This window comes from Lynx rufus, unplaced genomic scaffold, assembly GCF_022079265.1.
Source record: "Lynx rufus isolate CCGP_SWC_20201006 ecotype Redwood Valley unplaced genomic scaffold, mLynRuf1.p SCAF_1, whole genome shotgun sequence".
In the NCBI taxonomy this organism is placed as follows: Eukaryota; Metazoa; Chordata; class Mammalia; order Carnivora; family Felidae; genus Lynx; species Lynx rufus.
The window spans coordinates 52,757,932-52,830,020 of NW_025814823.1; the positions used below are offsets into that span (position 1 = coordinate 52,757,932).

Below are 72,089 nucleotides of genomic sequence, written 5' to 3' on the forward strand. Positions count from 1 at the left end.
CTGTGCTCCCACTCACTTTCCAGCAAATGGAGAGCAGCTATTGGATTCTCATTGGAAGCGAGAAAAATAAATCAAAGAGGACAGGGATGGGGTGGAGGTGACACTTGGAGGGAAAAAGTAAACACTGAGACAGAACAACTAGCTTCGCTACCCAGAATTTCACCCTCTGGTTCGTTTGGTTTGGTTTTCGGTTTTTAACTCAGTTCATGTATGTAGGGTTGGGGTTGGTGGTAATAATGGTGGTGCTCTTTTTTCTCTTCCTTAGGGGGTAATGAAGCTGCAGAATACGGCTCCCCAGACTTAAGTTACTAAAGCATTTTTTCTTTGCTTTTGTTCTGTTTTGTTTTAGTTTGTCTTTATTTGTCTAGGTTTTTTTGTTTTTTTATTTTTTGGTGGTTGGTAGGTTTGTTTTTGTACGTAGTTCCTTGGTCCCCAGGAGATTTTGACAAGTGTCTCTGGTCAAAAACAGTCCATTTCCCTACTCTTCCCCACTCTCCCCCCACCCCAACCCCCAGAACCAACCTGCTCCTCAAAACCCCTCCTCCAGTCTCCGCTTTCCTTCCCCTCAACTCCCCGCTCACCCAAAAGGTCCCTCTTTTTCCCCACCTGGCTCTTGGGTGTCCACACCCAGCACCCAGTCCTCTTTGCTGTGGAGGATCAGGGGCAGAGGGAGCACAGAGAGGGTGGAAGAGAGTGCTCGAGGAGGGACTCCCCAAATGCAAGCAGGATAACGGACACTCCAAGTCTAGGGGGAAGCAGGCCCAAAGAAAGCTCCCGAAAAGCCCCTTCAGCTCCCCGCTCTGCCCCGCCCCGCACCTCCCACCCCCTCAGTAAGTGGCGGAGAATTTCATCCGCTTCTGCTTCTGTCTCTGGTTGCAAAACCACACCCGCACCACGTTCTTTTTGAGGTCCAGTTTCTCGGCGATGGCGGCGATCTTCTCGGAGGAGGGCCGGGGTTGTACGGCGAAGTAGGCCTCGAGGGAGCGCTTCTCCGGCGCTGCGATGGAAGTCCGCTTGCGCTTCTTCTCGCCGCCGTTGAAGAGCTCGGGCTTGTTCATTTTCTCGCGCTGCGCGCCCTCGGCCTCCTCGAGCCACGCCTGCAGGATGGGCTTGAGCGCGATCATGTTGTTGTGCGAGAGCGTGAGCGACTCGAACCTGCAGATGGTGCTCTGGCTGAGCGAGCCCACGCCCGGGATCTTGAGGTTGGCCAGCGCCGAGCCCACGTCGGCCTGCGTCACGCCCAGCTTGATGCGCCTCTGCTTGAAGCGCTCGGCGAACGCCTCGAGCTCGCGCGGGTCCGTGTCCGAGTCGCAGATGGACGCCAGGCCCGCCGCGCCCACCACGGCCGCTGCCGCCGACGCCGCCGCCACCTGCCCGGCCGCCGCCGCCGCCGCCGCCGCCGCCGCGCCGTGGTGCGCCGCCGCCGCCACCAGCCCGGGGTGCGGCAGACCCGACGGCATGTTCATGGCGGCCGCCGCCGCCGGGTGCGACAGGTGGCCTAGGCCGTGCATGTGCGGATGCGGGTGCGCCGAGCCGCCGAGCAGCCCGCCGCCCGGGCCGCCGCCGCCGCCCCCCGGGCCACCGCCGCCGCCGCCGCCCCCGGGGCCGCCGCCGCCTGGGCCGCCGCCGCCCCCCGGGCCGCCGCCGCCCCCCGGGCCATCGTGGGCGCCGCCGCCGCCGCCCGCCGCGCCCGCACCACCCGCGCCGGCCATGAGCGCGAGCGAGGGCGACGAAATATGGTCCAGCAGGTCGCCAGGCTCGAGCGCCTGGTGGTGGTGGTGGTGGTGGTGGTGGTGCGCCAGCGGCACGGTGGACGTGGACGTGCATGGCACGCTGTTCATCGTGTGGTACGTGGCGTCTGGCTTGAATGGGTGGCTCTTGCCCTGGGACACGGCGATGTCCACGGCCGCCAGCGCCTCTGCCCGCGCCAGCAGCGTTTCGTCTAGGCTGGCGAAGAGGTTGCTCTGCAGCTGCAGGCGACACAAACCAAACCAAAACAAAACACACACGCACACACAAAACAAAAACAAAACAACAACAAAAAAAGCAGAAACACAAAACAAAACCACACACAAGCCGGAAAGCACAAGCAAAGGGCAAACCAAACACAAAGCAACCAAAATAACAATAACGGGGGTGGGGATAGTGGAGAACAGGAAAGACGGAATGGGGGGCACATTGGGGACGAGACAGGGGGGTAGATGAGTAGGGACGTATGTGTGGGGAGGGGGACAGATGCAGGGGAGAGGGGAACACAAGAACACATTCCGGGAACCGGCGTGGGAGACCAAAAAGGAGGGGGAAAAGAAGAAGAAATGGAGATGTAACTCGCAGCTGGGGACCCGTGTCACGCACCCGAACACGCACAGAGACCGCCTTTCCGAGGCGTGAAATTAACAGAGAAAGTGGAGGGAAGTCGAGAGTCACGGCCCCGGCGCTCCCCACTCTGATAGCAGGCGCCCGACACAGAGGCAGAGGCGACGGGAACACGACATTAAGCGCCACTGGACAAAACGTCCCTCGCAGCGGGATTCCTCTAAAAATCCCTGCCCGCAAATCCCCGCACCTGGACCCGTGCGCACACCAGCACCCGACATGCAGTGTCTCGGAGACGGGGAGGGGGCAGGCGCGCGGGCCGGGGCCGCGGGCGTGGGGCGCTTACCGGCGGCGTGGGTAGGCAGGCCCGCCGGATGGCCTCAGAGCTGGAGTGCAGCGACGGGTACTTGTGCTCAGGGAGGGTGGGATGCATGGCAAAGTGAGGCTGCTTGCTGTTCATAGACATCATCTTGATGGCTTGGCATGTAAATCCACAAACACTCCGAAAGTCTGCCGGAAAGTGCGCACGCCGGCTCCCCCGGCCTCCCTTCGGAGGCTGCAGCCGCGGCGGCTGGCGGCGCGGAGGCGGCGGCCGCGCCGGGGGCTGCTGCTGCTCCTCTGCTGCCGCCGCTGCCGCCCGGCGCTCCCTTTGACCGTGCAGAGCGCCGCGCACCGGCCTCGCGATCCCACTTCTCCTACAGCTCTAGCCCCGCGCGCCGACGGGATGCACTCCTCTTACACCTGAGCCCCACTTCTCGCGGCCGGTTCGGGGAGCTCTCGCGAGAGCTCCCGGCCCCGCAGCGCTGACAGGCATCAGCTGTCTCTGTCTGTCTGGCGCGCGCTCTCTCTCTCTCCGCGGCGCCGTGCGTCTGCGCGCGCGCGCGCGCTCTCCCGGCCGCGACAGGCGCTTGGGAGCCGCTCTTATAGTGACCACCAGCAAGGACAGCGCAGGTGATGCACCTGTAGCTACCCGGGCATGCGCACTTGCACGCCTCACCTTTCCCACCGCGGCTCTGGAAAGATCAAAAGGGCTAGCTATTGTCTGAGGGTACGCACCTTTTAGGGGGAGAAAGACAAGATGCTCACAAGCCCGGTGGTGTTTTCCCTCTCTCAAACTCTCCCCCATCCCCACCGCAAGCCCTGAATATATGCGCATTACTTAGGCACACCTCCACTCCGGGATGTCTAACAAGCTGTTATATAATGTATACAGCTGGATATTTGTATGTTAAATTATGCCCGCGCATTCCTCTGTATACAGTATAAATAACAACACAGAAATGCAGAAGATGCTGTCTTTTGCTGCAAGAACCCGTTTCTTTCAAGGTTTATAAATAGGTTCCTGGAGGATAATCGCGGTGACAGACATTTGTTTGAAGCAGTCAGACGCTATTGATTTCCATATAATTTAATTTCCTCCGCATACTTTGTTGTTGTTGTTGTTGTTGTGAATATAACTGTGTCAGGCACCGACAGTGACAGCCACTTAGGAGCCACAAGGAGCGTGTGCGTTCTACCAGGGAACCGCTGTTGAAATGAAATTGTGCATTTCTCTTATTGTTTGTCTCCTTTAACCGTGTACAAACCCACATTTCAAACGAGCTCCGGGTGATCTGAGGCTTCTAGTAATCAAAAGGAAAAATAGTTAACAGGGTGTTGTTGGGATCCTTTCCTCTCCTCAGCGTGTACACACACACACACACACACACACACACACACACACACACACTTTATGCTGGAAACTCCAGAAAAGGAAATTGCTTTAGAGAAAAAAGAATAAGATGTTGAAAAGAGAACTTTCTTTTCCCTTCCATCGTTTTGGCTTCTTTGCCTCTTATCTCTGCCTCTCTCTCTCCCTCCCTCCGTGTGTGTGTGTGTGTGTGTGTGTGTGTGTGTGTGTGTGTGTGTGTTCTCTTTTCCAGTAGGAGATAGGATCAAGCCAGTTTATAGGAAAATGTGATTAAAATATTAATTCAAACCAACTTGAAAGAAAGAAACCTAAGCTCTGATCCGGACTTTATTTTTTATGTATGCTCTTATTGTGAAATCAAAACCTAAGAAGAATGAATCAATTAGCCAACCTGTTATATGGCCCTTGTGTGGCAGGCAGATCAAGGGCCTCCCGTGAGAACCACAGTTCAGGTGCCGAGTCCCCAGGGATACAGCACTTGCCCCGGGTGATAATAACAGCCCAGATGCTATCACATCTGTGGCAAGAGAGCTGGAGAGCGGCAAGAGGCTACTTATGGGAGGCAGAGATCAGATAAATAATCTTTCTGGTCCTTCTCACATCAAAGAGGTCTGTATTTCTACCGCAGAGCCGATCTTATTTCTATAAACCTTAATTTGAGTTCGCGTGGATCTTTTCTTCCAATAAACGCGTCCGTATTTATCATATATTAGCACTCAATACTCAAATTCCAAGAAGAGCCCACAGGCGTCACCATGGCTTTTTCTTTCTTTCTATTCTTTTCTTCTACCCTCCACCCCCTTTGCAGCCAGAGAGGGGAGTAAGAAAGATGTTCACTTGCTGGTGCGAGGAGCCGCGTTTCCATCCATTACGTAGTCCCTGGGGAGTGCTAAATGCAACTTTATCTCTGCAGGGAATGGAGAGGAGCAGGACTTCGCTGGAGGGAGCGAGTGAGTCCTAAGGTAGTCGCCGCCCCGGGTGTCCAGGCTTAACCTAATCCTTCTTGACACCCCTCGCAGCGGTTCCCTGAGCTCTCTCACTAGGGGAAGGAAAGGTCCCACAGAGGGCGAGCGCCTAGATCCTGTCTGCCCCCCAGGGAAACGCTGGCCTTTAGGGACCCTGAAGCGTGCACAGGAGACAGGATTTCAAACAGCGCAGGTTAGGGCTGGGTGGACCACCAGAGAGCGAGGCCAGCCCCTGAGTACCGGAAGCTCATCTCTGCTCACACTACCACCCTGGGAGGGCACCAGGAAATCCAGCGGGGAGACCCCCTGACAGAGATCAGAAGTTCACCACTCCCACCCCCCACTCATCTCCTAGTTCACATTTCTTTGGACACCTTTCTTAAGACAACACCTTAGGGGTGGGGCCAGACCTCTGCCCAGAATATCTCAGCTTTTCCTGGGGTTAGAAATAGGAGGGCTATGGGTTCAATTCCCAATCCACCCCCCAACCAATGGACTGGAAGCCCATTTAGGGCACATCTGTGTCCACCATGGTACTTAGCAAGGTGTTTGTCACAGAGTAAAAACGCCCATGAAATAATATGTGTGTCTGGGAAGGAAGAGAAGGCAGATGGAGGGGCAGGAGTAAAAGCCAGAGAATTCAACAAGCCAAGGTTAATGGGGTGGGGGGAGAGCTAGAGGAAGATCACTGAAGGGTCTCCTCTCCTCCTAAAAAGGAGATGAAGACTGGGCCAGAGGGGTGTGTTGTCCCCACACAGAGCTGTAAATCTGGATAGCAGCTTGTTCTTTTTTTGGGGTTCAATTATTTCATCTCTCCCTCATTTACTTTCTACTTTCCTTTCCTTCCTCAAATGCTTGGTAATCACCAGTCGGGGCCAGGGCAAGACACTGGAGAGAAAATGAGGTATAAAATATGGGTATCTGCCCTCCAGGAGGTGGCAGTCTAGGAGAGTGGGGCAGCCCTAGGTAAAGAGGTGTTTGTGGTATAGGTGTGACAGGTACAACGAGAGGGCGTTGTACAGAAATATGGGACAGGTTGGGAGATGATGCTGGGATACTTATCTTGCCACATACCTGCCGGGCCTCAGCTCCAGGCTAGAGAATGGGGCATAGTGGCAGGTCTGCAGGCAGTTCCTTGGTCCTTCTCTACTTACCCCAAGGCTGAAAGGGGTGGTGGACTGGGGCTCACCAATATGTTACTGCTTTGTTTTCCTGGATTGGCAAGCTCAGTAACTAGCTGGCCCCTGCCTGTGCTAATGATGCCCACATGGGGTCTGAGCCTTGGCATAGATTCCTGGAAAGATTCTCCCCACCTTCCTTCTCCTTGTTTAATGACCACCACAGATTCTCCCCTCCCCCTAGCTCATAGCTTTGCATTTTATCAAGAGGGGGATAATGAATGCATAGCTATTGATTTCCAAGGAATTTCCGCCCCCAGGGATAGGGAGTCTATCATCTGGATCAGAGACACATTTCTTTCCCTCATTAATTAATTTTCTCCTCCTCCTTTGGCAGGCCCCACTTCACATCTCCTTTGGCAGCTTCTTCCCCCCAGCCCCTCCCCCCCCCAGCTCAGAGAGCAGAGATTCCTTGGTTGGAGTGAGGGCCAGCACTGCTGGGAGTGAACTCTCCTAGCCTTGGACACCCACGCACCCACCCACCCACCTCTCCAGCTCTGGAGAGAATGCCTGACAGCTGCTGCCCGCTGGGGCTACCTTTCTCCTTCCAAAGGGGTATGGGGAAAATTAGCACTGGACTCCGCAGCCACTACCTGCACGCATACACACACCTATGGGATTGGACCCGAGTTATTTGTTCGGATTCAGGGACAGGGTTTTGGCCCTGAAGAATGTCTACTTAAGTGCGTGGAGGTTGTGTGTGTATAGGGAGGAGAGGATCGGGCCCCGGGTTCTAGCGTGAACCCAGAGATCTGGCGCTACCTGCAGGCCGGCCACCTCGGGTTCTGGCGCCTGGAGCAGGAGCTCTGCACCTGCCAGATTCGGGGAGCCACGTTTCCCGCGGGCACTTGCCCAGTTTTGAAACTAGGCACATTGCACAGCGCAGTCAGCACTCTGCGCGCAGAGAAAGCCCCCAGAGCCCAAAGCTGGCCGGTTGCAGAGGCCGCTTGGGTTGTTTTTAAGCAGTGTGAAGGGGCAGGCAGGCGAGGAGCAGGCTCAGAGTAGGGGCGGGGGTCGGTTCTCCGAAGAGGAGCAGCACTTGGGTGGGCCCTGCACCCTCTTGCTCCGACACTTTCTGTCTGAAGGGTGGAATGGAGGAGCTGCTGGTGACTGTACTTTCGCTTCCTCTCCCGGCCGCCTTCCCGGGCCAAGCCTGGGCTGCCTCTCAGCGCTTCCCTCGCGCACGCCGGTCGCGTCTCTCCTGCTGGCGGGGGCCCGGGATCCTCGCGGGTCCTGCCGGGGTCCTCAGACCTCCTCCACGCAGGCCGCAAGGCCGCAGCACCCACCGGGGCCAGCGCTTGGCGGTGGCCCTACCCTCTAGCCAGCTCCAGGGCCCAGCTCTGCCCCAGCAGCGAGTTCAGAGTCACGTCCTTGCTGGCGGGAGCTCGGAGATTTCCTGAAGGCCCTGTCCTCCCTTTCGCGCCCGGCCCGCGCCCGGCCCGCACCCTGGGCTGCTTGTCTTGCCCCCAAAGTTGAAGGGGGTGAGTTATTGAGGCCCACGGTGATCTCTCGTAAGGATCCCGCCCCGCGTTCAGACCGGATTCCAGATGGGACCTGAGGAGAAGGTTCTTGAGGGAGCCGGTCGAAAACCTACTGTTTTCTTTCTTCTGGCCGTTTAATTCAAGTGCAACTTCCGTTGGAAACATTTTCCTGGATGTCGACCACCCCACCCCGAGATGATGCGCCCCCAGTAAAGTTCACTGCCGGTCACTATCACTCTTGGCGTTACACGTGGAGATTATCTGTGTTTCTCTGCATCTATCTATCCATCAGCTCCACCTTAATCTTAATCTCTCTGTGGACTTAAAACCAACCTACCTTGTGAAAGATCTGCGGGTGAGGCCGGACAACTACATCTCCATCCTAACAGGGGCATGGCCTCCCCCGCCCGCTAGCTGCCAGAACCAGTTACGCTGTCCGTGTGAACAATGTTGTATCACTAAACGGGGCCACGCGCCCGTGTGGTCTAGATCCCAAGAGGAGGCAAGTCGCCCCCGCCCCACCCAGGATCTTTCAAAACTGGAAGAGCGCGCTGGTCAGAGAAGGGGTTCGAGGTCCCCGGGTTAAAAACAACAACGAACGAACCAACTCTACAGCAGGCACTCCCGCCAGTGACCCTATGCGACGAGATGGAAATTCTGTCGCCTTCCCTCGGCTCAGCCGCCTGCCCACCGCTGCGACTCGGACGCACGCAGGCCCCAGGTGGAGGGAGCTCCGCTGGCGCAAGTGGACAGCAGAGGACCCCCGGCCCTCCACGAGTGCGGTTCCGGGGACCCGGAGGCTGGCGCCCATCGCCCTCCGCAGGCTCAGCTCTGCCTGCTGGAGCAGGATCCCTAGGAGAGCCGGGAGCCGCCGAGGAAAGCGCGAAGCCGCGAGTCCAAGCGCCAGAAGTGCGGAGTTGGGTCCTGTCGCCGGGCTCCAGCGCTCGCCGGCGCCGCCGCCAGCCGCCCCTCCTCCTCGCCGCCCGCACAAATCAAAGCCCCTTGCGAGGGACTGGGAAATAGTTGCCTTGTCATGTAACACATTGCCCTGATTTATTATAAAATTTTAACGAAATCATGCATATTTTAACAGCCTTTAATCACTGCATGAAAATTTAATTCATGGACTGTAGCGCGTTTAAATAAATGAAGTGTTAATTCATTAGGATTAATTAATTTGTTAAAGGATTGTGTGCAAGGTTAAGGTGGAAAGAAAACTCTTTGTTGGTTTCGCGTCTTAATCGCCAGGTTTCGGGAGTGGTAATAAAATGAAAGGAAACCTCAAAGCAAGTCGTTTCTTCGGGTGGGGTCTGGGCGGGACCAGCTGACAGCGCCCTCGAGAGCGCGGGATATTCCGGCCCGAGGGGCCTGGGCGGGTGGGTCCCCCCCGGGGCACTGGGGGGGGCGGGGGTTGGGGGAAGAGCAGCACTGGCTGCGGAAATCCCGGAAAGCTGGGTTCCTTGGAATCAGAGGGAGGAAAGGGGGCCCAGAGCCCAGGCTAGCGGGCTAGACCTCACCTCCCCACCTTCAGCACAAAGATGACCCTGTGAGTGAAGCGAGGTCGCGCCTTCCGGCCCTCAAAGCGCAAAGCCTCGGCTTAATGGACAGATGATGGGCCAGCCCTGCCACCTCCTGAGCCTTCCAGCGCCCAGGGAGTCACTGTCTCGCCATCAGGCCGCCGGCCCTGGCGGCGAGGGCGAGCTTAGAGCCTCAGGAGACGCTTGGAAAGAGGAGGCGGAGCAAAGCCAAACTTGCAAGCTCAGGCCGGAGCAATCTAGAAACCTTTCTCAATCAGGAGCCTTGACATCAGAGAATGGGTCCTTCAGCATCTCTTCTGAGACGTCTGCTAAACAGATGCTCCTTCAAGGATAGCGAGCAAGGGACGTTCTTTTCCGCACCGAGCTCTTATTCATCCTTAAAGACCCAAAGCTAACAGCACTTCCGGTAAGATGCCTGATTTCCTCTCTGCTCCAACCTACCCCCAACACCGACTTTTTCTACTCACCACGTTATTAGAATCAAAAAGGGCCACAACTAGCTCCTGTCCTCATAGAAAGTCTCATTTACATGCCTAAATCATTGTCCTTGGGAACTGGATCTTTACACGCCCAAATTACAAGTGTCACAGAAGGCACACACTTCTTTCTCCACAGTTGGTTGATCCAAGGACCATTTCTTAGAGGGGGGGGGTCTGCTCCCTGATAAGACACAGCAAGCCTAAAAATCTACCGTTTCATGAAGTGGAACTTCCAAGGTATTTCTAGGCTGCATCTGTCACATAAAACTGAAGATCACCCTAGCTTGAGCTCCAGAAGGGTTCTTCTTAAAAGAAATCTGCATCTTAATAGATGTTTCCTCGCTCAGAGTGGGGTTCCGAGAATTAGGCAATAAATGTTCACTATGCACTCTGAGATCATTGCTTAAAAGGTTTTCTCTCTGCCAAGTATTATTAAAAGGGTAGGGTTACATCATCACAGGCAAAAACAGTGTTGTAGGACTCGCACAAATAGGAATGAAAGACCTTATGAGGCTTTGGGAAATACTTTTAATCTAATAAGCCACATTCCATAAAAGTTAAACTGTTATCTCAGTTTGATGTTCTACAAGTGTCATTCACAGGTACAAAATCTAGTGTATGTATTACACTTTGAATAACTGAAAACCATTCAAGTATTAGAAACAAGTTTCTGAAACAGCTTAGGGTGTAAGACCAAAGTTCTTCCCTTGTTCAGTGGTACCTTTAGTTTTGAACCAAATGTAGATACAAAAGAGATTATAGAAATACAAAGTATATTTGAATTTAAGGGACTATAAATCTTAAAGTCTCCCATTTTCAGTTTTAGTCTCAACTGATCCATTAAAACAGGAAAAAGACATGTCATTATGGATAGAATTAAGATTTTGAAAATTAAAAGATGAACACTAAAGGTCATGTCAGAACAAAATCTAGATCACGTCACATTTCCTTAGCCATTACATTTTAGATGAGCAATCAAAAGATGCTGTTTTTATAGACATGAACTGTTAGTGTCTGCTTCTCTTATCAAGAGTGCATCTTTTTCTAACATAGCCTCTCAGTAGGGAGAGGCTACATGTCAGAGTTAATGTGAATCTTTCTACAGTTAAAAGTGGCACACAACTCCCATCCTTGAGCTTCTACCTTAGTGGTGGAGTTAGACCCTGGAACACTGGCAGGAATTAAATGCTACTTGAAAAGAAACATGCTAATACTTCTAAAGTAGTACTTTAAAAAGAATCCTTGGAAATTTCAATTCCATTCATCCTTTGGCCTACAAATGCGAACTCTCATGCACGGGGGAGGAAGAGTACAAGGTCTGGAGTCAGAGGCCCAGCTCTAAGACATGGTTCTGTCCCATTCCAGCCATGTAATCACTAATCTTCAATTCACTTATTTGTAAGGTGGGGATGAGTTCTTGACTCACAGAGTTTGAAAAGAGGATTATTAGGAAATAAAATTTAGCAAAGTACTTGGTTTCAATAGAAGTTTTTGTGTCTACAGTGTGCATATAATAGATGTACTTGAAAATACGAAACCACTGTACTTATTATGATATATCAGATTATGGTAACAGAGTACAAATGAGAATACGTGATTAAAATAAAATCCTGCAGGGGTGGCTGAGTGGCCCAGTTGGTTAAGTTTCTGACTTCAGCTCAGGTCATGATCTTGTGGTTTGTGAGTCTGAGCCCCACATTGGGCTCTGTGCTGACAGAGCTCAAAGCCTGCTTCAGATCCTCTGTCTCCCTCTCTCTCCACCCTCCCCCCTCCCCTCATTCTCTCTCCCTCTCTCTCTCAAAAATAAACGTTAAACAAATAAAATCCTGGAGGTTATTACCTTCAACTGAAAAAGTCACAGGTTTAATTTAATACATGAAATATTGTTTTAGGAAGGATGGAGCAAGGTTTCTGAAGCAGCTGGGAAATGCTCTGGTCCAATATAGACACTAACCCTGATTAGGCATTAGTAAATCAGGTTACACATTCTGGATTGCCATGGCACACTGTCAGTTTATACTGGATTAATGAATTTAAAACTGACACATTCATAGTAAAGAAGAGTTACAGACAGAATTAGAGTGAGGCTTACCCCCAAGTTTACTCTGTGATTACTGAGAAAAATTGTAGGTTTTTATATTTAGTGAAATTTCAAATATATTTACCACATTGTCAAAGACACCTAAACTATTAATATCTCTAAGAGTATCCATTAACATATCAAAAGAAAAAATACCACACAAATACTTATTGGAAAACATACATGATAAAATAAAAATGATGCTTTACATTAGCTTTTCTTTTGGGCCCTTATTATTTCCAAAAGTGGAGGGCATGATTCTTCAAATCATAAAACTGATTTGTTATACTTTTATGGTTTTATTGAATCCTTAGAATCTATTATAACAGGGGTCAGCAAATTTTTCTGTAAAAGGCCAAACAGTAAATATTTTAGGCTTTGTGGGCCATACGGTCTCAGTGGCAACTATTCAACTCTGCCACTGTAACGCAAAAGCAGTTACAGGTATTACGTAAACAAATGAGTGTAGCTATGTTCTAATAAAGACTTTATTTAGAAACACTGAAATTTGAATTTTATATCACTTTTCTGTATTAGGAAGTATTTTGGATTTTCAAAGACCATCAAAAAGCGCAAAAACCATTTTTATAGTTCACAGAACTTCCTTCCACAAAAAACAGGTATAGGCCAGATTTGGTCCATGCTCCATAGTTTGTCAACCCCTATATTATCATGACCAATTAAAAATTACAAGTTTTACTGGTCTTTATAGGCTAATTCAATATCTGAGACACCATCAAGGATTACAGTGCTTATGACATCCTTTATTCAATTCACATAGAAAAGCATGCAGTATTAATGTAAAACAGTACAGTATTAATGTAAAATGTTCAGTGCACATTAGATAAACAAGTCATTAGCATACAAACCATTTTGAAAGGCCTATATAGGCATACCAAACATGTTCAGAATATACTTTTTCGGAGCCCAAATTAAAAATTGTGCTTAGCTCACCTATTCTCATCTCCTTAACATTCTTCATGAAAAAATTTTTATCCTACATAAAAGATATTCTATTAGCCAACTAAAACTTTTTTTTCTTAAGTAAGGAAAACAGTGCAAGCAAGAACGCTACCATGCATACAGTTTCCACAAAGAATAGTAACATGCAAACAAGAACTTGATCACTCCAAAAAAAGCCCCACCAGGATAAAAGTGGATCAAGAACTTGGCAAAGGGCAGTTCTGCACCTGTGTATCTGGAACAATAAAGCTACCATGTTTAGGATCCTCCAAACCCAACCGTTCTGTGCCTTCTTTCCAAGGTAGGCTCAATTTCTGATTTTCGACGCACACAAAAAGATGAGCAAATGAAAGCTACCTGATATAAAACAAATATTTTCATATACAAAACGTATTCTTTCATACTAGCAAAATGTTTTCACAAAAACCGGACAAAACACAATGTTAAAAACGCAAACATACATAAAACCTAAAAAAAAAAAAAAAAAAAAAAGCAAATGAATACTGGACTAAGCTTAGAGTGCTATTTTTCCACCATGGCCTTACCTAAAAGTTGGGCCATCACTAAACATAAATAAAAAGGGGCAGGCAAAATAACTTCCACCCAAGGAAAGCTTTAAAGAAACTCAAGTGTCTTATAAGCAGTGTGTAGACAATATGAAAAGTTTTATTGAAGAAATCCACGTTCTGAAGACAACTGAGGCTCATTTACAGGCCACTGTATCTAACAGCTAAATCAAGACTCAAGAAAACAAAATACACCCAAACCAGATACATACAATATTCATTAAAAGAAACCCTCTCCCTACCTTTTCTGATTAAAAAGATCCCCAAATGAAAATGAAAAAGGACAAATTCTTTAAAAGTATTCTGGGTACAGGCTAATTCACCACTCTGACTTGACACTTGACTACAGATTATCAATTCAAAATTGTACAGAACTTTTATGAGGGAAAAAGTAACTTTAAAAACTTATATTCCTCTCAGGACGAAAACACAAATGACACCTTTCTAATGAGTCAACTTTTCGTTGCTTTTGATGGGCTGGCATTGGAAAGACTGCTCTGGATTTTTCTTTTCGTTGACTGATTGATATTTTTATTCCTCTTTTCAGGCACAAAAGAAGTAGACCAAGGAGACTGAAGGTGGTTATGAAGACCATGCATCTCTGAGGTCATCTTAAACAAAGATGATCCAAACCTCTGATCTTCAAATAGCCGGTGTGAACTGCTTAACAAAACACCCTGGGAAAACTCAGTCTGAAACAAACAGCTCGGTGGTTTGATTTCATTAGTTCCTGGGTTAGAACTGGTATGGAGTGAAAAATCTTCATTCATTTCTTGGTCAGATGGAGAGAGGAGAAAAAAAGAAGTGGGTTTCCATTCATTTCCATTTTCTAACTGATCAGTAGTTAGAGAACCTTTGGAATGGTTTGGCTTAGTTCTTTCATCCAACTTATCTGGTTCCTCAAGAAATTCACTGCCTTGAGAGGACTTTGATAACCCATCCAAATCTACTGACTTAAAACCGTTATTACAAGGGCTCTTGCTGTTGTCTGACTCCGACATCATTGAATCCAACTCAGATATTTTGTCAAGGTAAGCTGCGTCCATTGATGCTTCACTGGATGTTCTTGTCCGATTCATTTCAAAACAGCGAATAGAATTCAACCTCTTGGATATGCATGAGCCTGATTTCTCACTTAATTTTAAAGAAATTTCTCCAACAGAATTTGCTATTGTGTTTCCCTCTGAGCTTTCAAAATCCAAGCTCTGGGCATAGCTCGTGGAACAACAATCCCAAAACCCTGTCTTTGAGGAAGTAAAACATTCTGATTTCTTTTCATTTTCACTTCTATCATCTTCTGATGAATCTTTAGTACAAACATTCGAAGAATCACAAAAATCATCAAACACCAATTTTCTGAGATGGTTTGAGTGCTTTTTGGAACCCACTGCTTTGACCACAGGGCTCTCTCTATTTTCTGGAGTACTGAGCTGAAGGCAACTAAGGGACAAAGGAGTACAAGGAGCTGGAAGATCATAAAGTTCTTCATCTTTGTAGGGTATACAATCACTTGGCTTATTACCCCATTCTCTTTCCAAGTAAGTATCCATACTTGTATCTGTCACATCTAACATTATTTCCACCCGTTTCTGATACAGGTCTTTGTTCTTAGAACAATTTGGTTCTGTTTTGCTGGTGCTTTCCTGCCTGGCAGAACTGCTGGAAGGCTTTGGCAGGTGAGAACTTGAGGTGGATGAGCCAAGCTGCTTTCTGGCACCATCACCTTGATTCTTTGATGCCATATCCTCCTCACCGCCTAGGCTCCCCTTGCCATCTGTAGAAAGTGCTCTCTGGCAAATGGAATTTATAGCTTCCTTCTCTTCGCTTGAATTTTTTAGCTGTGCAATCTGAGATTCTAGTTCCTCTATATATTTATCACTTCGTTCCAGGGCTTTCTTGAGGCGATTGGTTTCACGTTCATGCTGTTCTACTTTGGACTGAAGAGCAGCTACTGTAAACCTTCCAAACCTGCAAGGAATGGAAGGACAGTTAACTTTACAGTTCAAGCTTTGTTCTTTCTTTTTCAAAGTTAAGGGTGCAAACTATGTCAGCCCATTCTAATCTCACATACCAGTGACCTTTCAGACCAGTCGATGGAACAGTTCAAAAGCAATACCAGACAGATGTAGTATCTTCAAAAAAGAGTTTCTGCACTGTATGTAATAATATGCATATGATAATACTGGCAAAGATCTCGTAGGATACTTTTGTGGTCAAATAAGACTAGTAATGGCAGAGAGGCAGAAACTCACTGCTGACTTCCCTTCCAAGAGCTAGCTCTATCAATTCAGCTCATATATGCATGCAGGGTTATCCCCTAAAACAATGGCAAAGATTTATGATAACATTTGAACAGTGGTCCACATCTTGAAATATTTACATTCAATCATTTTCCTATCGTACAGCAGTGTTTTACAATACATTTCTTGTACAATGTCACCTTGTCAAACATAAAATGCCAATTTGAAATTCAGAAATCTTAGCAGTCCCAGCAGGGGTGGTTTTAAATACTTATTTGGACCCTTTCAATTATAGCCACCCTTGATCTGAAGCTTTTACTTGGCCTTCTGAACACTGGGCTTTAATTCATTTCATTTCTACTTATTTTGGCATTTTACAACTGTGTGGGACATCAATCTCATTTCTTCCAACTTTGAAATACAAAGTCAGTACCTGTGGTTCCAATATATTACGCATAAAAACATTTTTACATTTCCTGGAAAGGAACATTTTGGAGAGTAAATGAAAAAGAACACATCAAAAATTCACTTCTTTTACTCAGCATTATCTTGTTTTCATTATTCCCTTAAGAATGGGTACTGGGTTCAGCTCAGAAAATGCTTCTGAGCACCTAGTACAGGCTCATGGTATTATCCAGAGTGGGGGATACAAACATCAATAAGACTGTCCCAGCTCCAATGGATATAAAATGCCTACCTTAAATTCCATCTGAACACCAAAGAAAATTCCATCTTTCAAGAAAACTGCTTCTTACAAGCCAATAAACGTAAGCCTTACATTCTAACCCCGTGAAAAATATTTCTTGCCACAGAAGTTCTTTTAAAAAGCCTCCTTTTAATCATCTTTTTGATGACTTAAATATTGATCCATCTTGAAGAATTCACGGATTGTCTGGAGGGAAGTATTTGAGAAGGTAACAACTCCAACTTCTTCTTCTTCTTCTTCTTTTCAGTTTACTTACTTATTTTGAGTGAGCGACAGAGAGTGCATCTGCATGCGAGCAAGTTAGGGAAGGCCAGAGAGAGAGGGAGAGAGAATCCCAAGCAGGCTCCAGGCTGTTAGCACAGAGCCCTATGTGGGGGCTTGAATCCATGAACTGTGAGATCATAACCTGAGCCAAAATCGAGTCAGACACTTAACCAACTGAGCCACCCAGGTGCCCCAACAAGGTAACTTCTAAAAATTGTTTCTACCTATGGGTTTATCTTTTTCTTCCTTTTCCCCCTAATTATAAAAGTATTACAAGTAAGAAAATGTACTAGGTATTAAAAAAAAAAAAACATAAAGGAGAGGAAATCCACAGCAACTACCTTTTAGAGTCAACCACTACATGCTGTATGCCTCTCACTCAATGCCCAACACCTTCTCCTACATACAGCCCAATTCATGCTGTAGTTCACTCTGACACAATCCCTGCTCTGGCTGGTCACTAAGAGTAAAAAGTGGGGCAAAGGTAAATATAGATTCATAAAATCTCAGAGTTAGAAAGGGCCTTAAAAGACACGGTACTGAATATTGATCTACTCATTGCAACTAACTGAACTCCCGGAAAGAGCACACTCCCTTCTAAAAAACAAAGCAAAAACCACAGGTATAACAAAAACAAAACCAAATACAATAATAAGCCTCCCTATTTTAAAGACAAAGTTTACTACTATGAATATCTGGTTAAATGAATGCTAGTAGTTTTTCTTTCTTTGTTAGAGACAAATGTTTGGTTTGTAAATGCTATAGTTGAAAGAGCTATAGTTTCTGTGAGAGAATTTTAAAGAGTGAACAAAGATCTTAAGGACATCAGCAAAAATGTTAGTGAGTTCTTGACTGTAACCACTGTGGCATAATCAAATAACCCACATATTTTTAAATGGAAAAACTGTGTATCATGTTTTTTTAATGCGAACGGCAAAAGTGACAGCCTTAAAATTAGCTTATCAAAAATTTTTTTCTTAAGTGCAATTTTTACAATAAAGGTAAACTCAAATGAAAAAAATCAAACGATTTAAAATCGAATAATGTTACTAGATAGTAAGTCAGCTATTACCAAAGGATGTCCTTGGGAACTCAGAGGCTTACATAAGGAAAGACAAGTGACAAATAAGAAATGTTTCCCAAAATATTTATAGTTTCTTATTCTAGGTTTCAGCCTGGAATTTCAAATATAATGTCACTTTAAGATGCTACATTTGCCCCTATGTTTATTTTTAAATTATGTTTTGAAAAGAAGCAAGTTAATAAATGGTTCTGAGTTGAAGTCAAAAGGACAGCCCTAACCATGAATTGTGTTACTTCAGAGAGAAAGCTGAAGTGCCATGAGAACTAACAACAAAGGCCAGCAATGGAGCACATATGACAGGGACAAGCAAGCAGAAGTCACTGATGGAGCTGGTGGTTTTCTAAAAGGTCACTGCCCTCAATTCCCCAAAGTTCCATTTCAATACTTTACAAGTCTATAATACTCTGAGTGATCAGACCTTTTTACCATGCTAATAAGAGGCTTGTACTGGTGGGCAAACTAACAGAAATGTACAGTGAAAGCCATGGAACTGATCAATTAATTAATCAATCAATGTAATCTGTTTTTGTCTCTCTCTCTCTCCAATTAAAGTATAAGCTCCAGGAAAGCAGGGAGTTTGGCCATCTTATGTTTACTGCTAGCCCCCTAGAACAACTCCTGGTATACGGTAGTCCTCATTAAATACTTCTTGAATAAATGTTATTTTCTTACTTTAAGATGCATCAATGCCTGACACAGCAAGACAGAGCCAACACCGCAGGACAGGATGGGCCAAAGGTCCATGGGCCTCTATTACATGTAAGTATTATGAGTTGTTATATTACTAAATTGAATGTTTCATACTTTGGACTGTTTTTCTTTCTTTTTTTTTTTTCACTGGCACCAAAGAAAGCAACAGAGGACAACATATACACAGTACAGTTTTGTGGGTTTTTTGTTTTGTTTTTTACTACAGGTTTGCCATCTTATACTGCTTCCAAAAAAACCAAAAAAAACAAAAAAAAAAAACAAAAAAAAACTTGCACTTCAACCTTAGCAAAAGAATGGAAACATATAAGACTTTGACATAGTTATTAGGAATTTTTAGCTTACAAAGGTATCTATATTAAATTTGGCAAAGAGAAATTAATCAAGTCATATAGAAATAACAATTAGGACTGCATATCTGATGCGATACTTCCATAAAAGAAGACAATGAAGATAACGGCTTATTTAACTTTGGGTTTTAATACTCTGATTCACACTAATTCCAGATATTTCCAGAGTACATAACATTAAATGAATCAATGCCAAGGCAAGCCGGAGGGAATTCTAACATCATTTACCATACTTCCTTTTCCTGAGCAAATTTCAAAATGGAGTATTTTTATAAACATTCCATTAGAGACCAAAAGGCTTTGATTTTCAAAGTAGCAGTGATGGCCAAAGGCTTCATTATGTCAGAGAAAACCTCGTAAAGCAGTGTGGGAGCTGCAACTGATATACCACAAGTATGTTCTGCTAGAATCTAGGAGAAGCTTAAAGGATTTTTCAGCTTGCAATGCTAACTGATGTATACATTCTGGATTAGGGCTCCTTGTCCAAAAAGCTACAGAGGTGCAAGATTGTTCCTGTCCCTATTAGCAGTAAGAGAGATGAAAGTCCTATTGGTTTGACCTCTGAGGTATTATAGAGTAGAGTGTCTTTAACAATGAAAAGTTCCTCAGTCCGCATTTTCTCACAGCCCATCACACAGGAGTAGTAAGATGTGCTCAAAGTACCAAAAGACCTAACCTCTAGTGCTATGCTGCCATTAACTATTTGTGAAAACTTGAGTAATTAACTTTGCGTCTCTAGTTCTCAATGGCATCCCCACAAAAGGGATAAATACATCAAGCCCAGTGGGTTGCTGAGACCACTAAACTTCAGAAACATCTTCAGGACACCGGGCGACACCAGGGAGGTGAATCTACCTGCCTCCCATGTATCTTTGATTTCACATCTTTCCCTTAGTTGCTCGCTGAGGTAGTAACTGTAAAAGAAAGTGAAAGCAATCTTTGGATCTGGATCAGCTTTTATAATCTGGCCTACGTGACAGTTTTCCAGCATAGATATCCTTGCTGTACATGGTTCATATATGCGTAAATTTCAGTTGCCACAGTTCAGTTAAGTAACCCCAGTCACTTAACAATGTGGTTCACATTTACCACATTATATTAGCTGTGACTAACTGCATGAAACTGCATAAAATAAAAATCTCACTACTCGCTTTTCGGTTCACAAAACACTACATAAATAACAGATGTGCATCAGTGACCAATCAGGTCACTTCTTTCAAAGTCTGAAAGTGATTGGTCAGTCTGCATCTGTTATTCAGTTCACAGACAGACAGTAAAACATGTAGTGCTGCCACATACATTTTACAAGGATGAATAATCAAAAGACAGAACTGGCCAACAAAAACGGTGGACCAAAGAAATGTAAAGTGATCAATGCTAGAAGTAAAACTGGATGCATTTGTAAATGTAGTTACTGAAGATCTGACCACAGAAATGTTGAAACTGTCACTATTTGAGAGACCCTAGCAATGCCAGAGGAACTTGGGAGCGGCAAACTTATTGACATAAATAAGAAAAGTAGTTGTGATGAAAAGAATAAAGATGTCTAGAGGAAGTGACAGGCTGGTAAAAAACTTCACATTAAGGCAATATGGAGATATTTCACGACATTGAAAGCATTAAGGATAAAATGTTGGGAGCTGATGCAAACTTAGGAGTATGGCAATTCATCAAGGCATCAGAAAAGATACTGGCTTCATATCGTAAGTTATGATACAAAGACAAGCACTATTCAGATTATTTTCCACAGGTTTTTTTAACAAAGAAATACCTTAATTTGCAATGTTTCTAATGTTTTAAATTGTACTGTGTAAATATTAACACACTAATTAGTTTTACTATTTATTTCCATATACATTTGTAACTGATAACAAGAGATTTAATGTTTGGACAAAAATTATCAAAGTTTATAAAGCAACTTGGTTTACTCATTGATGATTAAGATTGCTTTTCATGGTTTTAACCTGAATAGCCTTTTTGTGGTCATACACAACTGTGCAAAGTGAGGATCACCTATACTAAAGGAACAGTTGATATGTAAGAAAACCAAGTAAACTTATGAGTCTTGAAATTTTTTTTTTGATTTATTTATTTTTGATAGAGAGAGACAGAGCACAAGTGAGGGAGGGGCAGAGACAGAAGGAGACACAGAATCTGAAGCAGGCTCCAGGCTCCAGGCTCCGAGCTGTCAGCACAGAGCCCGATGTGGGGCTCGAACTCACAAACTGTGAGATCATGACCTGAGCTGAAGTCGAACACTCAACCGACTGAGCCACCCAGGCACCCCAGTCTCGAAATTTTTTTAAAAATAACTACCACTTACTTACCCTAAAAAAGAATAACCCATTCACAGGGGGAATTTTATTTGTAGAGTTGCCTGTCTATATAACTGCCAATTGCATATTTTCTCATTCTGAGTTTTAGATATTAGAAAAATATCTTATTTTAAACAGAGGAGAGGTAGGGTTTGGAAGGGAAGAACATCCCATTATTTCTTTCCCACTCCTAAGTATTTTCTTCTAAAGCAAAATTCACCAGTGAGAGATTCCTTAAATTTGCAAACTCCTGTCTTTGATTACACATAATTTAAGTGAGTAGCTTGTAACATGAGCTCTTCAGGAACATGAGTTTTGACAGGAGTGGGAAGAACAGGGAGAGGCCCAAGTACTGTGTTCTGCCTTGTGCTTATGTGTGCAGGGTGGGTAAAGGGGCATATTTCAAGGAAAGAGGGCAGAGAGGACCAGGACTGTAAGAAGCTCAAAACTGTATATGGTGGTAGGGGCCTTTCTCTCACCTGCTTCCAAAGGGTCATCTCTGTGTTCACCCATATCTATCTAACTCTTGTGTATGTGTCAGGAGGACGGTGGGGAGCATTCTGTCTTTAAACTACTAGGGATGGTGGGGGGCGCCTGGGTGGCTCAGTTGGTTAAATGTCCGACTTCGGCTCAGGTCATGATCTCGCAGTTTGTGAGTTCAAGCCCCGTGTCAGGCTCTGTACTGACAGCAAGCTCAGAGCCTGGAGGCTGCTCTGGATTCTGCCTCCCTTTCTCTCTGCCCCTCCCATGCTCACACTCTGTCTCTGTCTCTCTCAATAATAAATAAACATTAAAAAAAAAATTTAAACTACTAGGGAAGGGGCGCCTGGGTGGCTCAGTCGGTTAAGTGTCTGACTTCAGCTCAGATCATGATTTCATGGTTTGTGGTTCGAGCCCTGTGCCGGGCTCTGTGCTAACAGCTCAGAGCCTGGAGCCTGCTTTGGATTCTGTGTCTCCCTCTCTCTCTGTCCCTCCCCCACTCGTACTCTGTCTCTGTCTCTCAAAAATAAATAAACATTAAAAAAATTTTTTTTAAATACAATAAACTACTAGGGAAGCTCTGGGAAGTGGCCTATGCATTTTTATCTGCTGCTGAGCTGTGTGACTTGCCAGTATTTCTTCAAGAGTTTTCTTTTTAAAGTTAAATACTGTTATGAAAATGCTATATTCTTAGAGAATTTATTCATCATAAAAGTATGGTCTATGGCCAATCCTAGACACACAAGTTGGTCCCACAAAAATACATTAAAAATATGAGGCAGACTGAGAGAACAGGAAGCATTCTTCCCTCCAGAAGACTCAAGACAACATTTCTGTTTTCTGGACCATCATCAAATAAAGAAAGAAAGAAACAGCCCATCATCAAATAAATAAATAAATGAAGTGAACTTTTATGATGGAATTTACCAAGAGTAAATGTAATTATAGTAATTCTTTAACAGTAGCCTGATGACTACTGACAATGATGGTGACAAAAATAACAGCAGCAGCCACTATTTATTAAATGTTTACTTGGATCAAGCACATTGCTATATGCTTGTTATAGAAGATCTTTTTTTTTAATGTTTATTTATTTATTTTGAGAAAAAAAGAGAGGTAGAGAGAACATGAAGTAGAGGGGCAGAGAGAAAGAGAAAGAGAAAGAGAGAGAGAGAGAGAGAAAGAGAAAGAGAAAGAGAAAGAGAAAGAGAAAGAGAAAGAGAAAAAGAGAGAGAGAGAGAGAGAGAGAGAGAATGAATCCCAAGCAGGTTCTCTGCTCTCGGTGCAGAGCCTGATGTGGGGCTCGATCTCATGAATTGTGAGATCATGACCTGAGTCAAAATCAAGAGTCTGGCACTTAACCAACTGAGCCACCCAGAAGCCCCTATCTTTTTAATTGAATTGTTATGTCAACCTTGTGAAAAATGATGTTATTTTGATTTTAAAGATAAGAAATGAGAAGCTTAAAAAGACTGTCTCTTGTTCAAGGATAGGATTTGAATTCAAGTCTGAGTCCAAATACCATGTCTGAAATCACATGAAGTGCTTGAACATGAGATTCCTTCTTAAGTAATATAAGCACCTGTTTATGTTATAAAGTAATGTAAAACACAAGCTAGGTTTGCTGAGCACACAGTTTGTACGTACAGTTAAGAACATTGCTGTAATATTTATTAATACGTGCATTTTCTAATAAAACATGGTGAGGAAATACAGAAAGATACAGGAAGTCATGCAGATATGTATGCACAAAATTTATAAATATTTATCAAACACCGACTATGTTCTAGATACAAGCTCAAGAATATTTTGTAACTTCCAAAGATCATTCGTTAAAGTGGCCTTTCAGGAAACTATAGCACAGACATCACCCTGGCAAATGCCAACCCAAAGACAGTGGCTATTTTTTTTTTAAGTTTATTTATTTATTTTGAGAGACAAAAAGAGAGACAGAGACAAGGAACCCCAAACAGGCTCTGCGCTGTCAGCGCAGAGCCCAATGCAGGGCTCAATTTCACAAACCTTGAGATCATGATCTGAGGCAAAACCAAGAGTCGGACACTTAACCGACTGAGCTACTCAGGTTCCCAAAAGAGGGTGGCTATTTTAACCTGAGATATGAAGACTAAGTCTGAACCAGAACCACAAATTCGAAAGCTCCATCTTTTTTTTTTTTTTTTCAACGTTTATTTATTTTTGGGACAGAGAGAGACAGAGCATGAACGGGGGAGGGGCAGAGAGAGAGGGAGGCACAGAATCGGAAACAGGCTCCAGGCTCCGAGCCGTCAGCCCAGAGCCTGACGCGGGGCTCGAACTCACGGACCGCGAGATCGTGACCTGGCTGAAGTCGGACGCTTAACCGACTGCGCCACCCAGGCGCCCCGAAAGCTCCATCTTTAAGTGTGCTAACTACAGAAAGTATACATGATCATCTTTCTACCTCATGCATAATCAGCAGGCATCTTCAACTGTAAGGAAACAATGCTACTTATGTGAAATGAGCAAAATTTTAAATGCAAAATTTTAGGGCCCAAACATCACATAGGTACTGGTCTCAGGGTCTAATATCGAGGCATTAAAAAAAAAAAAAAGTACAAACTATATTATGCTGCATCTTAGTTTTAGCACAGAATAGAAAGTGCTTCAACATTTGCAAGAATAAAGAAGTCACAATTTCCCCCTTAAAGAGGTGACATGGAAAGTGGAACCAGATAAAGAAATAAGGCCTGTGCAGCCATCTTTCTTCCCTTTACCTCCCAAAAGTACTGTTTAAAGATTAAGGCACAGTCTGCTTTGTAAGCTTTCAAACAGAGAGCAGAGTTTTGAAATAACAGCTCATATTATTAACACAATTTTAAAGGAAGTTTCGTGTGTGCATGTTTATTAAACTAACCACGCATTTGTAGTTAAAAATCGTGATGCTGAAAATTCTTGCTGAGATACCTAGAAATTCTTAACACAAACAATCCTAGTGTTGGGCTGCATACGTAAATTGAAGAGGAAGAGAGTTCCTTTTGTATTCTTTAGAAAGGGCTGACCCATATATATTTAACTGCCTGTGTTGGATAAAACTACTGTTTTTACTGTGGAGTAAATTCCATTTTATTTAGCAAATATATTTAATTTCAATTCCACACAGAAATGCCCCAATTTTCTGCCCCAAAGGAAAAGATCAGCCTTGAAGTTTACGGGACATCAATGGGGATCCCAATCTTTTGTGGAAGGAAACAACCTATGACATGCTATTTCCTAGCTTGTTAACAGTTCTAAAAGGAATAAAGGACTTGTATCTTTTCTTAAAATATAATAACCTAAACAACAGCAAAATTTCAATAGTGTAAGAGAACAACTATTGTTACATGAAAAAAGCATAACTAAAAATCTCTGGACTAGTAACTACCTATACATTTTTCACTACAGTTAAATAGTTAAATCATTCTCTCACCAGGAGGAACAATCTAAAACAAAATAAAACAATACAAAAAACTGTGATCCAGCCGCCTTGTAATTATTATTCATTCTGACAACAGTTACTGAGGACTAAAGTACGCTGAAGGGCCATGAGAAAGGAAAACAAAAGGAGCAGAAGATGTTCTCCTTGTTCTCAAGCATTTCACAATCTTCCTGACAACCATACTGCTTAGTCATTAGCATGCATTGCAGGCTCCTAAAATATCTTATCAATACAATAAAGACAAGTTGACAGAAAACTGCAGTAACTGTCCATCCCCAATTAGCTGAGTACCCAGAGAAGGGCCCCTCAGGCGGCTGAGGGGCCTGAGCACACCTGGCTGTCACAGTCTGGCCCCAGGGTATCATCAGGCTCCCATGACAGTCTACAAGCTCCCCTTCCGGGAAAACCAAAGGGCATAGCAGAATCAGTCATCAGATCAGGCTAGGGTCAAATACCAGGAATCATGGTGTTTGTCAGAGCAGAATCATGAGAAGCAAAAAAGGCCAGAATAGGTCAAGAAGGGACAATAGCCAAGGCCAGTAAGACCAGAGGTGTTGCTAAGGAAGCCGAAAGGCAGGAGAAATCTGAGTGGTACTGGCATGTCTGGAGACAATTTAGGAAGAGCAGAACTGTGAATCAAAAAGGAGCCTCAGCTCAGAGTCAGCATGGAGACAGGTTGGATATGCTCAGTTCAAGTACAGAGACTCAAACAAATCTTGTCCAAGAGCCCAGCAACATGGCCTCCTCCTTTCCCCTTTCTTACTCCCAATCTCTAGTACAACTTTGGAGAACTTCAGGAAATCCTTCTGCTCTCCTCATTTGGAGAAAATGCCAAGAATCTTGGATTTCCTATCCTTATAAACTCTTTGTACTTTAAGCTTCAAGAAAGCTCAAAATCTTAATTCCCTGGTTAGTTCCCTCCAAGATGCAGATGGAATATTACAGTATAAGGACTCCTTCCATCTGCCAGGCTCCACAGAAGGACATACACACACACATATACACACACACGCAGACACATCTTCACATACATGTATTTTACACAGATACATATATGCGTGCATTTTTAAAAATATGTTTTAGCTTTAAGAAGCTAGGCGGTAGAGGGGCGCCTGGGTGACTCAGTCGGTTGAGTGTCCGACTTTGGCCCAGGTCATGATCCCGCACTTCGTGGGCTCTACCCCTACGTCGGGCTCTGTGCCTACAGCTCAGAGCCTGGAGTCTGCTTCAGATTCTGTGTCTCCCTCTTTCTCTGTCCCTCTCCCACTCTATCTATCTGTCTCCCCAAAATAAATAAACATTAAAAAAAAAAAAAAAAGAAGCTAGGTGGTAGATGAACAGCATGCCAGTCATGGAACTGCTCAGTATACCATGTGATCCCTAATAATATAAGAAGAATGGAAATAAGAGGAAAGTATTTCCCCTATGTTAGGAAATCATGGAGGGCTTCAGAGACAGAGTGACAACTGGGGAGGAATTAACCAGGCAGAATGAAAAAGGAGAGACTAAAGGAGAGGACCAGTGAAGGTAAAGGAAAAGGCATGAGCAAAGCTGCAAGGCTATGTCACACCATGGTGAATCTGGGCCCCGTGAGTAATTCAGCATGGACAAAGGCTGGAGAGGACAGAAAAAGGCCAAAGCTCAAGTCATATTGTAAAGAGCCTCACATACTTACTAAGAAATTTGAGGACAATGGGGAATCATCAAAGGTTATTACGCAAGGGAGTGAGGTGATCAAATTTATATTCTCGAATTCTGGCAACAAAAAGGCAGATGATTGAGAGTTGAGAGTGGAAAGAAGAGCAATCAGTTGGAATGTTGTTTAAAATAGGCTAAGCAAGAAATCAGGTGGATCTAAACTAGCAGGATGAGGAGATGGATTACATAGACATTTAAGAGGTAGGCTAGAAAGAATATACTGAACAATTAGGCGTAGGATGAGGAGACAGGGTAGAGAAACATAGAGGGCTGAAGTTTTTATCTTAGGCTACCAGATAAGTAGTAAAGCCGTTAAGGAGGATAGGAAGAAAGTAAGAGGATAAACAATCTTTTGAGTGAATGGATAATGGATACAATTATCTAGACACATACCTCTATTAGTTCTTGGTGCTACATATTGTTTCAAGGCCATAAAATTATTTCTGTTAATCCTCCCAAGAACACATCACCCACATTTTACATAAAGAAAATGATGGCTCCAAGGGATTAAGTAACTTATTGAACGTTATTTATCTATTCATTTAATTATTCAACAAATATTTATCAGGCACCTTTTAGGTGCTGGCGTTTGCAAGTGAAGGAAATAGACAGCAGAGCTTAGAGTTTAGAATGGAGGAGACAGACAACAAACAGACCAAGCAAGTAAACAAACAAGATAAATTCAGACTGATAAGGGCTAGGAAGACAAAAATTCTATAACCTTGGTTCAGCATTAGCTGTGGGCTCTGTTACAAGGGCATTTCAAGTTTTAATTCATTTAACCCTTACTACAACCTATAAGATCAGTACTACTATTGGCCTTATTTCACAGAAGACAAAAAACGGAACTACAAAAAGGTTAACTATCTTCCCCCAAATCACAAAGCTAGTAAGTAGACAAAACCAGAGTTCAATCCTAGGGAGTCTGGTTCTGGAGCCTGTGCTCATAATCACATGCTATCCTGCTTCACCATGCCATGACTGTATTACTATGGTATCCCAATAAGACAGGGTAAGGAAGTAGGAGGTACGAAAGCAGAATGCTTCTTTAGAATGAATGATCAGGAAGGGCCTCTCTGAATCTGATGACAGAATGAGTCAGCCATATAAAGATCTGAAAACAGAACATTCTAAGCAGAGAGAAAAAGTCCAGCATGTTTCAGAAACACAAAAAGGCCAAAATGGCTGGAGCAGGATGAGCTGGGGGAATGGGAATGAGAATGAAAAGCGGAACAGGCAAACATTGACTAGTTTGTGAAGAAACGGATTGTATTTCAGGAAAAAACTGGACAGTTTTAGGTAGGAGACTTATATAATTTGATTTATATTTTATAAAAAGACAATTTCAAGTATGGTGAAAATGAACTGGGTAGGGAAAGGAGGGGCAGAGTGGAAACAGGGAAATCTGAAGCCACGTAATCTGTCTCCAGAACTAAGCCTTTATTAAAACACTATGCTTTCTGGTGAATTTAAGGTATAGGATCTTGGGTGAAGGTACAAAATAGACAGGTGGGAATACGAATGTACAGCTAAGGAAAAAAGTTGAGGCCAAACAAAGATTAGATTTTATTTTATAATCTCTGACATACAGGTAGATGATTATTAAAGCCATGGGTGTAAATGAGATGACTCAAGGAGCACAAATACAGCAAAATGGGAAGAAAGCCCAGGTCATCATCTGTGAAATCTATTCTTTCCTCTTCAGAGCATTTTTTTTTTCTTATACTAATAACAGGAAATACTGCTCACTATCCAGAGAGTGTCTGGAGCCTTTATCTTCCCTCAGGAGAAGCAGGGGCATGGGGGAAGATTGGTCCATAATGACAAGCCTTGGGGTTGCTATGCAGTAAAAGAGCTGCATGCAGGGAAACTTTATCAAATCCATAGATCTCACTAAAGACACAATGACAAGAACACATAACATTCCTGAATACATATTTATAGAAAGGAAAGCCATTAATCCCATTATAACCAAGTTTTATATTAATGACCTATGGAGTTTTAAAGTAAGTTAGGAGCTGAGGGCAAGAACTGGTGCTCCACTAAAGCCTCATACTAGTGGGCACAACCTCTGCCTAGTGTGCCTAGAGGGGGGAAAAAAAGGCACAACTGAACAGAGAGATCTCAGAGAGAGGGCATGAAACTTTCAAATGCTTTACAAGTCAATTTTTCATATCTCTTCAAGCTAAGAAAAAAAAAACCAAAAAACACTAAGGAACTCCTAACTCTATCAAGGACAACTCTCCATTTCTGGGCACGGTTTAGGGACAGTAACTGAAGCCAAGGAATTTAGGAACATGAGAAATGTAACACTAAGGTTTTCCCTTCAGCTTCTTCTCATTCTTGTTATTTCTTACCACGTAGAGGTGTGACATTCTTGGTGTTCCCCACTAATTAGGAGACTAAGAACAGGCCTTTCTGTTTAAAGCAGAGAGTGATGGATATAGTGGAGTCATGCTAACCAGCTATTTAAGTGAGGGTGATGACAGTCGCAATGACAAGATGTGCAAATTACATACCTCTACACCTTCTGCTCTGGTAAGTTTGAGAACGAAGCCACCATGCTTCTTGAGCGTAATTGCAGCCACTACTGGAGACAAGGGACTGGAGCTAAAGGGACTACTTAATATTCCTAACAGCTCAAGCTGTTTCCTCTAGCTCAGAATGCCTTCCTCCTCACAGAACTCTCCATCCTTCAAAGCTAGGCTCAAGTCCTGTCTCTCTGATAAAGACTCACCCACTGCTGTCTCATATTTTTTGAACTCATATTGCTGTCTTTGCTATTTGGTTTAGTATGTTCAGTCTTTATTCATTTCACGTATTTTTGTTTCTTGCCTTTATTAGATTATGAGCTTCCTAGAGGCAGGGACCAGGTTTCATTGGTTTTATTTACTTATTTTTTTTTTATTGTAACAATGTTCAGGCATTCACAGAAGTACACAGAATAATATAACCAATCCCCACATACTCATCACTTACATTCAACAGTTATCAAGATTTTGCCTCACTCCCCTTATTTGTACGTCCCTTTTTTCTGCTATTAAAATATTCTATAGTCCGTATTTTAGTGTGCTTTTCTTCCTTTTTTTTTTTTAATTTAAGAAAGCTCCATGCCCAGCATGGAGCCCAACACGGGGCTTGAAGTCACGACCCCTAAGTTCAAGACCTGAGCTGAGATCAAGTGTAGGCTGCTTAACCGACTGAGCCACCAAGGCACTCCTAGTATGCTTTTCTAAAAGAAAATACGGACATTTTCTTAAGTAACCACAATACCTAAACAAAATTAACAGCAACCCCTTGGTATTACTGAATATCTAGTTCATACTCAAATTTACCCAACTGCCTCAAAAATGTCTTGTTATTAATCAATATCCAAACAAGATCCATATACCGCATCTAATTGTTATGTGAGGCAGCCTCCCCTTCTTATTTTGCCAATGATTTTTTTTAAGTTTATTTGTTTTTGAGAGAGAAAGAGAGAACGTGTGAGTGGGGGAGGGGCACTGAGACAGGGAGACAGAAGATCTGAAGCAGACTCCATGCTGAGAGCAGAGAGACCGACACAGGGCTAGAACTCATAAACTATGACACCATGACCTAAGCTAAAGTAGGACGCTTAACCAACTGAGTCCCCCAAGCACCACCCCCATATTGCCAATGATTTAATGAAGAAACCTAACCGTTTTTCCTCCTGAATGTACCACATTCTGGATTCATTGTTTCCTCATAGTCTTAAGAGTTATGTTTTTCATCTACTGACTCAACAAATATGTATTAGGAGCAGAATATGAGTAAGAACTCTATAAAATGTAGTGGCTACAATAACGAACACATCTACAGTCCTGCCTCAAACAAAAGAAAGCCATGAAACAAATAGTTATACAAAATATTAATTATTAGCAATTATGATATGTGCTACAAAGGGAAAGTACGAAGTCTTAAGAGAAATTACGACAAGGGAGCCTAACCTAATTTAGGGGTCAGGAAAAGTATTTATTTTGTGTAGTTAAAGCACCTTGTACAGTGTTAAGTACATAAACACTCAGTACTTGTGGGTTGGCTGGGAGAGCAAGTTTTCTTCAGATTATCAGCCTTGTAAACTAAAGGGACACATCACCACCTCTGGAGTTCTGAACATCAAATCTGATTCTCTTAGAAGTCCATGTTAAAGAAAGCTGAAAGGGAAAATAAAAGGTTTTCCCCAGGTGAATTCTCCAAACTATTTCAGAAGATAAGAAAAATTTAGTTTTTTTTTTTTTTTTCAACGTTTATTTATTTTTGGGACAGAGAGAGACAGAGCATGAACGGGGGAGGGTCAGAGAGAGAGGGAGACACAGAATCGGAAGCAGGCTCCAGGCTCCGAGCTGTCAGCCCAGAGCCCGACGCGGGGCTCGAACTCACGGACCGCGAGATCGTGACCTGGCTGAAGTAGGACGCTTAACCGACTGCGCCACCCAGGCGCCCCAAGAAAAATTTAGGAAGTGGCCATATAAAGTCAAAGAAAAAGATCACATTTTTCTGGACCATCAGTTTAGATATTAGGGCAATGAATTTTTGACAAGTAACAGCATGGGTATTATTGAAACCTGGAAGATCACGCTTAGTAGAATATCTACCATACTGCTCAAAAAGGCTTGGAGGTTAAAGAAGAGAAAAGAAAAATATCCAGGTACACTTTAAGAGTGGATACACTGGATGGTAACAGACAGAACAGAAAAACAGTAACACAGGAGATAAACGATAATCCAGATTTTCATTTTAGAAGGCTATATAGCACTTTATTTTTTATTTATTTATTTATTTTTAAACATTTATTTATTTTTGAGACAGAGAGAGACAGAGCATGAACGGGGGAGGGTCAGAGAGAGGGAGACACAGAATCCGAAACAGGCTCCAGGCTCCGAGCTGTCAGCACAGAGCCCGACGCGGGGCTCGAACTCACAGCCCTCACGGACCGCGAGATCATGACCTGAGCCGAAGTCGGCCGCTCAACCGACTGAGCCACCCAGGTGCCCCTATATAGCACTTTAAAGTATTATAAAATGCATCACTTTTATATGGCACTATCTACTTGAGACCAATGTAAATGTTTAAGTCCCCCTTGTTCACACCAGATGTCAGTCTAATTTGGGGGCAATAACATGATTTGAGTGTCTTAAAAAGAAATACTTTCTGCCATGGATTGAACTGTATTCTCTACCCACAGTCAAATAAATTCATATACTGAAGCCCTAACCCTCAATGTGGTGATATATAGGGATAGAGTCTTTAGGAGGAAATTAAGGTTAAATGAGATCATAAGGATGAGGCCTTAGTCTGACAAGGTATCAGACTAAGGATACCTTATTAGACTTGGTGTCCTTACAAGAAGAGGAAGAGAGACCAAAACTCTCTTTCTTTCAGATATGTGAAGACATAGAAAGTGGTTGTCTGCAAGTTAAGAAGAGAGCTCTTGCCAGAAATTAAAACTGGGGTTGATTAAAACCCCTTGATCTGGGGTTTCTAGCCTCCAAAACTGTGAGAAAATATTCAATGTTTAAGCCACCCCATCTATAGTATTTTGATATGACCACCCAAGCTGACAAATTCACTTTCCTAAATTCTTTCCTCTCTAGGGTCTAAATTTTAAAGCTCTCTCTTCTGCATGATTTGTAGAATATGTCTGTGCAACTTGAAGGATACACCAGAAACTAAAGCTATGTGTTTAAAAAGCATACCTTGACACCTAACCAAGTAGACCAAAGAAAAATAACTGGTCAAAGCACTTCTAGTCAAGGGAACAAAATGGAACAGATGGTTTTATTTGTTTGCACTTACTTTTAAACTCTTGAAATTTCATATTTTTTCAATACAAATAGGAGCTCTCCTCAGGTGAACCAGATCTGGGTATTTTCAGCTGTGGTCAGCTTCTCTCTGAGTCCCACTAGGGTTTGGTGATGCAGAGTAAACAAGGCTATAAATCAAGTGCAATGCATTTAATACCTCAATGCATTGCAAATTGATCTAGAATAGGGGTCAGTTCAAATTGTTTTTTAAGTGAAACTGTTCCCTTCCCCTGAAGGGAAAGAGTGGAAGTTAGAGCAAATCCTGAAGTTATATGGGATTTAGAAGTGTGGTTGCTTGTTAGCACAGACAGAGGCCAGGTTTCGTCAGGCGAGATTCTTCTGTGGTTTATCAGGCTGGAGCCATGGATATTTAAAAACACATCCTGGTGGCTGGCATTAAATCTGAAATCTGGTGGGCAACTTTTCAAGAAATAAAAGCTACAAACAAAACAGCTTTAGTTCCATTCAGCATGCTGTGGGAAATACAGCTAATGGACAAGCATTACTATGACTGGCAAGGCGAGGTGCCAACAAATGAGAGGAGCAGAGTTTCAAACCACCACATAACAGCAACATTTCCTAAGCTTATTTCACTAATTTGTCAAAGCAGAACATTATCTGAAGTGAAAGAAAAATGAGGTTGGAATGCACAGGGGAAGGAACTATTTAAAAGTAAAAGCTATGCTTCTTTCTCTATCAGTTAGTTATCTCTGCTTTGAGTAATCATCGTTTACTTCTACCATTTTCTGATACCACACTTGGTTTGACTAAAGGCAATGTTTTCTCCTTTTCATATGATAAGCAGACAGCAACTTCTAGTAGGATAAATTTCCACTGCCGGCTTATGTCTGCCTTGCCTTTTCCACTGGGAAGAAATGAAGTCTAGTGGTTAAAACAGAAAAGTGTGGAGTTCTGATATGCCACTCCTCAGAGAGGGATGGAGGGCCATATTCCCTGCTTACTGTGTTTTTTTTTTCCCCTGAAGAAGAAAAACTTCAAGTACTACCTTCCATCCTTTCTCCATCTTTAATTCTCAACTCTCAATTGTATCTTATAATTTTAAACAAACTGTTAAGCAGGTCACTATTTGTACTCTCTTACTCGGAATAGAATGAATACTATCCCATCATAAAGAAAGAATAAATTTACTTAACTTTACAATTAAAATTAGTCTAGGGGCGCCTGAGTGGCGCAGTCGGTTAAGCTTCCGACTTCAGCCAGGTCACGATCTCGCGGTCCTTGAGTTCGAGCCCCACGTCAGGCTCTGGGCTGATGGCTCAGAGCCTGGAGCCTGTTTCCGATTCTGTGTCTCCCTCTCTCTCTGCCCCTCCCCCGTTCATGCTCTGTCTCTCTCTGTCCCAAAAAAATAAATAAATAAACGTTGAAAAAAAAAAAATTAAAAAAAAAATTAGTCTAAAATTCAACAAATGATGCCTTAAATTCTATTTCAGGTAGGCTTTTCACTATAATGGTTAATGTAATAGTGTAATGGTTCTCAGTGTAATGTAATAGAGGATGTACTCCAGGGTTGGACTACCTGGGTTCAAATCCTATTTCCACCACTTACTAGCTATAGCTGTGCAAATTTAGATAAATTAATTTCATCTCTCTAAGCCTCTGTTTCCTCATCTGTAAATGGAGAACACTAATAGGATATCGCAGGTTGTTGTACCTGGCAAACCGAAAGCATTATACACATGTTAACTACTATTAAGATTGCTTTAGAGAACATCTAAAGGGCATTATGTTAATCCCCCTATTCTCTGTTAGTACTATTAAAGTTATATGTAAAACCAAGTGAAAGTTCTCCAGTCTTAGGTCACATAAAACAATCTTCTTGCTGATCAGGTAAGAATGAAATCCCTTCTCCAAAATTCGCCCTAACTGATACAAAGATTTCACCAATAACATAAGCATACACTTGACTTTTAGAGGCAAGACATTCTATTCAAACCTACAGGTTTCGTTGAAAAGAGTCAAATGAAAAGCACATACAATCATAGCACCTAAAATACTGACACAATCTGAAACACTGCTCTATAAGCAAAATACTTACTTCTGGGGTGATCTGTTATCAACTTCAGCCTTCAGTCGTAAATTCTCCCTCACCAGGCCACCATTTTCCAATTTCAATTTTTTATTTGCCTTTAAAAAAAGAGTTGAAAATAATTAAGCATGAGCTAAGACAACTGCTTTGTAAAAATTATGTCATGAGCCATCTGTATTTTTTAGAGTGATATCAGAAAACTGAATACTAGAACATGGCCTTCAGAAACTTAAAATCACCACTGGGAATGACTTGTGAATCTGTGAACACAACCAAGCATTTTTAATCCATATTCCCCAAGCACTCTCCAATTCTCCTATCCAGGGAAATAAACAGAGCTATGTTAGTTAGCTTAGAGTCATTAAGGGACTATACTAATGGCAAATATGGGGTGGTTTTTTTTTCCCTTTTTCACATAACTGAATACTCTAAGCATGGTAACACTATACCACATGCAATTATTTGCAAAACTAATGCTAAGAGTTAATTCTCATGAATTATGAGCTATGAGATTGATTTTTGGTTGCTCTTTAAAAATAGCTTTTTAGTGATAACAAATCTAATATAATTAAACCACTTGCTTTCTTTCTTCTAAAGGCTTTCCCGAATGCCCTGACTCACAACTTCTGGGACTCTCAAAATTGGGTCAATATTTTCTAATAAATTCTATGGCTTCTCTTGATTAAAAAAATCCCACTATTATTTTCTTTTTTTGAATTGTCTACTACCTAAAAATTGTCTGACAAAACATCAATTGCTAGAAAATTTGGAAGTTGAATATTGATTTTGGACAGGCGAAAAACTAGTGTGCCTCAATTTTAGAGTCTTTTTCAAAGCTATTTAAATTCCTCAGTTATAGCATTTTTTTAATTCCAAAGAAGAATAACACTCCCTAGCCTAGAAACTAATCTCACTAACTTGGCAAGAGAAAAATCTTTGACCAGAACATTAACATTTAAAACATTTTAAGGTAAATGGATCATAAAAACTACTGTCAACAAAAAGGTTTAAACCAGATTTCAAAAATTTGACCCATGCTTTTGGATAATTTCTAGAACTTCTGACTATATCTACTTGTCCATCCACACACAAATGCCCCAAGAGGATGACGAGGTAAGAAGGGCAAAAAACATTCTTCTAGGTACAAAGCCTAGCTCTTTGACTTAGGTTCACTGAGGTTCTCTCTGGACTCTGAGCAGCTCCTTCCCTTCACTGTCACAAACCAACCAGAACCGTGGAGGGTTAATTCTTTAAGTGACTGACAAACACTACTGCCCCCTCTGAAGATATAAGGAAAGTCATTTACTTTCTCAAACACAGAGAATGAAGCTCTCAAGGATAGCACCATAAGAGGAGGCACCTAGTGAGTGCTTTTTGATGATGATGACAAGCTTAAAACTGAAGCTCATTTGATTTCTTTCCCCCATTCCTTCATCTGTATCGCTACATTTCAAGGTCTTTCCCCAGTCTTGTGGCTAATATTCTCATTATGGGCTGGCTGGTTCTTCAACTATCAGAGGTATTTTCAAGTTCAGGAGGTTCAGGTGAGTGAAGATTACAAAGGGCAAAGTTCTGCCTATTTGTTGCACCAGAAGAGTAATGAGAACTTTGGCTAACTATTTTACATTTGCAACACTGACTGGGTAATGATACTGGCCTCATAATGGTTTCAAAACTCACTTAGTCCTGGAAACATCAGAAAACAAGTCCATGTCACTCATTCTAAGTAGACTGAATCTTCTGTACTCCTATATTTGATTTATAGTATGTTATTATTTTGTGTTTCACATCCAAAATTTACTCCTATATTTGATTTATAGTATGTTTTTATTTTGTACTTCACATCCAAATTTTGCTTCCATGTGTTTTAATTCATTTGTGTCCCAGTTTATTGCCTCATACTCTCTAATACCACCACTAGGCATCCAAAATTAGCTTATTAAATATCCCGAATAATTTTGAGGTTTCAATGTAGCTTTGGGTATTGAATTTAACATGTGACCTTTAAAAGAACAAAGAAAAACTGTGTTTTATGGAACTCTTTTTTTCATATAGACTCCCTATACCACTCTTATGAGTAATGTTTTCATATAGGTCTTCATCTTCAAAGAAGCATTTATTGAAATGAAAATTTAAATGAAACTTAATAACTATAAAGGAGACCATGTAGAACCTAATTATGGCTCAAGAAGATAAAGGGAAGTTAAAAGGGACATGGTAGATTGATAAATACTATAACTTTCCAGCTGTCTTTCCTTTTCATATCCTCTTCTTACACAAACCAACAGGCTAACGTTGCCCTTCAATATCTAAAGAAACTACACACTTTCCCTAAATTTGTAACAAACTCAGTACCATTGTATCTGTAGTTTATTTTTTCTCTAAAAGCACTAAGTTTCCTTCTTTCTCTCATTTTGGCCTTTGTTGAGCCCAAACAACATTTATTTTATACGTGGGTATGTGAACATGGTTTAGTGTTTACACTAAGTTGCAGACTTCAATGCTACTTAACTTCGCTGAGGATCTGAGGGTAGTAGGTGATGGTACTTTTTAAAAATATCATATGGAGCTCATTAATGATTTCAAGGAGGCAGGATTCAGTAATTCGGCACAGTAACAATATTTTAAGGGAATGCAGATAGGTTAAATGGGTGGTTGTAGACATGGATACCACAAAACCATCTCCATTCAGCCCAACAAAACTCCACGGTGGATATACTTGAAATCAAAGTCAAAGGCTGGTCCCTTTGGCCAACAAAACTCTACAGCACTCAATTATAACCTCTTGTACTAATGGCATGGATCTCATCTCCTTTCCTAGAGGTTTGCCTTTTTCACCTGTGCTTTATCTCGTTGGATGAATGGAAGAATAATTGAAGAAAAATGAACCCACATCATAAGCTTTAATACTCCTCTGCATGGAGTATTCTAAAGCAGCTACTCACAGCTTCCTTGGAATTAGTCATTAAGCCTAACTACTAACAATCTTGAAAATCAGAGGATGGTAGTACTAGAAAATATATAGTCCAAACTTTTCTTTTTATAGGTAGGGAAATGGATACATGTTTGTTTTTATGCATACAGGCCAGTCACTGACATAAGCTTAAGAAAAATTAAGCCAAACCACGAAGAGGGGAAATAGAAACACATCCTTTAAACTGATGTCACTTGTCTACAAGAAGATGCAAACTCATATAGAAGCACTACAGAGTCTCCAATTATAGTCACAAATGGAACCGCCTGATATTTCTTGGCAGCTAATGACATTTAAGGAGGAAAGAGTTTTCCTATTGCTTATAAATGCTCATCCAGAGATTTTTGTCCTTCTCCCACAATCTTCTAATGAGTCAAGATAATATGGCTATTTATACTTTTGAAGGTACTTATAATACAGAATCTTAAAAACAACTGTAATAGAATTTTTAAAAACCACAACTTACTTCCTTTAACTTATCCACGTCATCTTTCACTTTTTCATAGATTTCATTCGCTGTTCTAAGTTTTTTCTTCCACTCTGCTACAGTTTCTGGGTCAATTTTACTTGGATTGTCTGCAATTGGATGTTTGTCTTCAGTTTGGCTGCTTTGCATCAAGGTTAAAGGATCCAGAATAGTCTTGATTTGTGACTCCAAGCTGAGATTTTTACTCTTAAGGTCTTCTACCTCTTTCTGCAGACAATCTATTTCATCCTGATAAAGAAGTGCACATCCATTAGATAAACACAGATACTGAACACATATGTATGCTAAACGGAGATCAATGTGTTTTTAAATTTTATACTCAAAATTCTGTAGATACACAGATTAGTTACGCATCAGAATAGTTCTGTAGGCAGAAAGTCACGTACAGTTGAAATTCTCAAAATAAAACTGGCATTTCCACTGCTTTCATTTTAATTCAGTGATAGTTTGTGGTTAAAAAAATAAAAATGTCAAATCTTTGATTTTATTGAAGATATCCAGAAAACAAGACAAGTCACATGAATTCAACAAGGAACCCATTTCCTTCCACTTTCCATTTCAGAATAATTTGTGTCATTTTTAGTTTTACTTTTAACTTTTCTACATTCTGGTTCTTCCATTACCACTATGACTATTTCAAGTATTAGTTTTCCCCATCTGGAACTGCTTATTATCTTAAACCCAGTTACTAAACATTTGATCTAGAACTCTTTTTTGTGATACCATTTATTAATCTATAATAGATATTTCATCTTAAACTAAGACTGTTAGAAATTCTGTTGTTAGAAAATAAACTGGCAAGTAGCTCAATAAGCCAGAACTCTTAAAGGATTAATCTGATTAGGACCTAAGTATGCTAAATATTAAGTATTTAAGAATACATTTTAGAATTAATATAGATAGTACTATTGCATTATAAGAAAATCACTTTATTTGTTGGAATTAATATATTAATGAATAAACAAATAAGAATAGGAAAACATATATGAATCAACATTTATACAGTCATTTATTTATGCCCCACTTTATTTCAAAAGTTTTTGAGGCAACTGAAGCAGTTTCCATGCATATACTTCAAAATATTTTGTGTCAAGGGGTGCCTGGGTGGCTCAGTAGGTTAAGCATCCGACTTCGGCTCAGGTCATGATCTCATGGTTCACGGGTTTGAGCCCTGCATCGGGCTCTGTGCTGACAGCGCAGAGCCTAGAGCCTGCTTTGGATTCTGTGTCTCCCTCTCTCTCTCTGCCCCTCTCCTGCTCGTGCTCTGTCTCTCAAAAATAAATAAATGTTAAAAAAAATTTTTTTTAAATAAACATTAAAAAAATAACAATAATTTAAAAAAATATTCTGTGTCAAAATAAGAAATTAATAATATCCCCTCCTTAGTCAACATAAAATAACAACTGGGCTTAATGGTTACTATTCAAAAACATACATATGCCATAAGCATGAAACTAATTTGGAAAATTTCCATTCCCATGTCAAATCACCTTCACAAGAAAGAAAACTACCGCATGATCCTACTTATATGTGGTATCTAAAAATGCTGAATACATACAAGCAGACAGTTAAACAGTGGTTATCTAGGGTAGGGAGGTAGGGCAGATGGGGAGGTGGAAGAAACAAGATGGGTCAATATATACAAAGTTGTAGGATGAGTAAGTCTAGAGATCTAATGTACAGCATGAGAACTACAGTTAATACTGTAGGCTGAATATCAGAATATTGTAGTACTGAATACTAGAAATTTGCTAGCAGGGCATATTTCAGATGTTCACAGCACAAAAATAAAAAAGCATATGATGAGATGGCTATGTTTATTAACTTGACTAATGCAATCATTCACAATGGATATGTATATCAAAACATCATGTTGTGCCCCTTAAATACATGCAATTTTTATTTAAAAAAAATCACGGTTAACATGCAAAAAAAAAAAAAAATAGAAAATAGCATATTTCACACCAAAATCTCTTTGCTGGTAGCTGACATAAGTATATTTACTTTACCAAAACTAATGAGCATAAATTATCAGTGAGTTAATAGACAAACCAAATGGAATGAAGGTTATAGTCACTGTTTACCAGAACATTCATAATGCCTTGTGGGGGCTGGAAGACTGACTTTAACAAGTGAGTTTCCTTTGTTTCCCAACTTCTTGAGGGAGCAAATACTTATAAAATGATGTCTGTTGACAAATTTGAAATTAAAGAAAGGAAAAAAGAAATGCTTGTATTTGTTGCTGTCTTCTATTTGAAATAGAAAAGGAAAAAAGAAAAAAAGTTCATCAAATAAGGTATTTTTTTTTGGTAGGCTCCCTACCCAACATGGGGCTTGAACTTACAACCCTGAGATCAAGAGTCGCATGCCTTACTGACTGAGGCAGTCAGGCGCCCCTCAAATAAGATATATTTAAATTGGCATCTAAAATAAGATTTCGGGCACCTGGGTGGCTCAGTTAGTTAAGTGTCTGACTTCAGCTCAGGTCATAATCTCACAGTTTGTGGGTTCTAGCTCCACGTTGGGCTCTGTGCTGACAGCTCGGAGCCTAGAGCCTGCTTCAGATTCTGTGTCTTCCTCTCTCTCTGCCCCTCCCCTGCTCGTGCTCTGTCTCTCTCTCTCTCTCTCTCTCTCAGAAATAAACATTAAAAAATAATAAGATAAAATAAGATTTCATTGGATGTTTACTCTAAGAAGTCCAGAGACTGAGATAGCTCAGTTTTACCTTGAATTCAATGCTGTCCTCATTTTAAATTGTAAGTATTATTTACCTCATATTCTTTGTGGAGTAACTCAAGTCTAGTTTTCCGAAGGTGCTTCCTGACTGTATGGCTTAGCATAGGTTCACTTTCACTTGTCCCTCCTACAGGACAAAAAAAAAAAGAAAAAAAAAAGTAACTTTCTTTGTGATTTAAACAGTATGAAAACAAAGATAAAATTTTTTCTTATTGTTTTATATGGTTCTCCAGCTTAATTTCTTCATACTTGGGGCTGCCACTTAGGCCTTTTCTCTATCTTGATCTTGAGAAAAGATAAATATCAAATAATGCCACAAGAAATACTTTCAATAAAATATCATGTGTGTTTACTTACCTGTGTATCTTATTAAATTCAATGAAAGCAAAGGCTATATTTTGTTGTCACATTTGTACTACTGCAAAATTTGAATACAAGACAAATGTTAAATAATATAAAGCCAATGGTTATATTTATATTTAACCAATAATTATGTAATATATTATCCATATTACCAATTTAAATTTCATACAATTATCAAATGTTTACCTATATACATCATATATAATCATATAGGATATAAATATTATTATAACCAATGTATTCAAACATACCTAGTTACTGGTAACACAAATAAAAAGATTAATGTGTCTTTTTACTGAATCTAATAACCCAGTTACAATGGATTATGAATAACAGCATTAACTGTATGCGCATAACTCAATACAAGTACACTCAAAATGAATTCTTCCTGAGAGCTCTTTACTTATGCTATGGTTATTTTCTTTGTACTTCTTAGTATCATGATAGCAAAGGCATTTTACAGATGTTGTTTTTCAGGACATTCTATCCAAATACAAGGATGCCTGAACTATTTTACTTGAGAGAATTTATGAAGTATCACTTATATAAGAATGAATAAAGGCAGGAGAGGGACGTGAAGAGAAGCTGGGGAAATACATTCAAATTATTTTCATCAACAAAGTTCACAGCAGAAAAATACTCCTCTACCAGATTTTACCCAGGTACCCAAGAAAGTAACCTTGGAACAATCTCTGATTCTTCTTCAGATTTCTCAGTTCCAAGTCCTACTAGTACTTCGATAATGGCAAAATGACATCAGTGAAAACTGTCTATTTTCGTCTTCCTCCAAATATACACTATTTAGAGATTGTTTCAAATCTGTTTCTATATGTTTATAAAATAGGCCCTTACCGATAATCTCTTTGCAAGGATTTTCAGGAGTGATGGGGACTCTGCAAGCTGGACACTGGCTATTATTCTTCAACCACAAATCGATACAAATCGAACAAAATACATGGTTGTTGATGCATATGACAGGCTGGCGTACCTTTGAAAACAGAAACATTACTTTTAGTACAGGGCAACAGTCATAACTAGAATCCCAATAGGTTTAGTTTAGAACAAAAAAATTGCTTCTCTAGAATACAGCAGAGTAGGTGTTTTAAAAGGAAATTATCTAGGATTTATAAAAAACATTGGTTTATAATTTAAACAGCAAACAGTGCTGATGGAAATACGGACATACACTAAACACACAAATCTCTGACTCCATTTAAACAAGCACAAATACTAATACTTTACATTTATGTCGTCTTATATTTTACAAAGGGCTTTCACATGCACTTTCTCTGTTTTTGTTTTGTTTTAAATAATCCTGTGAAGTAAACACAGGAAACATACATCACAAATGAGGTAACCAAAGTGTGAAGCAATTAGGTGGCTCAGTCAGGATTAACTATGTGTTTTGACTGTGTGTAGTTGTTTTATAAGACAGAAAATAGAAGAGAGAAATTACTTCAGTTTTCTACCTGATACTAGTTTGTTTACGTATTTATTGTCTATCTCTTCCATTAGAAAGGAAGCTGCATGAGAGCAAGAACTTCCTTCGTCTCATTCATGCCTAAATCCCTGATGCCTAAAAGGCAGCCTAATACACAGTAGGTACTCAAAAAAATGTGTTAGATCAAGTAACTGCTATTAAGACAGTATTTAACATTAATTAGGTAGGGAACTTGCCAGAGGGAATAATGACTTAATATTCTTCAACCAGCAAAAATTTTAAAATAGAAACCAAAATAACACCGAAATGCTTAGGCTTTCACTTGATTTACAAAGAAACGTTACTGTGGGACTCAAAACACTTTACAGCATTTTCAATATTTTCCTGTTCTAATCATAAAAATACCATTTGAGAGTCCTGCACTAGAGACCAGAAGATCAAGAGAAAGCAGAGGAAGTAGAGAGATAAGGAAGAGACAGAACCACCACAAAACACTTTCTGCAAAGGAAACGCTTGTGCTGTCCTATATCTGCCTCAGAAAGACACTATGAGTATTCGTTCATTTGAAAGGGGTCTCCGCCCTCAAAGAAATCACAGCTGTACGGCAGTTCAAGATAGGCAGCCAATCATTTTCAGTCTCACTGTGAAGAACTCTCTGGTTGGGGTGCCTGGGTGGCTCAGCTGGTTAAGTGTCAGACTCTTGGTTTCGGCTCAGGCCACGATCTCACGATTCTTGAGTTCAAGCCCCACATCGGGCTTTGCGCTGACAGCATGAAGCCTACTTGGGATTCTCTCTTTCCTTTCCTCTCTGCCCCTCCCCAGCTCACACACACTCTCTCTCTCAAAATAAAAAAATAAACCTAAAAAAAGGAAGGAAGGAAGGAAGGAAGGAAGGAAGGACGGAAGGAAGGACTCACTCACTCACTCTCTGGTCTTTGTCTGGCTTTCCAAACGTTTAGATGCTCCCTGGATTATGAACACTAACATACGAAAACTAAATAAGAGAAGATAATTCAGCATGCATTTAGACTTCCTTTTAGAGAAACCAATTCTAATTCATTCAGTTCAAATGATTGGACAGGACTGATCTGAATGAATGAATGAGACCATGAAGGACAGCTTCTCAAACTCTTCTTCTAAAGTGAGCCTACCTACAGAGCAAGGAGTGAATGTTTATCTAGGACGTATTCTTGTTCAGAATCTCAAGAGGCAGACAAGTTGGAACTTCCTTTGCAGGTTCTGTTTTTTCCTAAAAAGTCAAGTGATGCGTCCGAGTCCAGACCATTATATATTTTTGGGTGTTTTAATTTCATCTTTAAGTCATGAAATGTTTTAAGAAGAAAAAATTTCTCAAACTACATACCAAAAAGATATTGCCTTATCTAGCCTGTAGCTTCCTGCAACACACACACACATACACACACACCACATTCCTGCAATACTCCTAGAAGTGCATATACCCCTAAATTAAGAAACTCAAATAATGAAAGAAAACTTATCTTCTTGGGCTTTTAAAGCAGCGATTTAATGTCTTTTTTTTTTTTTTAAGTCATGAACTCATCTAAAATGGATGAAAGCCAATGGTCAAAACATAAAACTGTGCACATTTAAGGAGATTCAAGATGGTCTCCTACTCACTACAGGCTTCCCTCATTAGAAGCTCATTTAAAGGCCATCAGTATTTTTTTTTTTTAATTGTAGAGATAGAACATGAGCAGGGGAGAGGGGGACAGGGAGGGAGGGGGACAGAGAGACAGAGAGAGAAAGAGGGGGGGTGGGGAGAGAGGGAAAGAGAATTTTAAGCAGACGCCACACTCAGTGCGCAGCCTGATGCAGGGCTCCATCCCACAATCCTGGGATCATAACCTAAGCCCAAATCAAGAGTCAAATGCTCAACCGACTGCACCACCCAGGCACCCCATAAAAGCAATCAGTATTTTCTCTGTAACTGCTCCCACAACTAAAGTTAAATACCTCTCCAATCTAAAAAAAGGTTTTGGACATCACAATGGTTGGTGCTATCATTAACTAAGGTGAGAAAAGTGGAGGAAGAGGAGTCTTATAGGTGGTAGAAATCAAGAACTCTGTTTTGGCTATATTAAATCTGTGATGCCAGGGTGACTTTTAAATGGACAAGGCAGAGTCTGAGAATCACTGGCATAAAAAATTAAAGCTACAGGACTGGAGGAGATCCCTTCCATGGGCAGAGTAGCTGGAGACAAGGCATTCCAGGAAGCAGAGGAAGGAAAAAAAGGAGCAACAGCAAAGGGAACTAGTCTTACAGAAGCCAAGAAAAGTTTTTCAAGAGGAAGACAGTAGCCAAGCATGTCAAATAAGAAGAAAATGAGCTTGATATGGACAGAGAAATGACTATGGGATTTAATTACATGGAAGTCATTGTGATGTGTTACTGACAAGCACTGTTTCAGTGAATGATAGGGGTGGAAACTTGATTGAAGTCTGAGAGACAGAGAAGGTGAAGTGATGACAGAATATAGACAATTCTTTCATGTTTTGCTGTAAAGGAGTGAGCATAAAAATAAGACCATGATAAGAAATGCCAATGGGAATGTTATGGTAAGGAGGGAATATTAATGATGAAGAAAGAAAAGCAGGGATCAGAGCCATAGGCAGCAAAGTCCCTAAGAAGTCAAGAGGTAATGAAATCCAAAGCACAAAGCAGAGGTTTGGCTTTTATGGGATTGAGGATCTGTCTTTCATTGTAACAAAAGGGAAGACTGAGGGTGTGAGAACAAATGCAAAGGTTGGAAGATCTGCTGATGGAAATGAGAGAACTCATATCTAACTGTTCCAAATGCCTATATTTCATCATTAAATACGAGGTGAGGTTACCAATTGAGAGTGAGAAGTTGGGTAGGGATATCAACTTGAGAAAATAGGATAAAAGCAGTTATTTTGAAAAGTGAAAAAGTAAACTTACTAGTAATTTTGGCAGGATTGCCAAACATTGTTGAGTTCCTATTTGAGATCTGTGGTTTTGACTATAAGACCAATTGAACATAAATGTGTATTTTTCTTACCAATTTTTACCTGTTCAGTTTCAGGCAGGAAGCAAATGAGTAGTACAGTTTACTCAGAGTTGGATTTTTGCCAAGGAGAAAGAGAGAGACAAGGGAATGATGACCATAAATGTCCATGGCTAACAAGGGACATGAGTGTATGAATGGTAATGATGACGGTGAAAAAGCGATGTTCATAGAGCCAATGAACTGGTCTTGATAAGGCTGAAGTAATGCTGGAGAGGAGTCACAATGAAAAGAGGATCAGAGGGTAAGTTGCTTCTAATCAAAATACCGGAGGTGGTAGAGCTGCTTTCTCTAATGTTTTTTCCTGGGCTATCTTATCTGGCATAGTTCTATTTCCTCTCTTAATCTCATGTATCACATGATGTTAACATCTTTCCTATGACAACTCCTGAGAACCCTCTGTAACTGGACCTCAGTAAGTGGCAGAGCTTAGGCTTTGAGAGATAAACCTGGGGCCAACTCCAGCTCTGCCATTTGAGCTGTTTGATCTTGGGCAAGCCCTTTAGTGACAATGAGCTTTTGCCTCTGAAAACAGTGGTTTAACTCAGTACACTTTTCATTCAGGCATTAAGATTTAGAAATGTAAAGATGTAAATACAGAGAATACCACAAAACAATCCTAAAAAAAAGAGAGAAAGAAAAAAGAAAAGAAAAGAAAAGGTAATAACATTACTATCTCCGTATGCTTAGGAGCTAACACCATGGAAGGATCTTGTAGCTGCCTCAACCACAGCATGTTCAAAACCGAACTTGGCCTCCTCCACACATTTGCTCCTCCTGCTGCATTCCTCATCTAAGTTCATGGCAGTACTGCCTCATTACTTGGGCTAAAGCATTCAGAGCTATCTCTGACTCACTCATCCTCACCATCCAATCTTTCACCAAATTCTGGTATCATGTATCAAGTCTAAGAAGCCAGCGACTTTAAGATGCACCAATATTTTATGTGCCACTAAGAAAACAGAATGGAAAATGCTGCCAAATACAACTGTAATATGCCATCACTTGTAAGATACAGCCAGGTTTCAAAAAGTTATGATGTGAAGGGGCGCCTGGGTGGCTCAGTCGGTTAAGTGTCCGACTTCGGCTCAGGTCACAATCTCATGGTTTGTGGGTTCGAGCCCCGCGTCAAGTTGTGTGCTGACAGCTCAGAGCCTGGAGCCTGCTTCGGATTCTGTGTCTCCCTCTCTCACTGCCCTCCCCACTCGCACTCTGTCTCTCTCTCCCTCAAAATAAACATTAAAAAAATTTTTTTTCAGTTATAATGTGAAAAAAGTCCATCCCAGAATGTCAAAATATGGCAAATCTACCTCCAAATGTTTTTTGTTTTGTTTTATTTTTACCTATCATGTATCCCTTCTTTTCCATCTTCACCTCAATGAGTTCAGTTCTCATTCCTTTACCCTTGGATCTACTGCAATGACCTACCTCCTCACAAGCTTCCTGGCTTCCAAATATTCAGTTCTGTCCACCTTTCATACTGATGCCAGAGCTACCTTTCTAAAATAAGGATCAGTAGCTTTCACTGCTCTCCTGCAAAACAGCAATGATTTTTCCCTGTTCACAGTTTTAAGTATAGCATTCAAAGAACAACATAATCTGGTTCTTAAGTAGCCATTTCGTCTGCTATTTCGATACTGATCTTCTATTTCAATACTTGATATAACCTGCACTTCAAGCACACAGATCTACTTGATGTTCACCAAATTAATAGGCACATTGGAGGCTCCCTGTTTATTGTGCTCTCATTTCTTAGCTTGATATATCCTGCTGGCCTCCAGCTTCCCCAATGAAAATAGACTCCCTTCCAGCTTTTAAGATGAAGATCAACTGCTACCTCTTCTGCAAGGCCTTCATTAATCCTTTTTAGAATTAACCGGGTCTTTGTCTGATTTTCCTAAGGGTACTCCTTATGCATTGATTTAATGTTCACTTCTATCTGCATTGTGCTTTACTTAGAAAATTGTTTACATTCTGTTCTCCCTGTTAGATTTCAGGCTCCTTGGGGGCAGGAGAGGGGCATGCTCATCTTTGTATCCACCTATAGCACTTGCTATAATGCCTGGCACACTCTAAGATTAATACAAGTGAATTTTGATGTATTAAAATGAAAGGCTGAGATAACGTTCCTTTAAGTGTCTCAAGAAGCAAAAGGTCAATGGCCACTGCCAAACTGTGAAACAGCAGAAGTTTAACCTTTCCATTTAATACACCAAATTATATAGAAGAACAACCACAGGCAGACGACTTGACTCTGTCTGCTAAGAGCCACTGGCAATGCCACCCACAGGAGAATTATTTTCACTGTTTGATACCTGGTATTGTCACTCTCATTGGGTTGGAGTTTTGAAATGTTGACTAATTCACTTCTTTGGACCAAGTACTTATCAGATGATTATTTCTAAACAATGGTTTAAATTTACCTTAGGAGAATAGAAACCTATAAATAAGAAAGAACTACTAAAACAAATTACTTGTTATTTATTTGACTGTAACCTATAAGAGCAAAATACAAAGCATCTAGCTCTCCCACAATTCCTGTCCACCCATCTTCCTCTACCAAGATCCTGGTATATACAGTATCAAAATATGCATACAATTTTCTTCAATAAAATCTTTCTGAGATAAAGAAATAGTCATAATTTGCCTATATTATTAAACTTTCCATTCAGTTTACTCTCAAATGAGATCTGTGGCAGTAAAACAGTATTCTTATGAAATAAAAATGCAAGACAACAATGGCAAGTGACATGTACAATTCCAAACTCATCTAGAGTAAGGATGTTGAAATGATAGTCTAGGATAATGCACCCTGAGGGTGGTGAGGAGGAGGAGGAATGGAAGAGAAAGCAAGGTATGAAAAGTGGGCTCTTCGGGGCACCTGGGTGGCTCAGTCGGTTGAGCATCTGACTTCAGCTCAGGTCATGATCTCACTGCTTGTGAGTTTGAGCCCCACGTCGGGCTCTGTGCCGACAGTTCAGAGCATGGAGCCTGCTTCAGATTTTGTGTCTCCGTCTCTCTGCTTCTCCCCTACTTGCACTCTGTCTCTCTAAAATAAATAAACATTAAAAAAATTAAAAAAAAAAAAAGAAAAGTGGGCTCTTATCACGGAAATGGGCCTGAGACGGCAATCCTAGATGCAGAAAAGATTAACCCTAAATCTGTAATTCTACTACACAGTTTTCATTTCTTTTATTTGAAGATGTTTCAATTTTAAGAGACCACTCTACCACCAAAGCTCCTTTCTTAAAAAATAGATGTACCTGAGAGAAGTCATGTCAAAATGGGTTATTCATTAATATTCATATCATCCTGGACTCACTTACTAGGAGTTATTATACACTGGTTTAGGACAAGGTTTCCCAAATTCAGCACTACTGACATTCTGGACTGAAGAACTTTTTTTTTTTTTTAAGTTTATTTATTTTGAGAGTGTGCATGCAAGTGAGGGAGGGGCAGAGAGAGAGGGAGAGAGGGTCAAGCAGGCACCACACTGTCAGCCGGACCAGGGGCTCAAACCCACAAACCAAACCATGAGATCATGACCCAAGCCAAAACCAAGAGTCTGACGCTCAACCAACTGAGCTACCCAGGGGCCCCTGGACTGAAGAACTTTTTGATATAGGGATCTGTCCTGTATATTGAAGGATGTTTAGCGAGCAACATCCCTGGGCTCTACCCAGTAGACGAAAGTAGCACACCCCTGGAGACAATCAGAGGTGTTTCTAGGCACTGCCAAATGTCCCTGCAGGATGAAATCCACTCCCAACCCTTTCAGAACCAATGGTGTAAACTATTCACACATTTCCCTAACAACCTAATGGGGTTGGTAGTATCAAATTCATTATCAGCTGTGGAAACTGAGACTCAAGGAAAAAATAACACAGGTTATAAGTGGCAGAAACAGTATTTAACCATCATTCAATGTGATCCAACTGCAAAGTGAGTGCTCTTTCAACTAAGAAATAGTTTTTTCTTCCTTAGTACAGAGTTAGTGAACAATAATCTGGGAGTAAGAAATAGAGAGCACATGCCTGACAGAAGCAAGAAATTTGGAACAAGACTTTGGGGTCAATAGGGGCTGTAGAAAAAGGCCACTGAGAGAAGTGATGGGAAGGAAAAGCAACTTAACTGGCCTGGCAATTACACTTAAAGTCAGTTCCTGTGCCTTTTATCATCTTTGCTAGAGACTCGAGTTCATTTTTCTTCAAATAATATTCTTTCTTGCACCTATGTCAAAATTTTATGGGTTTCACTAGGGAAGACCTAGAAAGACTGAAAAAGAAGGCTGAGGTATAAAAATGATGGGTAATAATAACTCCTCTGCCTCAATTTGGGGATTTTGGAAACTTTTCAAAATGAAATTTCTGGATTGTTCTTGAGATGTTTCAAGAAATCTTTGGCTCTGGGCCAAAACTTAGGTCCTAGAACTTTAAAACTATGTGATCCTGAGAACTAAGTTGCTTAATACCTATTGGTTTAGGTCTCCATTTCTTTCTAGGTAAAAGAAAAAATAATATATCTTGCCTCCCCCACCTTCATCACTACCTAGAATGCTTTCAAGAATCATATTTCTTTAGTAAATATGTCAGCTCTTACATACCGATCTTAAAATTATTAGGATACATCAATACTTTTTTTTTTAGTAATTTTTAAATTATGCCCTAAGTACATAAAAACATAACACTGTATTTTTTGAAAGTGTCTGCATTCTTCAAACTTAATTTGGAAAGGAAAAAAATGTAGTCCATATGGCTTTTGTCAAAGTAAATTACTTGTGACAATTACGTACAATCCACTCTTGGGAACTGAAGAGTCAATCAGGAATCAAACGTGGGCTCAATGTACTGAGGTCGATAACATGCTGGCCAATCAACAGCCCCTGATGAACACTGATTAATTAATTTAGTTGCATAAGGCTTCTTACCTAGCCTTACCTTGTCAACATTTTTAATCAACAATATGGGTGGAAAGCAAGGCCTCCCTCAAAGAAGGGATTCTTCCTGTAGTATTCCTAGCTTGAAACAGTCCACCCTACTTTGGACACTGCAAGAGACAGATACCCCATATCCTAAGGAAGGTGATTTCATTTTGGATTATTTCAGCCACAGGGCTTGTCCTTACATAAGTACAAATCTTAATACTGTAGAGCTACACAAAGCTTGATTCCCTTCCAAATGAAAAATAGTCTGTATTTAAAGATTTGCTATTATGTCCATTCATTCCAACACAATTCCATTCCACATATTCGAACCTCAATTTCAACTCCTTTCTAAATTTCAAAATACTCTAGTTTTTTTATATTGAAGTCTCAAACTGGACTTATACTCAAGTGACGAATAACTGAATATGATATACTAACGTTGAAGAGCACCAGAAGTCTAGTTGCTTGTCACTTCACTTCAGAACCTCCTTCACCTTTCATTAAACTAACTATAGTCTACATTGGGAGACATGTTACTCATGGAAAAATGCAGACTTAGTCAAAAACATGCAACAATAATTTGATTTTGCAGTTGGAATCCTAATTGACGAGAAAAATGACTGGAATTATCTAGAGATAAACTGGTCTGTAGCAATCTGGTACCAGGACCTAAATGTCACTTAACTGATATCCTGAACCTGTATTTCTGCTTGCTGGCCCACTAGTTCTAGGCAAAAGGAAAAAATTAAGGAGGAATAGGCAAGAAAATATATTACACATAACTCATCCCACAGGATGTGTATCTAACTTCTTCAAACACATAGAGCGCTTGAGATATTGGCAAGGTTGCTAAACATTATTAAGCAGAAAGAATCCACCTTTAAGGCTAAGGCAGAGAAAGGCAGAAAATGCAAAATGTCTAAACTGTCCAATTTTAAGTACATTTGTATCCAAAAGACAAAGTATTGACAGTGTGCATACTTAGGCTATCTCCACTACTCTTCCGTCTCTATTCTTCCCCATCCCTGTCAGCATCTATATTATCTATTCAGGTTTAAGGTCTCTCCCACCCCCAACTCTTCCTTTAAGGTAATATGCACTTTTTTTTCTTTCCTTTTTTTTTTTTTTTTTTTAACAGTAACCTCTCAGGGATAATGGCTCCTAATTCTGTTGAACAATCAAAAGAAAAGAATCTTGCTAATGGTGAGATTTTTGGACAAATAATGAGGGCAGCAAAAGAATGGTTATCTGAGAGAGGGCTAGTCAAAAAGGACCTTAAGACAGATGTCAGAGGTGGCCAGAGGTGTGTGTCAGGGAGGTGGACGCGGCATTGGAAACATGGTACTACCCCAGGTCATGCTATCTCCAGTACTCCACAATTACCGTTATGTGGTGAGGGTTAAGTGGCCCAAACAGATCAGATTTCCTTTAACTGTACAAAAGGCAGCAGTTATATGGAACCAGTTAAAACCTGGATGTACTGTGGCAATTTCTAGAACAAACAGGTCCCACTCCATTGGGAAAGCAAATCTTTGTAGAATGAGTGCACTTCCTCAGGAAGCAACTGGGAAGAACAGTTACTAGAAAGGCTGGTTTCCTCATTTGAGGGCCTGTCTCAGTGCCCACACTAAAGTTTAATATTTATTGAATATTATTATGCCCCAGACCTTATGCTAAACACTACAATTGAATTACTTCATTTAATTGTGCCCAGAATGCAAGAAAGAGCGTTGCTTCTATTACCATTCCCATCTCACAGATAAGGAAACTGTTCTGAGACAGGTTAAGTAACTTGTGTAAGGTCACAGAACTAGTAAATGGAAGAAGCTAAAACTCATAGTCTGAACACAGAACTCAGGCCTTCAATACATTTATGCTTCCACAGTAGACAGAAGAAGATGCCTGTTTACAAACCATTAATCTTTTATTAGATTTCATTTTAGAACACAGCTAAGCAATACAGGAAAAAAAGAGAGAAAGGGATGGAGGGGAGGAGGCACACTACAAGAGTGTCTGCTATCACAGATGAGCTCACGTGAGTTTTTAGGAAGTAATTTACTGAAGACACAAATGATAACAGAGGTTCAAGCCAGAGACTCTAAGCCCTAGCTTTCTTATGTCAAAAAAATGGGGCAACCAGCCCTATCTATTTCACAGCACTGGTGAAATGAGTAAATGAAGTAATTAAATGCATACAAGAGCATTCTGTAAACTGCAAATCACTGTATTCTACTAGGTATCCTTTTTTGTTAAACACAAAAAGCACAGGTATGGAAAATCAACCAGGCAGAACACACTGTCAACACAACTGCAAAAGAGCCTATTAACTAATGGAAACTAGACATAATGTGTACAACTAAGACCAAAGGAAAATTATTTCCCAAGGTATTTTTATCAGCTTTTAATGCTACTGTTGAGAGTAAATGCACTCAGAACTTAACCCGTACTTGTGGCAACTTCATGTCAGAACCAAATGTAGACTAGCAAATATAAACATCATCTCCCCCTCCTCCCAGCTCTGTATGTAGGCAGTGGCAGCAAATACCAGCTCAAATACCACCCTCTACGCCACCATCCTTGATCTCTCCAGTCAGAATTGATCAAGCCATCCCCTGTATGCTCTCACAGCACATTTGCTATTTCCTTGGCATTTCATTCTGACTGATACCAAGAGTTATCAGTTGCTTCCAAGCCTGACTTCCTACTACTGCTTGAACTCAGTAAATTCACACAGAACCCCAAACACCTAAGGCAGATGATCATACTGGCTGGCACTCCAATGTTTGCTCTATGAAGTTTCTAGGTCTCAATTCCATGCAGGAGGCTGTAGTTTCAGTCTGCACTCGAGGGTAAACAGACACATCACAAATGTAAAAACAATTCGGGGTGGGAAAAAAGTCTGACTGCTCATCCATAGGATCTTCTTTCTTGATCTATGCGTTAAAGAAACGCTCTTTTAAAAACCAGATGGGAGGCACAAACGGAAATGAAAGAAGAGACCAATGCATCAGACTCTTCAAAATTCCGTTTCTAATTCAGAACTACCTTATCTAGCTTCACAAACACGTTAGACACCTCTTGCAACACAAAGAGCGGGGATTCCATCTCATCGCTGAATGGTTCCAAAAGACCATGCCTCTAATTCTAAATACCACTCAAGGGTGGGTACTATTTACCTTTCAAATTTTGAACCCAGAGCAAAGGACATTCTAAAGGCAGGGTTAAGCAAAGGAAAGGATGTTGGAAATGGAAAAGACTCTCCAATTAGCACAGCGGGCAGGCCCAAGGACAAGAACATTCCACTTGTGCAGGGGACGAAGGAATCTTGGGCAAGACTCCCAGGAAACGTGCTTTAACGGGCTTCATACACGCCACACAGGTGGCAAAGGGGCGTAAAATACTGTTGCGATTCCTTACTGACGAGGCCTCCTTCGACGTCGGAGTCGGCCGGCCGGGTGAGGCCGGCGGAGCTAACAGAGCCGCCTGGCCGCCCTTCCTTCAGACCCCAGGCCGCTGTCATCCCCCTCCAAAAGGCGCAGAGGATGAACCCAGCAACCACGACGCGTTCCCTTCGTCCCCCAGGACGCGGCCTCCCAGCGCCTGAGGAGAACGCGGGTAAGCGTCTGCACCCATCTCCCCGTCCCCGCCACACACGGAGACCGCCCTCGGCTCCGGCGGGCGACTTCATACCCGACCCTGTTTCGAGAAGTGCCCAGAATCACCCATTACCTTCCCCAAGCAAATGTGGCACGTGATGGGCAGAGTGAGCGACAATGTAACGTTCTGCACGGTCTGAGCCATGGCAGCGTTCAGAATCCCGCCAACACGGAAGTCCCGCCGACGGCGGCTCCTAGCCGCGACTGGGGCCGCGCGAGGCCGGCTACGGCAGCCTGGCAGGGCCACAGCCCGCCGGGAGAGGAAACGAAAACGCGCTTTTGAAACGTGCGGCCGCCACGGCTTTTCCTTTCCTTCCTTCCTCCCTCCCTTCCTCCGGAGCTTCCTTCCTTTCCTCCCTTTCTTGCTTTCATTCAACAACAACAAAAAAAAAAAAAAAAAAAAAAAAAGGCCCCGGGTTCGGAAGCTGCAAGATTCTTGAGAATGAGGAGGAAGGCGGTTTACTATGGGCATCGATGGAGGATCTTGAAAGTTTAAATGAAAGAGTAACAGTGCAGAGCAGAGAGGAAGATGGGAAAAGCGATTTTAAATGCCTTACTCTTTCCCGGAGGGTGGGTGGAAGTTTTCTGCCTTAAAATTAAACCCCACACAGTCTGCAAACGCACGGCGCAGTCAAAACAGGAAGAGATAAAATGTTATGTATACATTTTAATTTTCAAAAAAAAACCAAAAAACAAAAAAACCTTTCTGCCGCTCTCAGATCTTTTTCCATTCTGAAATGATGCGATGTTCCTTAAAAACAACAAACAGTGATTGTCTCTTGATCTCTTTCTGAGACGATTTGGATACATTTAATCGCAGGTTTCCCTGAAGGCTTGCTTTTCGTTGGCCCTTCTGTGGTTTCTAACGGAGACTAAAGGGTCAGAGTCACGAACTCTGATTTACACGTCCAAGTGAGAAAGCTGCAAACAGTGCCAGCCGTCCATCCTCTGGAAAGCACTTAAACAAGCCTGTGAAGCCTTCATTTCAGGTGCGTGGTTTGGATAAGCTAGGTAACATTGGGCTGTAGAACTCGGAAGGAGAATGTGTGAGGTTCTAAGTTAGCATTTCCTACTAGTGAAAAAGAAAAACTCTAAAAGTTCCTTCATGAATCTTGAATGTAACAGATTTGGAATTTAATTGCAACTTACTTTAAGTGAGGGCCAATGTGATTAATTTATGCAAACAAATACAGTTTGTGAGTAGAGAGATTAAAAACAATACCAATGGAACTACTTCTACTGATCTTTGGGAAAACGACACAGAGACAGTATAATTAGAAGCAGCATGTGGTCAAAGGAAAGGGTTTCTGGATCTGTACGGGAGGGTAGAAATCACTGTCCCAACAACTTTCTGGCTCTACTGGCTTCAGATAATTTATTTGACCTTTCTGCTTCTTAGCTTCCTTCTTGGTAAAGTGTGTGTGTGTGTGTGTGTGTGTGCGCGCATTAAAAGAGGTCAATGTATGTTTACTATCATGTCTCAAAGAAACAGACAATAATGAGACTGGACCAGCCTGAAGAAGCCTAAGCCCAGTTCAAAATCTGCTCACAGGTGACAGTGAAAATTCTTTGAAACATCTCAATAACTTCATTTCCTGGGAATTGGAGGCCATCATGCGTTTGGAATTGGAGAACTAGGGAAAACTGCCTGGTTATTGGCCACTTTTTCAAAATGCCTGGCATAAAGTCACTTGGTTTGTCTATTTTTTGGCTTTTTGAAGTCATGTTTTTATGGAGTCTGGAATTCACATGTTTTCCTAATGCATCATTCCTGGCCAAGAGTGTAGATGTTAGGCTTCAGAATGAGACAGCTCCAGGTCGATACCCACTGTCATTCAAGTTTCACCTTGTCCCCAGCCTGCTGTGTTCTTCCTATTCTCACCTCACTGATAGCTAAGATGGTATGTTAGGACCTGTCATTCCCACCCTTTGAGTGGGATGTAGGACTGAGAATGTTTTGCCTTTCACATCCATCCCTAGAAACTGCAGCAGGGAGACATGTTGAAGACATTTTTTTGTGGTTGTTTTTTTAGTTATTGGGGCAAATTCATTTCTTGTTAATCACCTCAATGATTGGTGTTAATACTCAGTCACAAAGCTGAGTTTAAAAAATCATACCCTACCTTTTAGGTAAAATGTCAAAACCTAGACTCTTCCCAACATCTCTTTCCACATTCACTGTCATTGTCACGGCTTCTTGGTGCTTAGTGCTTTGTCCACATAGTTATTTCTGTGTTGATCACGTTGTATTATATTTGGTTATGTGTTTGCCCCCACAATAGACTGTTTCTTGAGGTCAGAGATTGTGTATGATACCTAGTATCTGGTACTCGGTGACTGTTCCACAAAAGGTAATATTTTCTTTAGCTACAGACACAGGCTGCTGTAAAAATTGCCTTTACTTGTTTTTCACTTCAAAATGGAAGACTTTTTAAAAATTTGATTTTTGCTAATTATAAACTTAATTTAAAATTAAAAATTAGGGGCGCCTGGGTGGCGCAGTCGGTTGGGCGTCCGACTTCAGCCAGGTCACGATCTCGCGGTCCGTGAGTTCGAGCCCCGCGTCGGGCTCTGGGCTGATGGCTCAGAGCCTGGAGCCTGTTTCCAATTCTGTGTCTCCCTCTCTCTCTGCCCCTCCCCCGTTCATGCTCTGTCTCTCTCTGTCCCAAAAATAAATAAACGTTGAAAAAAAAAAATTAAAAAAAAAAAAATTAAAAATTAAATTATAATTTAAAAAATTAGCTTTTTGCTAATTATAAAAATAATAAGGCTCATCTTAAGAAAAGTAAGCCATTTTTAAATATATAAAATAATAAGCAGGGGTGCCCTGGGTGGCTCAGTCAGTTAAGCATCTGACTTCAGCTCAGGTCATGATTTCATGGTTTCTGAGTGCAAGCCCCACACTGGGATCTGTACTGACAGCGCAGAGCCCGCTTCAGATCCTCTGTCTCTGTCTCTCTCTCTCTTTCTCTCTCTGCCCCTCCCCTGCTCACTCTCTCTCTCTCAAAAATAAATAAACATTGAAATAATAATAAAATAAAATAATAAGCCAAATTTCTTTGGTACTAACGCCTCACTTTTCTATCCTGTGTGGTAATCACTGTTAAATTCTAGAATATATCCAAACATTTTAAGTCATGTATATGTGTATAACCACAAATAGGATCATACCATAACGTACCTGCTTTTTTTTTTTTTTTAACTAATGTTTGGTGGATGGGTACACACACGTACATATCTTAAATAATACTGTTAGCAATACAGGTTGATTACGACTCCCTGTAGGCCCAAACTGATTGCATGCCAATTCCCAGGCTTTGCTTTTGATAATGCAAATGGTTTAAGGCTAGGAACTATCCTTTCCTTCTGCTCTATGAACAGCATTTCCTTTTGTTGACAAATCATGTTCTAAATAGATGTTATTTGGCCAATTTTGTTAAATTAACGCTATTACTCTAATAGAAAAACAAAGATTACTTGGCTCATTGACTTCCTGCTTAATCTCTTTCTGGACTTCCTAGTAGTTCTTATGGAGAGTCCTGTGACCCAAGGAATTCTGTCAGATATAACATCTGAGATGGGCTAAAGCCCCCTAAATTCTTAGAATTATAAACTTTTACAACTAGAAAGAATCTAGGGTGTTTTTTTTTTTTTTTAGCAGGTTTCTCCTTTCAGAGATGAAGATATTGAGACCTAGAGAGATAAACCACCAGGAAATGGTAGATTTGGAACTAAATCCTAGATCTCACTTGGATTCTCTGAGATTGTTGGCCCCATGCCTTAGTGTAAGTGCAAGATGTATTATTATTAATAAAGTAGTTCAGTAATAAAAAGTCAGTTATAATTGAATTTCTTTGCTAAGAAAACCATCAAATAGCTATGGAACACCTTTTACCCCTTGTTTAAATCAGATTCATTTTTATGATAAATTATTTAAAAGCAAGTTTAAAAAAATATAAAATCTTAAGTGCTATTAAAAATTGATTAGGCATGCATTATTCTTTCATTGACCCAGTTCAGATTGTTTTTTAATTTTTTTTGGTCAAAGCTAATAAATTTGAGTAGATGTTTCAGACAGACATTTTGTAATCATTTGGTCATCAGTCAATTAATCACAACTTCATAAATATTGATTTCAGATTATATTTATTTTTCATTCCTGAAAGACAATCTTTTTTGTTGTTGTTTGTTTTAAATTTATACTCCCCCACTTGGATTGTGGTTAACACTGAGGAAACTCATAAAAGTTGGATTAATTTAAGCATAGGTGCTGGCCCAGCCACATGGACGTCAAGAATGGTACTGCCTTCTCACAGGCTGCAGATTCTGAACTAAAATGTCTTAAGATAGTGGCATGAAAGATGCTTGTTACTACTATAGCAAAAGAACTTGGGTTTTTCTTGCAAGGTTTTTGTTTTTGTTTTTGTTTTTTTAAAGAAAAGACTACTAAAAGTTAGCCTGCATTCATTTAATGTACTTCTATTAAAAACATTAAGGAACAACTAATTCAGACAATGTTCTGCCTCATGGAGCTTTCATTCTAGTGGGGAAGGTTCTACTGCATTGGCTTGGAGCCAAATCTTTGCCTCTTGAGTAGCAGTTGAGGTTTTAATGCTGAATTTGCATATCAAGTTTGTATGTAAATCACAATATAAGTGATTGCGAAATGAATAAATAAATGAATGAATGAATGAATGAATGAATAAATAAATAAATAAAATTAGTTATCTGTTGTTCCATCAATATTTAAAAAATTTAAATGGCTTTTTAAAAATGTTTAATTTTGAGAGAGAGAGAGAGAGAGAGTGTGTGTGTGTGTGTGTGTGTGTGTGTGTGAGCGGGGGAGGGTCAGAGAGAGAGGGAGACACAGAATCAGAAGCAGGCTCCAGGCTCCGAGCCGTCAGCACAGACCCCGATGTGGAGCCCAAATCCACAAGCTGTGAGATCATGACCTGAGCCGAAGTCGGACACTTAACCGACTGAGCCACCCAGGCACCCCTAATTTTTTTTTTATATGCCAGGCACTGGTCTAGAAGCTGGGTGTACAGCTGTGAATGCCTGCCTACTTTTATTCATTCAACAACCACTTCACTGACTACCATTGACATGCCAGCCACTGTGCTATTAATGAGCCACTTTATAAATGGAACCACTGAGCCCAGCTCGTCTATTCTACCATAAAAATGCCTATTTCTACAGTAATTTCTCTTCCGGATGTGCTTATTGTCAGTTAGCCTCTGGCATTGTGACACAGCAAGTTATCGTTTTAAATATTTTAAAATGTTGCAAATTGGGTGATTGTTTTAAATTAGGTAATTTTTAAAAGAATATTTTAGTTCCACCTAAGGCTAAGTGGTACTTCACAAATGTTTGTTGAATGCTAGAGAATAAATAAAGGAAATGTTATCTCTGGGAATATTGTATCAGATTTTAACAGGAACCAGGAGACAGAAAAGCAGTGGGTTTTGCCACAGTAGCAGAATCGGGAACCCAGTTCTGAGATCCTGACTGCTTTTGTCTTTAAATTGCCCGCAGAGCACTTCTTTTTCTTTTTTCCCTTTGTTTAGGGGTTAGCAGAACTTCCAAGGTAAGATCCTCCCATAAGAACTTAAAGCCAGGCCCTTGTTTTCAAGTTATTTACTTAAGCCCTATAAATAATGGCACTCCATCTGAGGACACCTCTCTTACAAAGGCATCCTGCACTTGGCCATGGAGTCATCAGCGGCTGGCTGCAGCCTTGCCAAGTTGCTTTAGGTAAAGCATCAACACCTCCTTTACACACTCAACACTCCCCGTCATTGCTTTAGCAGCTGAGTCATTTATTACGCTCTCCATATCACCATCTTCACCTCTCTGATCTGTGATTTTTACTTCTTTTTCTCCCCACACCACTCACTACAACAAGTCTCAACTTTTGTCTCTTTCATGAGGCTTTTCTTGCATGCCCGAGCCTCCTCATAACCCTCTTGCCTTTCAAATTCTGTATCACTTCTAATCTATATCAACCAATTTTGTACCTCATGAATGTATTCTCCAAGCCCCTATTGAACACCTACTATGGCTCAAGCACAATGACAAATGCTAAAGCTAAAAAGCTGAAAGACTGGCTGGAAGTCTGAGATCAAGGTGTCACAGGCTTGCTGCCTTCCGAGGGCCATGAAGACGAATCTGTTCCATGCCTGGCTCCCAGCTTCTGGCGGTTTTCTGGCATTCTTTGGTGTTCCTTGCTTGTAGAAGCATCACTAAGATGCCTACCTTCATCTTTATGTGGCTTTCTCCCTGTGTGCAGGTCTGTGTTCTAATTTCCCCTTTTTATAAGGTTGGCAGCATGGATTAAGGGCCCGCCCTACTTCATTACCACCTCATCTTGCTTAATTAGTTATACCTGTGATGACCTTCTTTCCAAAGAGGGTCACATTCTGACATAATGGGCCTAAGACTTCAAAATATGAATGGGGGGGGGTGCACAACTCAACTTGTAACAGTATCTGTGAACACTATTTAAAATGATGTCCAACTCCCTACCTTCAGGGCTCATGGTTGGTCTGCTAGGCCTTGCCCTCCTGTCTGTGGTGGGAGCCTGGGTCTAGTTTAGCAAATAAGATACAAGTAGAGGTAATGTGGTTACTTCTTGGCTGGAGCATTTCGTTGTCTGTTTGAGGTTGCTGAGAGCTCTCTTTCCCTCTGCCGTGGTGACCAATAGTATGTAAGATGGAACATATACAGAAAGCAACATGGAATGAGCTTTGACTCTTGATCGGCAAATAGCCTGAAAGAAAACTGAACCTTTATTATTATAAGTGACTAAGTTGTGTTACTATATCATAACCTAGTCTTTCCTGTTACAATAACTTTGAGGAATATGATTTATTTGTATTTTGCTAAGGGCTGAATTGTGTCTCCCCAGAATTTATATGATGAAGCCTACACTCTCAATGTGACTGTATCTGGAAATAAGGTCTTCAGTAGGTAATTAAGGCTAACAGAGATCATGAAGGTGGGACCATAATCCCATTGGACTGTGGCCTTGTAAGAAGAGAAAGATCTCTCCTTCTCTTTCTCTCTCTCTCTCTCTTTCCCATCTCCCTATTTTTATTTCTTTCTGAATTTTCATTTCTCTCTTTCTCTCCACTCCCCTCCCCCACTTAGGGACACATGAAGACCAAGGCCGTCTGCAAGCCAGGAGGAGAACTCTCCTCAGAACCCGACCACCTGTGGCATTCTGATCTGGGACGTTCAGTCTCTGAACTGTGAGAAAATAAATGTCCGCCACTTAAGCCACCCCATCTGTGGTATTTTGTTAGGGCAACCTGAGCTGACGAAGTCACTTTTTTTTCCTTACTTATATTGATTTATATGTTTTCCTACTTATTTAGACTCTCATAATTTTTTCTTGTGCTTTTTCTAATCTATGAAAAATATTAGTTTTATAATTATAAAAGATTTAACACTTGAAGAAAATTCCTTCAAAGCATGCATCATTATGCCACGTATTTTAGTAGATGTGCCACCCAGGTTATCTTTACAATGAACTAAATTCAAAGGAAAACCAAAATTCAATTCAATTTCATAGAAATGTGTTGAAAGCCACAGCTCTCGTGGCCGCTCTCCTGAAGAGCCTCACACCAATCTCCTACCTCTCTTTCTGCAGATACAGACTTTTAATGATAACACAAACCATTTCTGTACTTCACGAACTGAAACGGCGATTTGTGGTGTGGCATCGTTCTCAGTCTTCCTCGAGTGTTCCCTGAGATGGAGGTAACTGTGATAAATCGTATGACCGTTCACCAAAATCGGCTTCCGCTCCACTTCCTGGACGAGGATTAGATTGTAGAGTTCCACCAGAGTGGGGCCAATGAAATGTGAGCAGAAGCGACATATATCTCTTTCAACTGGAAGCTCTAAGAGCCCTTGCTTTCTTCCTCACTCCTCTCCCCCTCGCTCTGGGTACTGGCAATCGCTCCCTATGCCTGGGTCACAGGGAAGACAACAGAGGGCAGAGCCTCGGGCCAAGTCCAGTAGACTTGGAACATGAGCTGGGAATTCTGTTGTTATAAGCCACCACGATGTTGGAGCGTTTCTTTTTTAACAGCTACACATCCTAGCCCATCCTCACCTATACAACGTTGGGCACGCTGTGTGAGACTCGGTGTGTGGCGTCTGTGTCTGTACACATGGCACAGGCTAGCTTTTCCTTGGGACAACATGTGTGACAGACACAGACATAAAGCACTCTGTTCTCCCTTTAGGGGAATCTTGGTGCTGCAGCAGTTGAGGGTATTGTCAGCAAACGTCCTTCAGTTCTCAGTCCTTCAGGGTCTGCCTCAGCTGCAGAGAACCATCTCTACCAACGTCATATCCTTCCTAGGCTGGCCCACATCTGGCAGCCGAGGGAGGTAGGGATGTAAAGGTCCGGCCAATGAAGGACAGCTCTGTTGGGTCATTCAGCTCTAGAGCCCCCTGTGAAATCTGTCAGGTGTGGGTGGGCCCGCACCCCAGCCTGGATCCTTCCTTTGCCCAATCCTACTTCCTTCGCTTCTCGTCCACAGGTGTCGACCGCAAGGGCACTTCCTAACAAACCTTTTGCACATTCAGCTGTTTCAGAGTCTTCTTCCCAGAGAACCCAGTCTGCCCCCAACATGCCTACCTTTAAAGAAAATGAGAGAAGTGAGTGTGTGTGTGTGTGTGTGTGTGTGTGTGTGTGTGTGTATACACACATATGCTGCCAGTGGGTCTCTGTGCCTCGTTGTCTCCCCCACTTTCCTCCTTTGGTGACCCATTTGTTCATAAATATGCCATTATTACTAATTAGCTGCAGCCAACCTCTGCTCCTGCGGGCCTTGGAGACTGTCTACCTTCCTCTAGCAGGTATGACAAATGTGCGAGTATAACTGGCAGAGTGTGACCTCGTTTCTTTGTTTAAAGTCGTTGGGAATAAGAAGGACCATTCAGAGGTCAAGAGGCTGGGCCACTTTAATTTTTGTGTTTTATTTATTTTTAGATTCTTCGGTATATTAAAAACTGAAAAAATGCCGAGTGTCACAAATTGTGTGGTGTATGCTGAATATTTACATTTAACAGATTCATTCCTTTAGCCCAAAATACAAGGCAGTGTAATTACTTTCACATTGACCAAAATAATTATAGGATTTATCATAGACTATGAACTCCTGGCACTACAGGTAGTACTGTCTTGTACAAGTTTGGGTTTGTTTTCGTTTGTTTTCAATCCATGGGTCACATCCCCATCAGCGGGCCATGAAATCAATTAGTGGGTGAAGAACAGGGCAACCAAAGTGGACAAAACTCTTTCACCCCCTGTCCCTCCAGCCAAGGTGAAGTAACTGAAAATTTTTATGTGGGATTTGTGACTGTCCCCTTCTAGCTGATGCAGTCTTCTCATTTATCCTGACTTTCTCCACTCTTCCCAGGCCTTCTCCTTCACCTCCATCTGTCCTGATTGCAACCAACACTTTAAGAACCTTCCAGTTGCATGCAATGGAACATAAATACACGCTACATTGCATGTGGTAATGGTAAAAGTATTATTTGTTCTGGGTGGTGATGTAAAGTAGATTTCTTACCGAGGCATGTATTAAAATGTTTGAGAACTAGTATCTTAATGTATATATTTGGGCTGAGTGTTGGATGTCTCCTTTTAATATCATCAGTGTGCCTCTATGATGGAGTATTTATATTCTTTTTTTTTTAATTTTTTAAAATGTTTTATTTATTTTTGAGAGAGAGACAGAGAGAGAATGCGAGTGGGGGAAGGGCACAGAGAGGAGGAGACACAGAATCTGAAGCAGGCTCCAGGCTCTGAGCTGACAGAAAGAGCCCGACATGGGGCTCAAAGTCACAAACTGTGAGATCATGACCTGAGCCGAAGTCAATGTTTAACCGACTGAGCCACCCAGGTGCCCCTATATTCTTTTTGAGATGATGTTAAAAGTCAAATTTTGAGTCAGCTGATAAAGGTAAGACTTGGGGCAAAAGAATCTTCTAGTCCTCTTCCAAAAGAGACTTCTTTGCCCCCATTGCCCGTTCTTCTTACTCCTTCACCGAAGCATAAAGTTACACGTTATATGGTTTCAAGGAATAGTCTAAACCTCGTTGCTGTGACTTTACAAAAACTGCGGAGAAGCAAAAGGAAAGGGTCTTTTATTGCAATTTCTTTCTCAGACACATAACCCTAGCAGAGCGGCTAAAGGTAACTCAGTGAGAATGGTGGTTCAGTCCCTCAGATCTTTCTGGTGGACGTACTGGTAAATAGCTTGCCATTCTTCCTGTTGTATAGTTAGAAAATTGAGGTTCAGAGAGGTAACAAAACCACATGGGTATTAAATGCCATAAATAGATTTTCTGACTTGTATTCCAATGGCTGTTTATTCAACAATAATTTGTCAAGGATGCGCTATGTTCTGGAAAATATGTGTTAGGCCTGAAGGATATTGAACTGAGAGAGACAGGGTGTCTGCCTTCAAGGAGCTTAATCACTCTGGTACTAAAAGTACCTTTAAAACTCAATCAAAATATAGTAAGATAATATAGCCATAACAGCTACCACTTATAGAGCACTTATTCCGGGGGCAGGTGTGGCGTCTACACAGTGCTGTGGAGACCGTGAGAAGAAAGTCTCTTTCAGGGCAGGGATCAGGTAAGCTTTTGCATTCCTGGGAAAGGATAGTTGGAATGTCCAGTAGCCAGAGGAGACAGCACGGGCCCTCAGAACAGTGGGAACTGTGTGTACAGAGGAAATGGCTGGGTGACAGAGAGCCTTCTGTTACCAGGATGCATGCACGACTTTGGCTATGCAGTAGGGGAAGGAAATCAGGAATATTCCGGAATTTCTACTTGGACAGCGAGGTGGGAGGTGGGATGGAGGCAATTACTGAACTTGAAAAGTTTGTTTAAGATTCAGTGTTGGGATCTTAAAATGGATATTCACTGTCCAGAAGAATTAGCACGTTCTAAACTGTTAGGTTTGTATTTGTCATAAATGACTAGGTTGTAGGAAAAGCTGGTTAAAGTCAGGTTTTTTTGTTGTGACTGGCTTTGCAGAATTTATTTGGAAAAGAAGAATACATCTTGGGATACTTCAATATGCAAACTTTTCCATGGAGGGCTCTTGTCTCTTGATTTAAATTCTATCGCTAAAAGATTGAGGAAATAAGAGAACTCAGTTTTAAAATGTTTATATAAATATAAGAAACCAATGCAATAGGTGGACAATGGACAGGTAATTACCAGAAGATGCAGTCTTGTTGAATGAAGACAGGATACAGTTGAAAATAAAATTTGTATTCAATGATGCTTGAATAGCTCTGTCATTACTTTGTTATGTTAGTCATTATTTGGGTGGATCTACAAGGGATATAACACCATTATGTAAAAATAAATTTTTATTTACTTCAAAGATTTCCTTTTTAAGCAATCTCTACATCCAAAGTGGGGCTCGAACTCACAACCCTGAGATTAAGACTCACATGCTCCACCGACTGAGCTAGCCAAGCTCACCTAAAAATAAGTTTTTATGAGTATGAAAGTATAAATCTGGAGGACGCCTGGGTGGCTCAGTCGGGTAGGTGTCCGACCAGCTCAGGTCATGATCTCATGGTTCCTGAGTTCAAGCTCTGCATTGGGCTCTCTGCTGTCAGTGCAGGGCCCGCTTGGGATCCTTCATTCCCGCTGTCTCTGCCCCTCCCCCGCATGCTCTCTTTCTCTCTCTCTCTCTCTCAAAAACAAATAAACGTTAAATAAAAGTATAAGTCTGTAGGAGTAAAACATGTGCTAAATGGGAAAAAAAATTCAATTACTGACTAAAGCCCTTTTCATTATTTTTTTATTATCTTTTTAATGTTTATTTATTTTGAGAGAGAGAGAGAGAGAGAGAGCATACTGGGCAGAGAGAGAGGGGGAGAGAGAGAATCCCAAGCAGGCTTCACGCTCAGCGCAGAGCACAACATGCGGCTCAATCTCATGACTGTGAGATCATGACCTGAGCTGAAATCAGGAGTTGGGCATTTAACCAACTGAGCCACCCAGGTGCCCCAAGGCCTTTTGTAAACTGGTGAAAATAGAGTATGCTGTGCTTTTTAGAGAACAAATGGAGGTAATATTTTAGAAAAGGAAAGCAAGGCAGGAAGGAAATGTATACACACTGTGTTCCTGCTGTATGTGTATCGACATACTTCCTCTCCACATACTGCCTTCATATGCAAGTATAAAGCAGATATCTGTTATGCAGAATTCAAATGACCAGAGATCTCAGATAACCAGTATCAATACTACACAAATATAATTGGAATTCTTAATGATGATTCTGTGACTCTGAAGGATCTTGCCATGCCTCTGGGATCCTCAAGGCTGTATTGTTAAATTATGTCAAGGTCCATATTAGTGTTAATTATGTTTTATTATATTATTTGAATATTGGTTATCCTTCTGTGCTATACATTGTTACCCTCCTTTGACCTGATAGCTAATTAACTATGTTTTAATTTGCTGTGTGTAAATTTTGCGAAAAAAGTACATTAACATGCACATTTGATTTCATAACTGATCTTTAGCTGTGAGTGTAAATGTGGCATTTGATAAAACATCCCACTAATATGAAAAGAATATAACCTAGATGCACTATTACTGTCTTATATATATGTTTTCTTCTACATTACCTTTTTGAGGCATTTGGCAGGAAAAAGGTGGTTTTTTTTTTGGTTTACAAAAAAAATCAAGATATAATGTTAGTATATGGCATCAGTGAGCCCTGGTCACTCTCTGGTTTACTATTCTGTTCTCTAGCTTATGCTCTGTAGCTCTGTTTATCTCTTTAGTTCCAAGTTTGATCTTTGGTGATAATACCAAAGACACGTCTCAGAACAATCAACATTTGGCAGAATGTGCTTTCTAATTCTAAGTTTGCAGACCATAATAACCAAGGTAGGGTGTTCAAGTCAGGGAACCCATCCTTTTGGAGCCCTCTCCTCTAAACTAGCTCCAATTTGAAGGAATGATAAGAGGTTTGTTTTCAGGATAGTAATAATGGCCAGCTGCTTACTGGATTCCACTTACTGGATTTCGGTCAGTCTTAAGAGCTTTAAGTGCTTCTGCTCATTTAATTCACAGTACAACCCTGTGAGATTGTTACTGTTTTACTTTTGAGAAAACTGTGGTTCATTCGTTCATTTAGCAAGTGCATATGTAACACATACTATCTGCCAGGCACCAGTCTAGGTTTGGACCTAGCAAAGAGTAAAATAGACACAGAATTCCCGCCTTCTTAGAGTCTACATTTGCTGTAGCCTCCAAAAAGGTTTTGAGAACTTGGGAACCTCAAGCTACAGTGCCTTTTGAACTCTAAGCCAAAATGTCACAGAATCTATTTGGCTCAGCAAGGGTTTCTGAGTGTCTACTGTGCATGCTCAATGGGAACAGCCTAAGACTGAGAGTCAGACATCCTCACGATGTGTCTTTGAAGTCAGATGTGTCAGATGTGTCAGAAAGTCAGATGCTGACTTTGAGGAATGTAAACCTTCTGTAGGATTATGTAGTTTGAAAGTTTATTATTAAGCTTCGGATTAATAATTAGAAAGATTGGAAAGATGCTATTATTTCAGTTTTACATTTGTGAAAACTGAGGTGAAGTGGCTTGCCCTAGGACACAGAAGGGACAAACATTGGGAGAAAGACTCAAGTTCCTCTCTTCTTGGGGGTGCCTGGGTGGCTCAGTCAGTTAAGCGTCCAACTCTTGATTTCAGCTCAGGTCATGATCTCATGGTTTGTGAGTTCAAGCCCCCACATGAGGCTCCATGCTCTCAGTGCAGAGCCTGCTTGGGATTCTCTCTCTCTTCCTCTGTCTGCCCCTCCCCTGCTCGCTCTCTCTCTCTCTGTCTCTCTCAAAATAAATGAATAAGCTTTAAAAAATCCTGTCTTCTCACAAATTCTGGCCCAGCTCTGTCTCTATTTGGAAGGTAAAACTGAGCTTGTCTTGGAAAGAATTATTAATCTTTTAGTATATTCAAGATACTGTGAACAAAGATAAATGGCATACGGACTCTACTTTGTAGCACTTGTAGTTCAGCAGTAGGGGAAACACTTATACATAAAAACTTCTAAAAAGGAATAAAATGGTAAGAGTCTTAAGGAAGATTAAAATATGTGGCAATGCGAATTGTTTGGTAGGATAAATTATTTTAAGTGGGCATAAAAAAAGATTACATAGAAAAACACCATTTAAGCTTGTCATATATGAACATATGGAGTGTGTGTGTGTGTGGGGGGGTATTCTAAGTGATAGCCTAAGGTAAGTTATGGAAATAGGAAAGGATTAAGAAACAACTCAGAATTCAGTTTAGCCGGAGTATAAGCTGTGTAAGGGTAGCAGTAGAAAGGCCGGTGAGACGGGCTTGAGGCCACTGGTGAAGGTCCCCAGGAATTGGACTTTGCTTTGTAAGCTCTTAGGAGCCAAAGGACATTTTGAGCAAGGGAGTGTATGATCAGAGTTGTGCTTCAGGAGATCCAAACCATCAACAGTGTATAAAATGGATTGGATTATGGAATAAAAAGGCAGAGTGTTATGCATGCTCCATGGTGCCAGGAATAAGAGAGGTGGATCTATATAGACTGGAATACTGAAGGATTTTCCTAGAGCAGGGATAACTTGGTCTGGACTTCGAAGAATGGCCAGATCTGCTAGGGAGAGGTCTTGGTGGATGAGGATGAGCATTTATCCTTCTAGCATTCATTCTCATCAGGACCGTGGTCGTTTTAGGAATAAAAAGACATACGCCCTTTGAAGAGCAAAATGAATAAACAGAAGGGCCCCCCAGAGTGAATCCGAGGGTTCAGAAAGCTCTGGAATCAACCAAGGAAGTAGAGTCAGGGGCCAGAGATGCCTCTGGGGCTGCATGACCTAATCCTAGGGCAAGTTGAGGCCCCGAGACAGGAATTTGACTCGTAAGGAGAATGTGAGGCTTTATGGTATTCCCAATCGGATCAAAACTTAAACAGTCATCACTAGATTTATAGAGGATGGATGGACAAGATTAGACCAGGTGGCTGGACAAGACTTGGAAGCTCAGCCTGAAGCAATGTAGCTCTGCTAGGAACAGCTGGGAAACAGCTGCAGCCAACAGCCCCTGCTGGCAAGCTACTGCCAGCGACAGGCGTGCTCAGCACCCGGAGAAGTGACACGAAACCTGCAACGCGAAGCACTGGGCATCAGACCTTCCAGGCCAAACCTGAGACACACATTAGGAGGCCTCTTTCTGCTGGTTGACTTACTGTATTTCACTTGCCCAGGGAGGAAAAATGCCAGCAGATTATCTTTCTTGCTTCAAAAGGAGACCAGGAACCTCCATTTTGAGTTTCTTAGGTCTTATATGTCATTGTTGTCTACACAGCAAGCCTCCTGCAACTGACAGACTTTAATGTGTTAGTGTGTTTGTGTTTACGAAATTGCCAGGATGTTGTCGGGCTGATTCATCATTCTACATTCCTACCAGCAGTGTATGGAAATTCCAGTTGGTCCTTTCCAACGGTTGGTATGGTTGGTTAGGCTTTAAAGGGTTAAAGGGTTAAAGGTTTAAAGGGTTAAAGGGTTAAACTCTAAAGGTTTAAAGTCATTCTAATAGGCATATAGGCTATCATTGTGTTAATTCACATTTCCCTAAAGGATCTTCTCATGTGCTTACTTGCCATCATATACCTTCTTCGATGAGGTGTCTGCTCAAATCTTTTGCCCGCTTTAAAAATTGGATGCTTGCCTTCTTTTTAGTTCTAAAGATTCCTCGTATATTTTAGATACAGTCTGTGATCAGACCTATACTTTGCAAATATTTTTTCCAAGTTTTTGGCTTCTCTTTTTATTTTCTTAACAGTATCTTTTAAGAGCAGAAGCTTTTTAATTTTGATGAAGTTTTTGCTTTCTCCTTCCGCCATCTCTCTGATTCTTTCCAATCCAAAAACAAGGTGGATTCTGTTAGCTCACTGTAGCTGATGTTTGAACAGGGCCATGCTGGGTCAAATTGCAGCTGAGTTTAGTTCAAGCATTCCCCCTTATATGTTTGTGATTCCATAGTTTTTGTGGCAAAGAGTACAGTAATTGAGTGAAAGAGGACCATGGAAGGTGAAGGTTTTGTGGGAACTCTCATCAGATCTTCAGTTTGCCCAAGATTGGCACTCAACCCATTCCAAAGGATTTTGAGGGAGTTTCTCTTATATTCATTAAAAGCAGATTCCTTGACAATTGTCTTTTTGGACATTTGGATCTGGTGCAAAATGTGACTTACGTAGGAAGGGAAGATTTGAGTCTGAGCCTTGTGACTTAGGGTGGTAGATTTCTTTGAAGGCCACTTCAAGTGACTTCAAAGTATTGACTACTCCTGATATTTGAGTCATTCTCCAAACCCTTCAGAGGCCAAGTTGCTTCTTGTTAATAAATTTATTTATTTATTTAGAGGGATAGAAAGTCAATCCCTAAGCTAAGAACAGCTAGTCTTAATTTCCAGAAAAATATCTGGAATATTCTTTAAAAACTGTATTTCATGATCCTCTAAAAACTGTTTCTAAAAATGTGTTCCTATACCAGAACAGATAGTTGTTTCCAACCCCGTACTTACTGAATCAGAACATCTAGTCTGCGGGTCTCCCTGTGATTCTTCTGTATATCCACACTTTAGAAATTAGGGAGAAATGGCTTTTCTTGTGTGTTTGATCAGTTATACAATGTGAATGCTGGCCTTTGTGCTGGGGCAAAAGGATCACAGGAAGGCAGACTTTATAACCAATTTCATGCTTTTTATAATCAAAATTGTGTACTTCTAGAGACGGTGTAGGAAAGCAGGATGAGAATCCCACACCGACCCCTGGAGCAGAAGGGGTTAAGTTGCAGGATGCTAACTAGCAGGACTGGATTATTACCTGCTCTAGGCAGGAATGCACCTAAGTCTATTGGCTGCAGGCAACAGAGTCCCTAAGGGGTGTGGGGCAGAGGCATCTGTGGTTGGGAGGCATTATTTACTGCCTATTCTGTGGGGCTGAGAAAAGTGGATGTCATTTTATTGAAGTCAGAAGGAGTGGAGAATGGCAGAAGTCATTTCCTAGAGGTTTGGCATTTGGTTGCAGAGGTATAATACATGTCAAAGAATGGCTTTTTATTTTCTTTCCTAACAAAATACAAACCTTCTTGTAATGCTAAAAAAGAAATGGTGTTTATCATGAAATACAAAAAGCTTCAGACAAGTATGACATCCCATTTATCCACGATGTGAGACCATCCAAAGCCAATAATAGAGCTTTCCATATATTGGATATACACTATACTTTCCCACTTCCTCATGACTGTGTATGTATTTTCTCTTAACGCTTATCAACATTCTATCCATTTTCCAAGGATAGACTTAAATGCCAAGTTCCACCTGACTGTAGTCCCGCCCTACCCACGCCCCCACTCCCCCACCCCCCCATCCTCCACATCTTGCTGCTATATACTTTCAACTCTTCCTTCTGACAGGAGGTCATTGCCTTGCCCAGATTAAGTCTTCTCACTGTTCTTATAGTGCCAGGCACAGGATCTGTTTCAGTGCACTTGCCGTATTTTCCCCAACGTCTGAAATGTTTTTCCCCTCTCTGCTCTTTTAATACAACTCATATTTTAAGATCAGAATAAATCCCACACCTTTCTCAAGTTTTTGCTTGACCATGGAAGTCGATCATTATTTCTGCCTCCTCTGCTATTGTAAGAATCTCTGTCTCTGTACAGATCTGTATCTGTATCATTTTTCATGATTTGTATGATTTATTATCTTTTCATGAGTTTTATCTTTCCAACCAAATTTAAGTTTCTTGTAGGCTATATGTCTTCAGCTTCTTCATGTTCCTCCGTAAGGCTGTCATAGAAATCTAGCAATTCTAATGTTTCCTGGTGAAATTCAATACAAAGAGAAGATTCTAGAGGCTAGAGTGACACACACACACACACACACACACACACACACACACACACACACACAGAGCTATGTTCTAATCTGCC

At 41.3% G+C, this 72,089-nt stretch overlaps 2 protein-coding genes across 2 annotated transcripts; both read right to left on the reverse strand.

Moving 5' to 3' along the window:
- Positions 1-827: 827 nt before the first annotated feature.
- Positions 828-2,785, reverse strand: POU4F1 (POU class 4 homeobox 1). Its single transcript, XM_047082262.1, has 2 exons — positions 2,663-2,785; positions 828-1,970 (listed from the first exon to the last, which is right to left on the reverse strand). Exons 1-2 carry the CDS (start codon positions 2,783-2,785, stop codon positions 828-830), a joined length of 1,266 nt encoding a protein of 421 aa, XP_046938218.1.
- An 8,655-nt stretch (positions 2,786-11,440) lies between these two features.
- On the reverse strand, positions 11,441-54,225 carry OBI1 (ORC ubiquitin ligase 1). Its single transcript, XM_047080927.1, has 6 exons — positions 54,129-54,225; positions 41,840-41,975; positions 40,660-40,751; positions 37,868-38,116; positions 34,437-34,525; positions 11,441-15,224 (listed from the first exon to the last, which is right to left on the reverse strand). The coding sequence occupies exons 1-6, from the start codon at positions 54,198-54,200 to the stop codon at positions 13,709-13,711; spliced, it is 2,154 nt and encodes a 717-aa protein (XP_046936883.1). The 5' UTR covers positions 54,201-54,225; the 3' UTR covers positions 11,441-13,708.
- Between the last annotated feature and the right edge of the window lie 17,864 nt (positions 54,226-72,089).

Excerpts from the sequence above, each read along its gene's own strand:
- POU4F1 (XM_047082262.1), bottom strand. The coding sequence starts at position 2,785 with ATGATGTCTATGAACAGCAAGCAGCCTCACTTTGCCATGCATCCCACC. Across the intron at positions 1,971-2,662 it reads CCTGCCTACCCACGCCGCCG|CTGCAGAGCAACCTCTTCGC; the intron begins GTAAGCGCCCCA and ends TGTCGCCTGCAG.
- OBI1 (XM_047080927.1), bottom strand. The coding sequence starts at position 54,200 with ATGGCTCAGACCGTGCAGAACGTTACATTGTCGCTCACTCTGCCCATC. Across the intron at positions 40,752-41,839 it reads TCCTTGCAAAGAGATTATCG|GAGGGACAAGTGAAAGTGAA; the intron begins GTAAGGGCCTAT and ends TTTGTCCTGTAG. Across the intron at positions 15,225-34,436 it reads GATAACAGATCACCCCAGAA|GTTTGGAAGGTTTACAGTAG; the intron begins GTAAGTATTTTG and ends CATTCCTTGCAG.